General features: G+C 44.5%; 2 protein-coding genes and 1 non-coding gene across 7 annotated transcripts; 2 read left to right on the top strand and 1 right to left on the bottom strand.

Moving 5' to 3' along the window:
• Positions 1-6338: 6338 nt before the first annotated feature.
• On the bottom strand, positions 6339-16479 carry KPNA2 (karyopherin subunit alpha 2). Of its 4 annotated transcripts, XM_084837456.1 has the most exons (11): positions 16410-16479; positions 15258-15362; positions 15030-15170; positions 14363-14451; positions 13302-13570; positions 12253-12347; positions 11891-12154; positions 9197-9430; positions 7803-7985; positions 7294-7443; positions 6339-6902 (listed from the first exon to the last, which is right to left on the bottom strand). In XM_084837456.1, the coding sequence occupies exons 2-11, from the start codon at positions 15330-15332 to the stop codon at positions 6813-6815; spliced, it is 1590 nt and encodes a 529-aa protein (XP_084693582.1). In that variant the 5' UTR covers positions 15333-15362; positions 16410-16479; the 3' UTR covers positions 6339-6812. The 4 variants fall into 4 exon arrangements, with proteins under 4 accessions (XP_084693582.1, XP_084693584.1, XP_084693580.1 ...); XM_084837458.1 differs by lacking the exon at positions 14363-14451; XM_084837454.1 differs by lacking the exon at positions 6339-6902 and having other exon boundaries at positions 7110-7443.
• A 4730-nt stretch (positions 16480-21209) lies between these two features.
• C2H17orf58 (chromosome 2 C17orf58 homolog) lies at positions 21210-59549 on the top strand. 2 transcript variants are annotated; one of them, XM_084837459.1, is made up of 7 exons: positions 21210-21960; positions 23166-23332; positions 45971-46111; positions 48185-48811; positions 53711-53791; positions 55196-55387; positions 57352-59549. In XM_084837459.1, exons 3-7 carry the CDS (start codon positions 46009-46011, stop codon positions 57540-57542), a joined length of 1194 nt encoding a protein of 397 aa, XP_084693585.1. In that variant the 5' UTR covers positions 21210-21960; positions 23166-23332; positions 45971-46008; the 3' UTR covers positions 57543-59549. The 2 variants fall into 2 exon arrangements, with proteins under 2 accessions (XP_084693585.1, XP_084693586.1); XM_084837460.1 differs by lacking the exons at positions 21210-21960; positions 23166-23332 and adding an exon at positions 44335-44470.
• On the top strand, positions 21318-21390 carry TRNAR-CCG (transfer RNA arginine (anticodon CCG)). The gene has a single exon. It is a non-coding gene; the product is annotated as a tRNA-Arg (tRNA).
• Positions 59550-60948: the final 1399 nt, after the last annotated feature.

Here is a 60948-nt window from a genome sequence, read left to right on the forward strand (position 1 = left end):
ATTGTCACGTAGCCTATCAGGGGCGTTGGTTTTTTTTTTAACTTTTGCGTTCGCGGCCGGGCGAGGCGGGAAGCCTCCTCCCCGGCCTGAATTTCGGCCGGGCGAGGCGGGAAGCCTCCCCCCCGGCCTGAATTTCGGCCGGGGTAAGGCGGGAAGCCTCCCCCCCCGGCCTGAACTTCACGGGGGGAGCAGCGAAGTGCCTCCCCCCCACCGTGAACATCCTTCGAGGACAGGTAAGGGACTTTCGTCCACCCCTAGCTAGCTGTGTTGTTTTGCATCCCACATCGCTTATGTTAATAATAATGCAATAATATTTAGGGTTGGTTATAGCACCCCCTAGTGGAACAAAGGAACAATAAACATTGCGATGAACAAGTATACAGGCTGTAGATACATCAATCCCAAATTGCTGGGATTGTTGTATCTACAGCTGACTAGGAAGGATGGGAGTTGCAATCCAACATATCTGGACGGTACCAGGTTGGTGCTGCTGTAGGAGGTGGTGCAGGTTTGCAAGGCACTGATACAGCAGCAGAAATTTAAGAATCGAAACTCTGACATTCCTAAATGCTTAAGAAATCAACATCCAGTGTTATTTGGAAGACACCGTTCACGTGCTGGTAGTTCAGCTGACTTGATGGAAAGGGGAATAGGGCTCCTCTTATCTTTAAAGGTTCTGTAGAAGAGGGAATTCTGGCAGATGCTCTACTTTCACTGTGACATTACAATGCGCACCTGCTGCAATACTCCTTTATGCAGTGCTATTGAGGGTCTAGGACCTCTGCCATCCACTGTTTTGCATCTGATCACAGCATGGGTTCCATGGATAGGAAAGTGAAGAACACACCAGCTCTTTAAACACATAAGAACTGGTGTTGCTTTAATTTGATGCAATTAAGCCAGCATCCTCTGTTATCTTTTAATCTAGACAAGGACCTTAAAATGCAGGCATGATCAGGATGTTATTATAGAGGTGGCCTGTATTTTTATTTTTAGCAAGGATTCTACTCTTTTTAAAGCTGCATAATAGATAGAAATTCAGTCAGGCAGACTTTCACAGATGGTGATGCAGTTAATAGAAAACAAGCTTTAACTATGCAATTTCTGTTTGTCATCTAGCTGTGAAACACAGAAGCCAAGCCAAAAAAAGGTGGCAATGTAATTTCAAAATCCATATTACTGTAATACATTTATTAGGCTAAGTCAAAGGTCACCGACTTATGTGCACACTTTCAAGATCTTCAGAGATCAGGTGAGATGTTACAAAAAGCTTGTGTGTCGGGGGCAGGGAGATGGAGGGGGGAAGGACTGAGTAGATATTGTAGTCAGGACGTTAGCACCTTAAGACGAGGGCTTGCAGATATTCAAATTGGGTTCTCCCAGATAATGTGGTGGTTTTAGATTCACCTGTATCTGCTCTGGGAACAAGAAACAAGCAATCGTTGATCCCCCATTTTTTAAATGGACTCTGACCATGATGCAGATATCATGACTTCAACATCGTCAGCCATTTTTTCCTCCCCTTTCCATCCTGCTTTTTGTAACATCCTGACAAAGAGATCTGCAGATCTCAAAAGTTTGCACTTTGGGGGGGCAACCTTTGAGCTGGCCGAGTAAAGGTATTACATTAATATGAATCTGGAGTTTTTTCTCATGGCCTTTGGTTCTTGTGTGACTTGGAGATAATCTACATTAATTTTGGTTCATGTCCTTTTTTCTTTAAACTCCACTTCATTTTTTTAAAGGGATTGATTCCTAAGTAGAAAGGCATAATCACATCCACTGATATATATTTGATCTGAGAAGTGACATATTTTCTATTGCATTGAATGTTAGTATTAATATGCAAGTTGTGGTTGGACAGAATATATGGTCAACCTGCTATATGTTTGGCCTCTGTCAGTAAGTTCTGAATCATGAACCAAGACCAATCTTCAACTGTTATGTTTTTACAAATGAATTCCTGCAAACTAATCTGGCTGTGACCTTTGTGTGTATGTTTGCTTGTATAATTTCAGATATCATCAGTATTATAGTTAAGAGAAATTAACTAGAGTCCCCCATGCTTTATTCAAAGATATATTTCCCCCTCTCTCTACTGTTTCTCCTGAGGAAACAATGATGGTCATCTTCTATCCTATGAAGCAGGCTAAGTGGAGTGTCCCTCTTTTTTGCGTTCTCAAAAATGGGTGGCCTTGGATTTTGGTAAATAGTGCTGTCAGGGTTCCCCTTATGACCTGGACGCCTTGAGCAACTCCTTAAGGATATCTTGCCTCCTTAAGAGTCCCACTTTCTTTCTTTTACCTTCTCTTTTCTAATAATGTGGGGTTTAGGCTATAGGCTATAGGCATGAGGTGCTTGACAGTCTAGACACAGGGCTTAACCACAACAGTTTACTAGCAAATTAAAGCAGGCAAATCACAACTAAAGGTATTTACACAATAGAGCTGAGTGATACAAAAGGCATTAAGAGAAAATAAAAGTTGCAAAATGCAAGTTCCTTTACCCTAGCTATACTTAAGACTTCTACGGGCTGCTTCTTCCTGCTCTGGTCTTCTGATTCTCCTCTTACAGGCTCTCTTTATATACCCTCCTCCCCCTAAACCAAAAGTACTGCTTCAAACCTGACGAAATAAAACTTAACTGGGGAAATGAAACTGAAACAACCGGGGAAATGAAACTACTCTCAGAGATACCCCCTCCCAACAAAAACTGCAGGCCTCTAAGCCTGACCTTTTTTCCTTTCTCCTCTGTAGGCCTCAAACCTTTACAAGTGCCAATAGGGTTGCTAACTGGATTTTGGTAAATAGCGCCAATAGGGTTACTAACTGGCCAGGAAAAAAAAGGCATGGGTTGCTCTGGCTGCACACCAAGCAAAACATAGGAACCGAAGGTTCACTTTCTCTTGCACATTAGCACTACACCACAGACCACATTAGCACCAAACACCATAGTTTAGCATTAAGTGCTAACTGGGCCAGTAAGAACTTGGCTGCATACAGCCACAGAACAGAGGTGAGGAACCTCCAATGTTGTTGGACTCCAAGTCCTATCAACCTTGATCATTGACTATGATGGCTGGAGCTGATGGGAGCTGAAGTCCAACAACATCTGGAGGGCTGCAGGCTCCCCAACCCTGATATTTATTTATTTATTTATTGCATTTATACCCCGCCTTTTTTCCTCTTGCAAGGAACCCAAGGCGGCTGACATTATCCTCCTCCTCTCCATTTTATCCTCACAACAACAACCCCGTGAGGTGGGTTGGGCTGAGAGTCTGTGAATGGCCCAAAGTCACCCAGTGAGCTTCCATGGCCAAGTGGGGACTAGAACCCGGATCTCCCAACTCCTAGTCCAACACTCTTGCCACTACACCACACTGGCTCTCCAGTGTATATATATATATGATATAAATGTAGTTATAAATAATTGGTTGAATTCCAGATAATTGCTTTAAATACATAATTGCTTTGTCATCAAATCACTGCCAGGACTACTGCCCTGCGCAGGGTGATTACACTGGAGGATGCTCCAGGCTGCCGTATAAACACATTGGAATAAGATTCACATAGAAAGATGAGCACTCAAAAGATGTTTTTCTACGTCTCTCTAGTGTTAGGTTTGAATAACAAGTTTATCACAGGAGACATAAGTAACAATAAATATTCACAAAACCACTCTTTTAGCAAGGGATGGTTTCCCTTGAAGAGATAGTGTCCAACATTGCTATAAGCCTTGGAGTTACAGCAGATTTTTTTTAAGGGAAGAGTAATAATACATTCCAATGTACTGGCCTTTTATTCTCTAGGGTAAGCAGCTATGCAGAGCATTTCCTGGACAGCTGATGTCTGTTACAAACCGACAAGCATTTTGCAGTACTGTCCTACATCAAGTAATTTTAGGGGGGGAAATGTAAAGCTATGGAAGGCTTGTATGATAAACCAATGCATCTATAAACCTGACAACTGTTTACCTGTAAGTATAAGTCTACAATTGCAGAACTAAGAAACATATGGGTGCCCACTGGGGGTCCTGCATGCAGGCTGCCACCACCACCATCAATTTACCACCAAAATGGTTAGAACAGAGAGAGGGCAGCTGCTGGCATCCCTTCATCCTATTGAGTTGGCACATTTTGAGATTGGTCCTTTCGAGTGTGGAGTTGCAGCTGTCCTCAGAGGGCCAGCCACAGACAGCATCAACTTGGCCCTTCTGTTCTTGCAGAGGATATACTTTGGGAGAGAGAGCAAGAGCTGAGCAGAATGATGGGCAAGAACACTGGCTGGTTTGCAAATTGGGCCCACTGCGGGTGCCTGTGTATGTGGCGGCGGTGGTGATAGCAACGAAAGGGATCTCCCAACCACTCCTGCTTTTGATCCCACTCACCAGCAGTATACAGCCTCTGACCACTTTCCCAAGAGGGAATGCAGCTCTCCACCACAAAAGTGTTACCAAACCAAATGAATGGTTGAAACCAGGCGCTAGGAAGCAGATGTAAGAATGTGACGGTCTGGGATCCACACAACTACACCCTGTAAGAATGTGACTTTTTCAGTTAAAACAGCATGTCCATACGCCAAGAGCACAAACTAATTTTGGAGCTCTCCTAGGCTTCACCAGTGGTTTACTGTTAAGCATTAAGGGATTTGCCCTTTATTTGGGGGGCGGTGGGAAGGGAGAAGCAGTAATGCAACAGTGCAGTCCAGCCTTCCCAAACCTGGCACCCTGTAGATGCGCTGGACTACAGCTATTGTTGGCTGGCGATGATGGGACTTGAAGGCCTGGTTTGCATGATCACCACCCTTTGAACAAGCTATGGCGGCTTGTTTGAGCTGCAGCAGGTGCAGGGCACCATTTACCCAATTACCTACCCTGGCATGACTTGTGTTGTCCAAACTCAGGCAACATGGTTTGCTGGAGGTGGAAAAAAGCCCTCAAACAAGCAAACAGCCCATGGGTTATTTGAAGGTTGTTTCCCCCTCCAACAAGCCATGCCGCCCAGGTTCAGATGATACAACAAACCATGCCCAGTTAGGTAATTAGGCCAATTGCGCCTGGCAGAGTTTAAACAAACCATTGCAATACGAAGACGGAAATACAATGAAACAGTTCTGCTGACCAAACTGCTTCAGCGAGAGGGGGGATTTCCCCGCCTTCCTGGTTTGGGCAACCCACCAGAGCCCTTTCAGAGGGCTGGCTGTAGTAGGAAGGAAACAGGAAGTCTTATTGCCACATAAAACCTACCATGGACCCGTTTTGAGTGAAAGGGCTCCTAAAGTTTGAATGGAGAAAAGTTTCCAGAAGAAACTAGCAATTACAAGAAAAAGGCTGAAGAATTAATTAGTAAAGCTGAAAAAGACAGACATTGGACAATGACTTCCAAAATAAGCCGAAAGCCATACGCTGCCAGCAGGTACAGTCAAGGTTTCTGGGGGAAAGGTGACGTCCTTTTGCAGCAGAGGAATTTCCAAGAAATAAAATGAGTTCAATATGCAACCAACACTAGAAGACTTTTCCACATCAGACTTGGGAAGGGCACAATCCTATGGGGATAGTCAGCCACCTCCAAACTCACCTGCTCTGTGCTCCAGCTGCCCTGCATTTGCAGCTAGGGACTTTGGGGCAGGGTGGAGGCCACACAGAGGGTGCATCATTATGCTTCTGCAATCTCCTCCCCTAAGAACACCCCCTTTGTGCTGTTTACAAGTGTGGAGATGGGAAGAACCACACTGCCTTTGAGGTGGGGAGGCAGCATGGTTTCAGGGAAGCAAGCTGTTCCCCCAAACCAAAAAATCCTGTGGCCATCTAGACACTGTCTAACGGCCATAGGATTGCTATGACGCACCAAAATTAGCCCAACTCTAAGACAGACATGGAGACCAAAGAAGCAGCTAGCATACTAGCACATCTCCTGGGCTGGGCACCAGACTCTTGCTCCTATTTTTGTACCCGGGTGTATGTGAAAAGTGTGAATGGATTGAATTAAACTTCATTTTATCTAAAGAGACTTTGGATCTCAGTCTGTATCTCATCCCTTAATCCCAGCACTTTGTAAAACTATCACACCAGGAGGCTTCTGTTTGTGTGACATCTGATTCTAAAGTATTCGTTTTGGGGACTACACCATTTCCAGTTTGGATTCCCCATCTTCCCCACTCTAAAGCACTTTTAGTTCTACTGGTGCAGAGCTTCCAAGAAGTCACCCGTGGGCAGCAGACATTTCTCCAAGATACTTCACCACAAGCTATATAGCTTGTATATATATATTTTGGACAATCCAGTTTCTAATTAGCAAGTATAGTTATTTTGCATCTTCAAGGAAGACATTACAACTTAGGTTATATTCAGATACCAGTTTATTACATTTGAACAAGTACTCTTTAAAATCATTTTGAGGGCTTTATCTTGAAAGCAGAGTGAGCTCTCAGTGGCAGGAACTTCTCTGATGGCCATTTTGCCAGGATGTGACTACATAGCTTCGGTTCTACAAGCCAGTGTGAATGCTCAGCAGGCAGTTATCAAGATACTCATGGCCCACATGCTGTTTCAGTCCTCCAAATACAGAATGGACAGCCTAAATCTAGGTAAGTCCATCACTGAAGGACTGTTCAGAGATACAGAACTGGAGAATTTACAGGTATACAAAACAATGAAACACAGGTAAGAGTTCACAGGGCATGCACCCTGCCTGTTCAAGTAGTTTCAATTGCAACAAAGTGCTACTTCACATTTCACATAGAAAAAAAGGCAGTATAAAAGAGAGCAGACACACATGACAGATCAGAGGTTGGATGCTGTGACATACAAAACATCTAGAAGTTGAAGCCATCACTATTGCCTTGAATCTGGAAAGTGTATGCATCGGCACTGGACTCCGGGACAACATTCTCATCTTCTTCTTCCTGTAGAAATAGTAAGGGTTTAAAAATGCTACAATCACAATGTTAAAACGGTGAAGCTATAGCAGCCCATAGGGTGGCCAAGGCCAAACAGTCAGTGCCCGTTAGGTACAATTTGATTAATACAGTTTACATATCAACTTAAGTGCTTTAAACAGTTGCAGAATGGGGTTACACATCTGCCACAACCATCTGTCATCTTTGCTGCCCAATAGTTAAATGTGGCACTGCCAAAAGCTTTCAGCCAAAACAACGTAGTACTGTTATACTCTCTCTGCATAAGCATGTATACATGCACTCACACTGCATTAAGCCCATTGCCACGTATCGTCCAATGGCTGCAGTTATGCCACATCACAACACTGAACTCTACCTTGCTGCTGAGTTTACTCACCTCTGCTGAGAAATACTTCTCAATCAGATTTGCTGCAGCCTTGTACACCTGTTCATTTTCATGGGATTGAAGAGCTTCAATTTTGTCTAAGCCACCACACTCTTCAATCATGATGCATAGCTTTTCCATCTCACCTATTTTCTCAGCAGCCTAAAGAGATTAAAGATACTTTATGTTTGGTAAAATAAGCCCCAGCTAAGTATGGATGGATATGTGACCAGCAAGCAAGGCATTTTATTCTTGCAAGTATCAGAAGCATTTATCTGTGATCTCACCTTAAAGACTTGCTGGGCTGTTTCTGTATTGGATTTTGTGTTGTAGTAGCTGTGAGAAGTGATTACTTAACCTTCTTAAAAAAAACCCTGTTAGGTTGACTGTGACTTCATGCAGATGAAGTAACTTGAACCTCACAGCTTCTACTGGCTGATCTTCAATGGTGTAAAAGCAAAAGCATTTTAGAAAGCACAGTTGGAACTGGCACCCCAATACCTGTTATTTTGTCAACTTACCATGAAGATGTTACTAATGGCATCCAGAATCACTAGGATGGTTTTGCTGTCTTTAACCATCAGCAAGTTCAACAATGGTTCTAGCACACCAGTCTGAACAAGGTATATGATCTGGGGAATTGTTCCACCACTTGTGAAGTTGGTCACAGCCCATACAGCTTCTTTTTGGGATTTGAAGTCCCCCTGTTTTAAAAAAATACAGGGGATTATTGGAACAGAAATTGTGTCGCCTGGAAGAGTTCCAGGGAAAGTCTGGATGCTGAGGCCTAATGTAAGAAAGTTCAGATTTGGGGGAAATGGTTATTAACATCAATGAAACCATTTATAAGTGATTGTAATACTACTGTTACCATTTCTGTTAAGCCCATCAAAGGGCTTTCTAAATGACCAAATATTAAATGGATGTGCTGTTTGCAGGAAGGACTGCAGTATTAAGCAGTGGCATTTCCAGTATACAATTTCTATGCCCAGAGAGTGACTTTTTTTAAACCATAAACTGATAGTTTCTAGTTTCTTCTATATACAATCTGGAAAAAAGATAGTTCAGTATCTTAGGGTACAGCAGCTTGCATCTTCATTCCTAGCACTGGTTGGTTTATCCAAAGACCTCAGATATGTGTTTTTGGATCCAGCATGTGCCACCCACAGGCAGAAGCAGCCCATCTGCTCCCATGCACACATGTGAGAGTTCCTCCTGTCCATAAAAGGCTTCTGATCTAGCACAGCATTTCCACTAGCAGAATGGAGAATATTTTTACTGATTCTCCCTCCCCCTGCCGTCCCCCACGCCCCCTGAAAACCTGCTCTGAAGGGTTGGGGGATCCTCCAGAAGAGTGGGAGAATTGGTGCCAAGGGCTGCAGGAAGAGGGGGAAGCTGGCAAAAATTGCTTCTCCTTGCTGCTGGCAGGTGTGTTCAGTGGACACTCCTGAGGGTGGAACAGAACACTGGATCCAACTCAATACATTTTGTGTTCTTAAAATACTGGAGACATTTATGGAAGTGGCTTCGTTTTATATTTAAGTAAATAAAGATGTAAGTAGCAGTGAAGCGATTACATTTGATCATAATTGCACATTTCCCCACCCCCAAAATTAAATGGTGCATCCATGGCTTTATAAATAATTGGACATTTGTAGGATGTAAAAAAATATTCTAGGCAGAAAATGAGCAGTGAGATTTAGAACAGTACGTTTAAAACTTAAGTTTTTCCTCACACGTAGGAGCAAGTAGCATCTCACTGAATACAGCTTCAGTTCTTGAGGCTGCTTGTATCTCAGCAAGCCTACAGAGAACCGACTTTCACACTACATGACTTCTTCTCTTTAGAGACTTAAGTTTTTACAGCCAAAGTTCATCTGAGACAGCAGTGGCACAAAGGGGTATACATTTTTACCTTTTTCAAGATACCAACAAGGTACGGGACAAGCCCATGGTCCACAACCTTCTGGATCTGGTCCTGCCGGCCAGCAGTGATGTTAGACATGGTCCATGCTGCTTCTTTCTGGATGTTGTTTTTGTGGTGAGTAAGCAGGCTTGGAAAAACAGCAAGCGCTCCAGAGTCTATTACAATCTGAGTTTGTTCATCGGTCCCTGTTACGATGTTTCCTATGGCTCTTAATGAAGGAGTCTGGAAAAAAGATATTTAATCAGGGGATCAGTCAGTACAAGGCTACTACCAGAGAAAGACACCCATTTTACTCAATCTTCAACAGAATGAGCCCTTGCAGCATCCTCACAGTGCATACGTATGACACGCTCCAGTGAAATAAATGCTGCATGCCTTACTCAATCCCCCCATACCATTAAGAGGAGATACACAGAAAGAGTGCCACTGTCAGATCAGTTTGCATTTCTCATCCACCTGGTTAAGGTGACACGTGATCCAGCAGTGAGATCAGGTCTCCAGCTTGCCAGGCTTCCTTCCCCATTATAACCATAAAGCTGCACCCTGCTGGCAGTAGCATTAGAGCAATACACTGTGCTGACGACGTACATGGATCTTATTCCAGTGAGTGTAGGGAGGAACTTCTACGTGGACGCTAGGCATTTAGTTGACCCTTTGGCTATTTTACCAGGGGACCAATTACATATTGTAAAGTGTCACAGATGTACTTAGAGGAAAAATTAAAAGGATGTTTCAGTCATGGCTACAAAAAGTAGAAGATGGATGGGCCCCTTCTTCAAGTGGATCAAGTTCCTCCTCAATGCATTTGTGCCTTGAATGAGCAAGGTAGCCAGAGATGCCCATGTTAAGGACTGTTTGCTTTCTTCAAATTCCTCCCTCATCGATCTTAGAAAACATGCTGCTGGCTTACAGACCTACATAATACAGAGCTCTAAATTATGGATATGGATAAGATTAGCAACTGTTTTTTATTAATCTATAAGATAAATACTATTTGTATGAATTAGACAGCTAGCTAACAATTTTAACCATGAATAGAACTGAAAGTGATGCAGCTCCAAGCCTGTTAGTGGTAGAGCATATGTTTTTACATGCAGAATGATCCAGGTTCAATCCCCAGCATGGACAAGACAAATAGGAAGCCACCTTCTACCAGGTCAGACTATGTTCTTATGGATAGCAGCCAGTCCCTGGGAGAAGACCAGCACTAGCAGTTGGAACACCTGGGAAAGAAACCTTGCCTGATTGCTGCTCTTCTAGAGGAGAGATGAAGGAGCCAGCTGCATGATATCTAGCCTGGTGAAAACCCCCACCCTCTCTGAACTGTATCTGGCCAGGCTGCTGTGGCCCCTTGGAGGACAGTAAGACTAGCATTAGTTATGTGGGTTATCTTTATTGGGTTTTTTATTGACCTATGCATCTTGATTTTGCTCAGTACTTGTATTAAACTTTATATTTAGCAAATAGTTTTTGTATTTATTTTTTGTAGCTAATTGTTTCTTTTCAATGTCTTTCAATAAGTTAATGTTTATCCTGAGTGGCTTTGAGTACAGTTTACTGTAGAAAAGTGGCATATAAGTTTACCGAATAAATAAGCTCTTTTCAGTCCTATTGCCAGTGTTCACTATTCCACTATTTTCGAATGTCCTGTATATCTGCTTTCTCCTCAGATCTCCTTATTGCATTTATATCCCAACTTTTTTCCTCTTGCAAGGAACCCAAGGCCGCTTATATTATTCTCCTCCTCTCCATTTTACCTTAACTACCCTGTGAGGTGGGTTGGACTGAGAGGCTGTGACTGGCCCAAAGTCACCCAGTGAGCTTCCATGGCCGAGTGGGGACTAGAACCCAGGTCTCCCAGTCCAACGCTCTCACTACTACACCACGCTGGCTCTTCACCTTTCTCATCCCCTCCAACCACCTCTTCCCACCCTCCCTTGCTCTTTTTCCAACACTCTGTCCTCCTGTCACTTGACTCCACGATATCATGGAGCAGGCAATGTGCATGTTCGCCTTTTCCAGACTATTTCCCCTATAACAGAGACAAGAGTGAGACACAGACGTTAAGTGTTTCTTCCAGCAACAGTAATAAGTGCCAATTACCCCACAAAGAGGTATACTCTGGCCTCTGCCTTAAGGCAGGGGATCAAAGCCCACTGGGAAGCTACACCTGCTGTTTCCCAGGAAGAGCATGGCAAGAAGGGGGCCACCTGGCTCCATCCATTGGCAAGCGAAAGAGTAGCTGCTCCAATGCTTGGCTTATTTTTCCTTCCCCATTTCTTCTGTAGCATAGTTATTTGACTGTGGCTGTTATCTTTTAATATCTGTACAGCATTTGGAAAGTTGTAACTAATTTTTAAGTGCTAAAATAAAAATGCAGTTTACCGCTGACATATATACATGGGGGAAATAATTTGGCCTAACTTCTTGTCTTGGTGGGAGGAAGTTACATACTGCTACAATAATGGGAGACACAAAGCCCTCATTTAAGCTACATTAACTTATTAAAAGTATTTCTAGCCAGGGAACATTGCAGCAAAACTTATGAAAAGCTACACACACATCTCAGGAAACCTGCTGTTTTACTGAAGATAGCTATAGCTAACAGCTAAGATCTAGCTGGAGCAACTCACATAAAGGATTTTTAATACTGCATAACCTACATTCATCTGTACATCTTACCATTATTGGAATTTCTCCACACCCCAGGAGCTTCACTAGCTGAGATACCAGCCCAGTTTTTACTACTATTTCAATTCTGTCATTTGAGCCGTCAGTCAAGTAAGAAATAGCCCAGCATGTGTCTGCCAAAACTTCATGGTCATGGTGGTGCAATAAGCGAACTAATGTAGGAAGGATCTGCTCGATAGCTTCTATGGGTGGTGCGGGATTCTTGTTACGACAGAGGTTTGACAGGGTCCAGGTTACATTCCGCAAGTAGCCAACCTGAAAGCAAATGAGGGAATAAATTTAGTAATGCTGCTACTACTTTAATATAGACATTTGTAGTACCACAATTGCTGTAGCAATGCTCACACACTTACATCTATAGAAGAGAGATCAGGAACAGCAAGCAGAGCCAGAAGTGGATCGAGAGCACCATATTTAATGACTAAGTCTCTGTAGGACGAACCATCACCTGAAGACAGAGATTGAGGTAAGACTGTCAGATGTAGACAAGGAAACCCAGAGGCAATTCTACTTCATTATAGGAATGCCATCACAGGACAACTTGGGCATTCCCTCAAGAATTACAAGCACATTGCAAGTGCCATGGAAAACCACTTTGTAGTGCAGGCAGGAAAGAGAAGCAGGCTTGCAGCCAACCCAGTATCAAATCAACTTCCAATGTGGCTCAGCTGAATGGTACAACAGGAGTCCCTACCAGTGCCCTTCAGACAAGCCACACAGCAGTTATGGATGCTGGCCCTCAGATGCCACCCTGTGGAAATAGTTTCTTGACATCAATACAACTGCACGCTTGGATCAGGCCATGTAAAGTAGTGCACACAGTCAAACTGCACTACCTGTTTATCTTCAGGGTGCTGTAGTTTAGCATCTGTAGAACTCCTACATTAAACACCCTGTGCTGAAGAGTGCCAAGGATGAGAGGACATGCTTGCCAACTCTAGCCTGAGCCTCTGGAGCATACGTAGTATCTGTGGCTGACACACAGTCCTTCAAGTGACTCGAGCACTCACTCCCCTTTCCCTGCCCCCCTAATTCTTGCTAGTAAATTATGGATTTCATGAAAGACTCCCACAAAACTACATAATTAAGCAAAATTTCCTTTAAAACTGACAATACTACAGATCTTAAAGCTGAGGCTGCTGGCATAGGAAAGCCTTCCCTAACTTGGTGCCTTCCAGATGTGTTGGACTACCTCCCACCATGTGGGCCCAGCTAGAATGGCCATTGGTATAGGATTACATTCTTCAAAGTCATAGTATTAGCAAGAGGACAGCTATGTGCTGAAATAAATTCCATAGAAGAATGAGTAGCATATCCAGTTTCAAATGAACCGTTCTATTTCTTTACATACACGTTTCTTCCAAGAAACAAGTACCCATGCAGTTCGGCTGTACTGGCATACCTGCAATATTTCCTAAAGCCCACACAGCTTGCTCACTGATATGAGTATGGGGAGAAGCCAGCAGACAAATAAACGGAGGGATTGCTCCACCATCTACTACAGCTTTTGTCTGTTCCGATGTGCCAGAGGCAATGTTGGTCAGTGCCCAAGCAGCTTCAAATTGAATAGGGCTGCAATCTGTACTTCCCAAGAAGGACACGAACTTTGAGATCAAGCCTGCTCTGATGATCTGGTCGATGGGGGGCTGCTTTTCTCGGGATAGCAGTTTCCTATAAGCAAAGAGAGCATACAGTGGATTTGTCTATTAACATATTACCGTCAGAGTCCTTAATTACAATGATGTACAACACAATATGACTGGCTGTTAGCCCCAGTTCTATGTTAGACATCAACTTTAAGCAACACCATACTGTATCTAGCAATGGTGGCTATTACCAGCCTAGTGTGCTGCAGTGAACTGAAGTAACATGCATACTTTTTTGCCAACTTCTACACATGGGACCAATGACAAAATTCATAGATGAGGTGAACACATCAGTTTTTGGCATTCATACACCAGGACTGAAGTTTCCAGCAACTACTTGTGAACAAGTGCATAGTTGTACCAGCATACAGTGCCAGCTGCTTGACTAATGCAGTTTAAGTATGGTTTTGTCCTAACATTTTAAGCTATGCAAGTTATTTTTCAGTTTTGTTTCTTATGCTAAGCTTTTGGGATGGGCAGACAATGAGATTAAATTTATCTGGTCATTTTTGTTCAGCCTTGTGCTATACTTGAGCTATATAGCTTTAGTTATGTTCTATATCCAATAATGCACACAATTATTTAATGTATAGGACAAGACATGGTAGATAGTTTATTTAGCTAAACATCTGGCTATACTTGAAAGATAAAGTTGTTTTATTGCCTTCAGCATTGAGAATTGTGTACAATTCTCAGCAATCTATTTACACTGGTCTGAAAAAAGCCTCAAATTATATTCAGTGTCTTGTTCTTGCCCTCAGGCACTAGCTTACTCATATGCAAATTACAAGGAACAGTACTGCCTCTGTACGGTTACCTGGCTGCCTGTGTAGCTTGCAGCTGGATTTCTGCATTATTGCTGCTGATGCCTTTAACTATGTCTTCAACAGACCAGTGGACAGTGACCTACAAGAGAATCGAAGTTTTATACACTACTTTAAGCCTCTTTAATAATTAATATCTTTGTTCAACATCACTGGTGATCTACAGTTATGTCTTCACAACGTTGTTTCATATATGGGGTTGTACCCATATATGGGGTTGTACCCAATGTTAGTCCTACGTACAGTAGACCCACTGAAATGGTTTCCAATGTAGACAATGCTCAAATTTATTTTATCCTTAAAAGTCTAACAAATGTAGGCCAAGAGTCTGCTACTCCATATTCCCAATACAGAGACCATGTATTTCTATATGCTACCTAAGTGAAGAGGAACTACAGCTCAGCGGTAGAGCATATACTTTACATGCAAAAGAACCACCTGAGTTTATTTCCTGGCATCTCCAAGTAAGGCTGGGAAAGACTCCTGCCCAAAATGCCGGTGCACACCCGCAAATCAGTGTAGAGAACACAGAGCTAGGTGGACCAATTGTATGACTAAGCGTAATGCAGCATCCTGTGTTACAATGATTTCTAACAAAGCACCCAGATAACCAGAGATGGAGACAAAAAGCCTCTGAACTCCTTCAAACCAGGTGCCTACCTGATTGCTCCGGTTGTTTTCCTGCAGAGGGGAGGTGGCATCATCAGGGAAAGTGCTGACATTTCTCCTTTTAAGCATCTGATCGTCTTTTTTGGCTTTCCTCAGTTCCACATTGACTTCCATCCGTCGCCGCCTCATTTCCTGGTGAAAACACAGTACTTAAAATATAAACAAAAGCTACAATTACAGACAAAACCTATAATTACATTCAACTGGCAAGTTACTTACGTTGGAATCCTTTCCCTTGTTCTTGAATCTGTTCAGACGAGCAGCTGTTCCACCAGCATTCTCATTGGTAGACATTTTTATCGTGATGTAGACAAGTTTTCAAATCTACAAACAAATGTCATTGTTAGAATTTAAAGTTCTGAACTGTAACAATAACAAGTTCAAGAACCGGAACTGCCTTTCATTTAACTCAAATATCAACACCCTCCAAGGAGAGGAAAAATAAAACGTAACTTGGAGCCAAGTAACAATCCATTTCCAAGCATCTAAATTCCAAGTAAGTGTCCCTGGGATTACAGCCTTGGGAAGCTGCAAGACTCTTGCAAACATTTAGCGCCCGTTCATTTGATAAGACTAAAGAGAATACGGTTTATTCCGTTTCATGCAGTTCAGTTAACTTCCCCCATGCACCAATATTAACTGCTGGTTCACTGAGGAATCCCATTAGGAGACGCCATCTGAAGGAGTTTACACATACAAGTAACCACAGGAACCCCATGTTTTGTCAGATATTAACTCTGTTTCAAATGTTACTCTCTGAATAAGAGAGGAAGGAGATGCAGGGACCAGTAGTATCACTTGGACTTCAGTAGAACGAACCGCTTTATTACAGTTAGGAACTTAACACTCGGTCGCGACTAAAATGCAGACACTGTTCTCTCAGCGCCCGGGGCCCTCATACGCCTCCCTCCCTCTCCGGATTCACACGCGTTAGGGCCGCAACCCTATCCGCAGTTGCTTCGCAGAAAGCTCCCCGAGGCAGGGCCGCGTCCTCCCAAGCAAGAGTGCGGCGAGCTGCGCGTAGCCCCTCCGCGTCTTACGCATCTCTTCCGCCAGCCCCCTTTAAAAGATACACGGGCCAAGTTTCTTGGGCGTTCCTGTCCCCGCCCGCCAGCCCCATTTCTAGTTAGTGGAGACTTATGCTCCCAAGACGCCTCGCTGCGCTTACTGAAATAATCAGCTTTAAATAAAAAAAGCCATGAGGAAGCGAGGAGGGAAGAGACGGAAGAGAACGGAACGCGCAACGCCAGCCCCCCTGGAAGCCCTTCAAGTCCCCCCCGCTTCACCGGCGCTGACCAGACGCTCCGCGCGGCACGCGCAACACGCCCGCCCGCCGCGTTTAGCCCCAGCAGGCCTTCGGCGCGGCCCCACCTGCCGGAGCAACCACCGCCGCCGCTCCCGACTCCCCAGCGCCAGACACCGAACTGGCCGCGCCACTCCCAGACACGCTGCGGCGGCCTCGGCTCTTAAGGCTCCTACTCTCCCTCCGCCCCCACGAGGTGTGATTTAAACTTCCAACGCCTTCGCTCTCTTATTGGCGAATTCGAGTCAAAGCAAAACTCTTATTGGTCCATTTAAAAAAAGTAATACGCTCCGACCTCGCGCTCCTGACGGAGGGGGGATGTCCGATGATCCGACGTTCTCGCGTTGTTGTGCATAGCGCCAATGCGCGCGGCCCGCGGGGCCTCAGGACTACATATCCCAGCATACAATGCGACGGTTTAGGCGGCAAACGCTACGAGACTACGAGTCCCGGCGGTCAATGTTTCAACCTGACTCTAGATTGGGTAAAACTTAACCGTGTTGCGGTGGGATTGATAGTCGTGGGGAGGCTCCTTCTGAGATGTCACGGGAGATGAAGCTAGACTGAACAATTAGGGGCACTATTTATTTATTCGTGTCAGAAGCATCACAATTAGAAAACATACTATAGCACATAACATTTAAAATATAAAAAAAATTAGTGGCACTCAAAGCAGCTACTGCAATCCGCTAGCCATGCTACTGTGGGTGGCCTGACAGGTGTTCAGCCCCGCCTGTATCTTTACACTCCCAGACAGGCAGTAAAGATTTCTCAAGCCATTAGTCGCAAATTGAGCAGACGTCAGAGAATGAAAAAAATGAAAAATAAGAGCATCTACTATTGATACTAGTGAGTGCGGAGAGAGACGATGGGATAGAAAATTAACAAAGTAATGAAATGACTGTCGCCTTTTCTTTGCAATGCAAATTGACAGCACTGCTTAAAGGTGCAGTTCGCAGATAATTTTATGGAATTCTTTTGCTTTTGCCCTGAAATAAAAAGAGCAATTTCCATCTTGAAGCTTATCAGCGGAGTCTGTGGATAGATCACCTTAACTGGGTGCTGGGGCCAACATAGCATAAAGGGTTAAGATAATGTCACTTCCAGATAAGGTAATGGAGGGTGGGTAAACACGAAAGGAATCCTAACAGGTTTAGGGTGCAATCCTATGCACGTTGCGACAGAAAAAAGTCCTACAACTCCTATGCTGGCTGGGGCATGCTGGGAGTTGTAGGATTTATTTTCGGTCTAAACAGCCATAGGATTGTGCCCTTAAATACTCCTTAAGAATACTAGTGAGTAAGCCCCCTTGAATTTGGTGAACCTTATTTCTAAATAAAACACGCAGAGGTCTGGGCTGAAAATTCTTCAGAGAAAGAGAAGAAGTGTCTGTTCTGTGCATTAACAACAGGTCATGTCCATATCAATTTAAATTCTTTGACTGCAACTTGTCTTGCAAATAAGATTGGCTTAAAAATATACTGGGTTTGCTGACCACTGTGCTCATATATCATAATTATGAAGCAGAAACATTACTGGGGTATTTACACAGATTAATAAAAATGCCTTTATAATTTCCATTGTCTACTATGAAAAATGTAGAACTTACATCGGCTTAGGGAGCAATCTTATCTACACAGGTGGCCATGTCTGAACTCAGAGGTGACCACCTATCCAAAGCAGGGCAGGAGAAGCACGGAGGGGATCGTTCCCTCCACATTTTTCCTGCCCTGCTTTTTCGGCTAGACAGCAGATTGCCCCTGTCTAGCCATGGGAGGGCTGCGCGGGGGAGGAGGCTGCTGTACAGGCAGTGTCATACAGACAGATACGCTCTCCCTGCCCAGGAATGCCCCCAGCCACGCCTCTTTCTGGCTGGTCCGCGCTCCTCTTGCAAGCCCGGACGGGGCTGTTCTGCGCTGTCTCTGAGGCAGCACGGAAGTGGGGGGAGGTCGGTTCCGGGAAAACAACATACCCTATGGCCGTCTAGCCGCTGCCTAGCGGCCATAGGATTGCTTCCTTAATTGCGTGTTCAGTTTAAACACACATGCACAGAAAAAGGAAGTGTGAAGATGTGCTTGGTTTTACAAGCAAATATGCCAGTAGAAATGTTTATGACTGAATTGCCAAATTACACTTCACAAACTACTTGCTTTAAACTAGGTCCATACCTATCAAAAAGATTACTTTGAAGTGTGTTGTGCATAGCAGCGTCAGTGTTTACATTTGGGATTCAGGCTTTCTTCAGCAGTTAAATGAAAACTAAAAATGTACTTTGTAAAATAAAACTGTTATTAGTGTACAATTTAATAAGTAGGATGACTCCTTAACCTGGGAATTTATAAGAGTCAGGCAGCAATCCTGTGCATGTTTAGGCAGAAAAAGTCCTACAATTCCCAGAATTCCCCAGCCAGTATGGCTGCCTGGTGAGTGCTGGGAGTTGCAAGCCTTTTTTCAGTCTAAATATGCATAGGATTGCACCCTCAATAAGCAAAGGAAGCTTTGAAATGCCCAAATTTTATTATATGTATAATCTGTGCATGATGGATTGGATCCAGATTTAGACACTGACTGGTGGAAGCAGATTTCCACCACCCTGTTCTCACGGCAGCCCCTCCACCCCACTCTCCAAATACTACACAGAGGGTCTGGGGTCATTGCTGATTGGGGTAGGCTGTGGTCCAGGGAGAAAGGGGAGATCGCTAAAAATCAGGCGGAGGAAACTTCTGTGAGCACAGCCAACCCATTTTGAACAAACTGAAACTTATAAGCCTCAAACAAAAAGCAGTCCACTCAAACTTAGCATAGCCACATACTGTGACTGCATTTCAACGGAACAATAAACTATGGTTTATATCATGTAACATACATGAATAAGCTTTGCATGCATGCCTCCTCCTCCTCCAGCATGGCTGCTTTCACTTCACTTAACCACAGTTTAGCATTATGTGTGAATCCTAAACTTTGGTTAATCTTAACTATGGCTGTAAGTTGACTTGTTTCAGTAAACCATAGTTAAAACTAACCCATTTGTTGAGGTTTGACATAACATTAAACTGTGACTAGCTGAAAACAGAAATGAAAGCTTCCAATCCCCCCCTCACAGCTGCACCAGAACAAGGGGTGGGGTGCAAGCCCAAGGTTCACCCAGGCGTATTCACAGAATGATAACCTCAAGTTTGTTACATCCAAATACAGACATTATGATTTCTGTTAGTTCTCAAAAGGTGCACTGAGCGGTCTGGAGGCATCTGATGGAGCAGCATTGTTGAATGTAAGCTGCAGGAACCCAGCCAGTTGCTTGGATGAAAGACCTTGTGGTGATCCATGTCAGAGCACGATATGTTTAATAGTAAATATGCTTATTAAAAAGCATGCTTTGCTTTCTTTAGAATACAAACTTAAAGGACAGTTTTATACCTTTTATTAGATAGCAAAAATCTGTCAGTCAGACTTCTTTACTTGTGTACTACAATCAACTCTAAGGTAACCAAAGCTACCAAATAAAACTGATGGGGTTACCAATGCCCTGTGGGAAACCTTGAAAGCATTTATCAAAAATTGTGTCAATAATGTATGGAGTGCATTACTTGCGAATGCTGTTAACCCAGATCACAAAAGTAGGAGAGTAATTTCAAATGCAGCATTTAGGGCATTTTTACAAGTAATGCCCAATCCTATGCAAATTTGTTCAGAGCCTCCTGAATTCAATGAGGCTTTCTACCACATAGGCATGCATAGGACTACAGCCTCAAATTGTACTTTGTTGTGTCTTCATTTGAGTACACAGCACATTGCCTAAAACTAACATTTGGTTTGCTTGTTTTTTAAATCTTACCCTAGACTAAAGATGTTTGCAAGGCACATTTCAGATTATGAATTACATGCTGCAATCCTAAACCCAATTTTTGTGTGCAATTAAAGCTGCAATCCAATGTATACAATGGTGGTAATGCCCACTGAACTCATCAGGATTTACCTTTGAGTAATCATACGTATGATTGGGTCGTCTCATTGAAACTTAAATCTGCAATCCTATGCCTATTTAGACAGAAATAGGGGAAATCCTGGGGAAAGCTGCGAGTTGTAGGATTTTTTTCTGTCTAAACAAGCATAGTATTGCACCCTAAAGCTGAAATACCATACCTATTTACCAGAGAGTAAGCCCCAGTGATCAAAATGGGGCTTACTTCAGAGTAGACATGTACAGGGTTTTGCTATTAGAGAACGGTTTCAAGGAAGGCGCATAATGCAGTGTAGTTACTACGTTTGGCTTGGAAACGGCTTGAACGAGACGCCACCGGGGAACTGTGCCTAAGCCATTCGGAGCGTTTCGGAGGGGGGAAAACGCCCACCAAACAAGATGCATGTCCAAGCAAACGCCTTAGGCTTGCTAATCTCCCCTGCTAAAAGCCCGTCACGTTCCAGTGACAGACGCCAGAAATGCAAAACCCGATTCATGCGCCACTTGTGAAAACAGCCCGAGATGGCAGGCCACGAAGAAAAGGGCGGGGCAGGCGGGAAAGAAGGCCGAGTGGCCACGCGCTCACGAGCCTCACTGGGGCAAAGCAGAAGGGGGCGGGGTGAGCAGGGGCCGTCCTGGTTGACAGGCAGGTCACGCGACCCGACCCGACACGCCGCCGCCGAAACCCAACCCCGGCATCTCACAGGCAAGCGCGCTGCTCCACTCGTCAGGCGGAGGACAGTCTGACATGCGCAGTGTGCCCTGCAGATGATGCTAGGGGTGGAGTTAGAACGTAGCTGGCGTTCGAATCCGCTCGAGACAAAGCTTAGTGGACTGGGAGAGTTGAGGGGGCGGTTGCTGCTAGAGCGCGAGGCGAGCAGTGAGCAGGGGGCGTGGCTTATTTCGTGGGGGCTGAAGACAGAATCAGGGGAAGAGGGCCGGACGTAGGGTGGGCGGAGGCATGAAATGCCGGGCGGGGCCCTTAGAATGCGGCGCTCACCACTTTTTGCCGGGTGACCCAGTGGCCTAATGGATAAGGCATCAGCCTCCGGAGCTGGGGATTGTGGGTTCGAGTCCCATCTGGGTCGTTCCTTGTTCTTGTTTTGCAGCAGGACCAAAATTCACAAAGCCCTTTCCCCGGCTTGGTGATGAGACTTCCGAGTCCTTATTACCGTGCATCCGACCACTGGCGGTGCGGTTTTGAATTAATTATGCAAATCGAGTTTAACACGGCCGGAGATGTTAATAGGGCAAGATCCCCGAATTGTGGTTAAGGGCCGCTGATGCATTTGCTCGGGAACGCTGGATAAACTCGGTCAAGGCGGTTCTTCGGCGATTATGAATCGGGCGCGCCCGGAGATAGGGGTGCGCAAGACTGTTTTCCTCCGGGGACGATGTTGTTCGTGGCTGCAACAGCAGGGGCCCTGCTACATAAGCGAAACAACAGACGAGTAAAATCTGATTTACGGACATTTCTGCTTGCAAAATTAATACCTTCCGTAGGCGGCTCGGGACAATGTTAGGAGAGGGGAATCCTGAGGGATCATGCAACAAAAATGCTTCCTAAATTTGCATCCTCCTCACGTATTTACTTTGCCAGCCAGCCATCACCGGAGCCGGACTGACGGTGCAATCCTATACGTGTCGTCTACTCAGAAGTAAGTCCCATCATTTTCAGTGAGGCTTACTCCCAGATAAGTGTGTATAGGATTGCAGTCGGACTTTCTGTAGGAGTAAATATATGCAAATCTGCTGTAGTTCCAGGAGGAACCAAAACTGAAATCGCTAAAGGGGGGAACTTCAGATCCAAACCTAAAATAATCTCCCCCCCTCTATATATTTCGATCAGACTGACACTGCAGTCCTATTCGAGTCTACTCAGAAGTAAGCCCCACTGAGTTCAGTGGCACTTACTCCCGAATAAGTGAACACGGGATTGCAACCTAAAGCAGCACTCCTGTGCACGCTTACTTGGAAGTATGCACCACTGAGCACATTAAAACTTATCAGGAAACATGTAGGATTGCACTACACAAGATACTTCTCAGTTTAGGATGCATTTATACAGCTCTTAGCTCTTTGGAGCCATAAATGAAAGCATTGATAGCAAGGAGGATTAATTAGCATTAATTCTATAGCACCATCTTCATAGTTATTTTGGATAAATCAAAGTAGTCTTCTTCTGTTTTGGGCTGGTAGAATATTATTGAATCAGAGTATTATTTTCTTGGCTTTTCTTAGGATGGTGATGAACATTTCCCCCTAGCTACTAATACCTGCTTTGCCCTGAATTGCAGAGGGAGTTTAAGCCACATGGAGCTGGAGTAATTCCATCTGCTAACCCAGGGGTGGGCAACTTGTGGCCCTCCAGTTGTTTTGGCTTTCAATTCCCACCACCCCTGGCCAGTGGTAAGGTTGTAGGCCCCCAAAATCTGGAGGGCCATGAATTGTTCACCCCTGTTCAAAACCTTATCCTCTGTGGATTGTATCAGCAGCAGCAGCTCTGTTCGGGTTCTATCAGAGCCCGCCCTGTTCTTCTGAAGCCTGTTGACCTTTAAAGTCCCAAAGCAGGGTGGGCAATCTGCAGGGGCCCTACAGGGAGTTGTTGGACTCCCAACCACTGTCAGCCGCCATGGCTGATGGTCAGGGATGAAGGGAGTTGAAGTCCAACAACATCTGGAGGGCTACAGGTTGCCCACCGCTGCCCTAAATGATGTAGGTCAAAGCTCCTTGAGAGCTCCTTTCTTAGTCTTCTCTATCTCCTGTTTGTTTTCCACATTTTTCTATGTGCTAGCAGAATAAATATTCTTAAAACTAATTCCAATGAGAATTTTCTTGACTTAATTTTTCCCCTATCTTGCAGATGAGCAGAAGGGCTGCTTCTTGGAACCAGGATCAGTCAGCCCCTGAGTTCAAATGCAGCTCCTCCTGGAGGGGAGGGCCTTGGATCTGACTGAATCACCAACTGCCAGGGGCAAACCTCCCTGCAAACGTAACTTGTGCTGGAATCCTATGCACACTTTCCTAACGGTAAGCCTCATTAAACATAACAGGGCTTCTGAGTAGGCATACATAGGATAGCATAAATTAGCAATATTTATATCCTCTCCACTTAAAAAACAAACCCCAAACTCCTATTTTTTAAATTAAAGCTTTCTATTCATAGGAACGTAGGAAGCTTCCATATACTGAGTCAGGCCCTGGGTCCATCTAGCCCAGAATTGTTGACACTGACTGGCAGCAGCAGCTCTCCAAAGTTTCAGGCAGGATTCTTTCCTAGCCCTACCTGGAGATGCTGGGGATTGAACCCAGGACTTTCTGCATGCCAAACATGTGCTCTACCACTGACCTACAGCCCTTCTTACTGCTGGATAATGGCAACTGGCAAACAAAATAGTCCCAGATTTGTTTCTCTGCAATCATGTGAACCCACTCTTCTCAAAGACTTGAGTGAGGAGAAGGAGAAAAACCAACCCTCTTGTCTGTTTGTATAAAGTCAAAGTCAAATACAGTTCAGAACTTCTCTTGACCACCAAAGCGAATTCTCTTTACGAATTCCCAAGATATGCTCTGGGTGGAATAAAGAAGAGAAAGAATGAAAGAACAGGGTAGGGGAAGGAAGAAGAAAAGACAAATGGTGATTGGAAATGTGCACGGGGGTGGGGGGCAGAGAGAATTCCCTAAGCCAAATGGCTCCTTTCGGAGAGGTAGTACTTCAGAGGAATTTAGGAGGCTGTGCAGGGCTTGCAAGGATTGCGCGTACTTAAATGAACTTTATGAGGTGAGGTGGCTAAGGGCTTTTTCTAGCTTTTTTAAAACTGTAGAACCTATTTAAAAGCCCCAGCAGTTTCTCAGTCATGATGCCACATAGTCCTAACCCTTTTGGGATTATTGGAGTCCTACAGCTATTTAGGAGAAATTAAAGTGGAGGGGGAGAAAGAAGTTTGTGGAGGCTGATTGGATCCTTTGCTGTACTGAAGCTACTAAACTTCTGCAGAATCCAAAGGTTCCAGTTTGGGGCAGTAAAATCAGATGCTGTGTGAAATACCAGTATTTCACATGGAGCTCTTTCTTCCCTTCCTTCTCCCCCTTCAAAATTTCATTGCAGGCAAGCTTCCAACAGTGGGCATGTAAGAGCAGAAAAGAAAATTAGGGGGAGAGAGGTTTTTTGCACCTCAAAAAAATCCTACACTAGAGATTAGGGATGGTGACCGCCTAATGGTCACCTTAAACACCTTCTGATTAGGATCTCTAATCCCCTGGGTGACGTGACAGTTTTTACTTTTTGTTTTAGACTTTGAGAAAAGGAAACTTTACGCTTGGCTAGCACAAAAGCCACTAACTGTCTGAACTTTGGCAGGCTCAGTCATCTCTATAGGGGCTGCCAGGTCCCCAAATGCCTTGCACGTATGTGGAAGCACAAAAAATATATATAGTTCTTTGCTTTGACACATTTTCTTGAAAAAAGCAAACTTTACCTGTGACTAGCACAAACGTCACTGGACATAACTTGGCAGGTTCCATCAGCTCCATGGGGGCTGCCAGATTTCCAAATTCCATACACTTATATGGAAGAACAAAGAAATTATAGCTCTTTGCTTGGACACATTTTCTTGAAAATAGCAAATTTTACCTGTGGCTAGCACAAAAGTCACTGGACCTAACTGCCTGAAATTTGGTATATTCAATCAGCTCCATAGGGGCTACGAAGCCCCCAACTTTCATGTATTTATCATACAAACTAAAAATGTTATGGCCATTTTTGTTTTCCAATGTAAGTCAATGGGAAAATGTAAAAAAAAAAAAAAAGGACACCTCGAAAGATCCGGGGCACAGTTTGAAAGATCCAGGGCCCTTGCCCTGGTGGGCCCTTCTCTAACAATGCCCCTGCTTCCCATCCAAATGTTATTTCTCGCCTTGTCTGGCTTCATTCTTCTCCTGTGGGTTGATAAGCTGTCAATGAGCTGTTCATAAACCCTTCTCTTGCTTAGCTCTCACAGAGTTGGATAACTCCCTCCTATACAGATATTCCTGCAACCCTTTCTTTTTTAATTCTTGTAGTCCAGGATGGTGGCAGTGATCTTTCCCCCCCTCTATCACTTTGAATATCATCTTTATCGTCCTCTTTTTAAAAAATTAATTTAATTTTATCTCTCCTCTCCTTTTCATATTTGTTTAGCACCATTTATCAATCCCTAACTGGCCCTACTTATATTTTTGTTTCCAAATGTGAATCTTGTCTTTAATTTTCTTTTTTTCTTCTCTGCCATTAAACATTATGGGAAATTTTAATATTTTTATTTGACTTCTGATATTTGTTTCTAGCAATTTGGCAACCTTCTTTATTCTTTCAGTTTTCCTTGTTCTGTTCATCCCTCCTACTCATCTTGCTGGTAATACTTTAAATTACTGCAACTTCCTGTTCTGGAGCAGTAATGATGAGGAGAAGGAGAGACACTGCTCTCCTCTTTCTCATCACCATCATCTCTTCGTTTCTTCCTTTCTTTTAACTTTTCTCTATTTTTATTCATGTCTCCCTGCTATTTCTAGACCTTTTGTGACATTTAATCGACCAGGACTTGTTCCCTCACTAACTCAGCTGTTGTTGTTTCCTTCTGTTCTTTCTTCTTTTGACCACTTAGTCCTCTTTCTTATCATATTTGCTGTTCTTCCCCTCCCCAACCTTCATCTCCACCCTCCTCCCCTTCTCAAATGCAAACTAAAAAACAAGACAAGAGATTTTTATCTTTGGGGCTTTGTGTTGGTTTCTGTTATTTCAAGTGCTGGATATTAAAATGTTCCATTTTCAGAACATATGAAGCTGGGCTGAGTCTATTCTTAGTCCACCAAGCTTAATATGTGTCTAATCCAGCCTTCCCCAGCATGGTGCTCTCCAGGTGCTTCACACTTCAGCTCCCATCAGCCCCAGCCAGCATGACCAATGATCAGAAATGCTGGGAGCTGTAGGCCAAAACATCTGGGCAACATCAGGTAGGGCAAGGCTAGTCTAACCTGACAAGGAGTCACTCTCTAAGCAAGTCTCCATGGGATGAGTGGACTTTCCAGGCCTGCTCCCCAAGCTTCTTTTGATTAGAGATACCAGGGATTGAACCTGGGATTTCTACATGTAAAGCATACATGGTATTGTGCAGCTTTGCCCCCGCCCACGCTAGCCCCAGCTTGCAGCTATTGCCATTTCTGTGCTGACTTGGTGAAAACCACGAAGTCCTAACTGCTAGAATGTGTGGGAGCCGCTAATAATCAGCATGATTTTAGCGATGTGTATATCAAAGTTTCAGCACTACAGTATCTTAATTATTGGGGTACACGACATACTCCCCTTTTGTAATGCAATAATCGGGGTATTCTAGTCTACATGCACCAAATTTCAGTTTGGAGGTGTTGGGTGGAAGTACCTCAACTAATTTGTACAGTTCATGACCCCCACTATTGAGAGATAAGTTTGCAAATTATCCTTTTTATGAGTTTTCTAGTAATCAAGGTGTCTTGGATTACGTGGGTACCAGCGTTCAGGTTTCTAACTACTGTGGAAGGATTCTTAGCAATGTTGATAGTCAATTTCAAGCATATCCACAGGATATTTAATAACTGTCCTCTTTGATTTTCTGTCCATATTCTTCCAAGGCTCAGAAAAAACAATTAGTCGTGCTTTATCCAACACAGGAAAATTAAAAAGGAAACTGAGGCAGGAAAAAGATTCAGAAGTTATTCCTCTTGCTGAATAGGAATAACTTCTGAAACAAACTAGCTTCTGTTTGGAGTTAAGATTTCTGTTTTGGTGGGTTCATGGAACTCCTTTAGCAGTAATATTATGGAGTAAAACACTGAAAAGGCACATTACTGGAGATGATTAGACTGCACTGAATGTACCTAGCTCAGGCTATATTACCATAGAACATTAACTGAGCATGAAGTGATATGTAGTTGCCTGTTTCCCCATTAAAGAATATGTTTTGGAAGTATTTTCTTGGATTAATTTGAGTTTATTCAATCTTGAACCATGTAGCTGCCTAAGAATGCAGTCCTCAAACCACTCTTGAGTAGATTGACTGCTTGGAGTCTTGTAATCTGAAAACTGAATTCACAATGTAGGAAAACTAAAGTAATTAGGAATTGAGCTGTTTCAATCACATTTCAGTTCAAACAATTTAATCTGAGACCCTCTATTTTACTCCCTCAGAACTCTACCCAGGGGTATAGAAATCTGGAAGCAAAGAGGCAGTGCCTCCCCAAATGATAATTCTGCCTCCCCATATGACCTTTTCTTTCAATCCTCAAATTCCTAACATCTCAGTAACTTAAAATCTGAGCTTTTAAAAATACAGCTTAGGTATCCAAAGAGAGGGGACAAGGCAAAATTAATTGGGCATACGAAGAAAATGTGAACACAGCCAACAAATACAAGAGATAAAGCTACATTAAAAACAAAGATAGCCACTCTGGTCCGTGAGGTAAAAAAAATTCAAAATCCAGGAGGGAAATCTAAAATCCACGGTAAGGCAATACTTTTATTGGGACCAACCAAAATGCCACAAAAAACTGTGCAAGCTTTTGCATTCTCCAGAACTCTTCATCAGGCTAGGTGGTATAAGAGGCCAGGGATGAGGGAAGAAACAAATGTTCAAAAATTAGGCCAGATTTTGGGGTCATGAAATCTGCAATGTAGAAACTCAGTTTCAAAAGGGCGAGCGCCTACTGAATGGATCACTGATAAGTGTTGCAGGTATCAGAGAACACCTAGCATTCTGGGACAAAGAAGCAATGGCTGCCCCACATTTCTGAAAACATAAGGCCAACTGCAACTGAGATCAGTCTCTCGAAACTAAGCCTATACTGCTGACCTCATGACCACAAGAACTGGCCTAATTTTTGAACTTTTCTGTTTCTTCCCCCCATGCCTTGCCTCTTACACCACCTAGCGCAGGGGAGGAGAACCTCCAGCCCAAGGGCCTAATCCAGTCGGCAGGGGGACCCAATCTGGTCTGTGGAGCATGCTCCATGGGCCCTGCCTCCTCCCCAAGCCTTGCCCCCTGCAGGAGAGTAATTCCTATGTTATCTCCCACTGGAGATAACTAAGGGATTCCCCTTTACCCCACTCACCCTCCCAATCAGCACAAAGTGGAATCTATTTGTTAACTCCGATCAGAGATAACATTTTCCAGCATTTTTATAAATGAACTGGATGGGGATGTAGCTATTCAAATTTGCTGTTGGCTACCCCTCCTAGTTTCTTGTCAACATCATAGAAGATTGGGTCAAGACTCAAAACGTTCTCCATACAGGCTGGAACAGTGGGATGAAACTAACAAGATGAGATTCAGCACAGATAAATGCACAGATGAATTAGTGCATGTGTATGCACACATGCTTGTTAAGCATCATTAGCACCCCTTTCAGTGCACTTATGATATCAATGTAAGACCGGAGACAACATAAGACACATTTGATGTTTGCATCAAATGGCCTTTACAATACAGTATGATGAGAACTATGTGTAACTGTAAAATGAAGTGGGAATATGTATGTTCAGAGAAAAAGGATGAATCCATACATCTAAAACTGGGGCTGGAAAACAAACAGGAAGATTATTACAGAAAGACAGAAATGCAGAGATTAAACAGGAGCTGGACCCATTCAGATGAATAGGTGTGAACACAAATCTTGATAGATGAGGGACATGTTGGCAAACCTAAGTGTTTGCAATTGGAGGAGGAAAATGTGCGGAAGACATTATTGCTATGCACTGCAGAGTATCTCCCGCTGCAGCGGTGGGTGTTGTTATATTATTATGCACCACTACATAAGTGGTGGCTAGGCTTTCAGGGTGGGCCCCATGCAGAGAGTGCACAATGCAGCAGCCTAGCCTAGTGGAGGGCAGGACCTGAGCAGCAGAGGGGTAAGCAGCCTCTCTGAGGTCCAGGAAGCCTGAAGGAGCCCTTACTTAACCCAGGCAACGGGGACTGGAGGTGTTGAAAAATACATAATCTTGACAAGTTCACCATCACAGTGATGGTGATAATTATTTTTACACAGTCCTCCTTTCTTCGTTTAAATTGATTTGGTTGCTTTTTCATGTATCACACATGCCTCCAATGGTACAATTAAAATTAAATAGTATAAATCAAATAGCATGTATCTGTTAAGTGCTAACTTGCTGTTTATTTTTTGTTTCACATGCTTGCGTCACAGCACTTATTGCCGACACACAGGCTCTAGCCACAACATTACGCTCTTCAAAACAGTTTTGAAATCGAACCAGTTTGAAAGGATTCTGGGAACTTCTTGAGCTGGTGCTCACAAAACTACAATTCAGAGAATCCTTTCAAGCTGGTTCCATTTCAAAACGGTTTTGAAGGTTACAGTGTGGCTAGAAACTTAGTTGCAACAGTTTTAGACCTCCATCCCATTGTGCAAATGATCATTGTTTATAATTCACCTTATTTAACTTTTCCCATGCACATTTATGTATTACCAAAATAGGGTGTGTGAGATTTGTTGGTGGAGCCGATCAGAATTAGTGTTAGCTGGCCCAGGGCCCTTCTGTAGAACAGAGGTGTGTGCTTGTACAATTAATTTTAGGACCCGTAGTTCAGAGAGACGTATAGTTCTTATGTGAAATGCTGTCAAGCATTTTCTTGTGCAAACTGAGGTCTATAGCTATTAGTTTAATTTTAAACTTCTTAAATGCTTTCATGGCATGGCAAATGGCAGCGCTGGGGCAGTTCTTTGGTTCTGAGAAGCAGTTGCCTCAGGAGAACTCACAGCTGTGAGGCAATTGAGGCTTAGTAGAAGTGAATCCGCACTGCTTACAGAGTATTTCCATGTGCTGAGGCAGGTTGTCGCAGGTGGCAACAGAAAGCCAGACTAGATGGACTGACCCGGTAGGCTCTTCCTAGTTTCTGAAAAATAGCAAAACAGAACTAATGGAATAAGATATGAACTACATATTGGTTCTGCATATAATAAGCAGTTGCTCATCATGTTGATCTCTCTGCTTATCAGTGTGTCAGTTTTGCAATTCAAGCTGATGTTACCAATAAAACGGTTGGAGGAGATGTAAAGCACCTTTCACATTGAAAGTGTTTTACTGTTACTATTACTACTACCACCAATATACACTCACTAGTCTCTTATTTAGTTCACACAATTATTTTGTATGTAGAAGATGGACAGGTTGCTTACCTATAACTGTAGTTCTTGAATGGTCATCTGTGAACTCACACATTTTTTTTCTGTTAATCTTTTTATTGTGATTTAAACATTGCAAATCGTGAAAAAAAGACAAGAAATTACATGCATGTACATTATTCAATATTAAAGAGTGTTCCAATACAAAGTTTGTCCTTATCGTGACCACCTCCCAAAAAGAGGTGACTATTGGGCTTTACCAAAACATATGGATAAGAGAAGCATTACGTGTATTACATCTCTAACAATTATGCAAATTAGACAAACCCTTGTTAAAATGACATTGTGGAGTCCAATAAACCCCAAACAAGATTTTTTGCTGAATAACACATAGCCTAAGATCCATACAGATACAGACATTAAAACAATGATCCATTGATTAGGCAAAATGGGATGCTCCAGTTCTTGATTCCATTTCTGTCTTAGACTCTTGAGTATCAAATTTATTTACTGATAACAAGTTAGTTTTTGTGAACCGCCCAGAGAGCTTCGGCTATTGGGCAGTATAGAAATGAAATAAATAAATAACAAGTATTTACGTACATGAATCGTGTACGACTGATCAGCCACTATAAGTGTTTCCAATAACAATGGAGACACTGAAGCTGTAAAAGCAGCTGGACCAAACCTAGATTCCAACAAGTGTTGCAACTGGAAGTATTGTCATTCAGCCATAATGGGTAAATCGCATTTAGCACACAAATCAGAAAATGACAAACTCATTGTCCAGATGCACTAATTGATCCGGGGTAAAAACCATCTGTCCACGTCTGCCGCAAAAACACTTTCTTTCCAATTTTAAATTCTGGATTTCCCCATAAAGTCAGTTGAGCATGAGAAAATGGATCAAACTGTAATTGACATGATATTATACGCCACACCTCTCTGACAACTGGAAGTGTGGGAGGGGGGTTGTCTATTCTAATATGTTGAGAACTTAGTGCCATCCATTTGGAAAGGGGGTCCAAACAGAAAGATTCCAGAACTGAGCAGGGTGGAAAATTTAATCAGAATGGAGAAGACCAAAATTTAGTACAGGTCAACAAGTAGGCCCAATGGTATAAACCAAGGTCCAGAAAACCATATCCACCTTGTTATTTATGTATTTATTTATTTATTGCGTTTCTATACGACTCTATAGCTAAAGCTCTCTGGGCAGTTTACGAAAGTTAAAACATTAAATACAATATAAAAAAATTAAAAAGCATTTACAAAAAAGCACACAATATACACAAAAAACATATAATTAAAAAGAACATTGAACTATCAGACATAACTAAAGACACATCCAGGACTGATTAAAACTCATCATATGCTGCCAAATGCCTGGGAAAAGAGGTAGGTCTTAACCTGGTGCCGAAAAGATAATAATGTTGGCGCCAGGCGGACCTCATCAGGGAGCTTGTTCCACAGATGGGGGGCCACCCCTGAGAAGGCCCTCTCCCTCGTTGCTGCCTTCCGAGCTTCCCTTGGAGGAGACAGTTGGAGGTGGTCCTTAGATGCTGGATGTAGTGTCCGGGTAAGTTCATTTCGGGAGAGGCGTGCTGTCAGGTATTGTGGTCCCAAGCCATATAGGGCTTTATAGGTTAAAACCAGCACCTTGAATTGAGCTCAGAAGCATATAGGCAGCCAGTGCAAGCAGGCCAGAGTCTGTCATATATGTTCAAACCTTCTGGTCCCTGTTAACAATCTGGCTGCTGCATTTTGTACGAGCTGCAGCTTCCGAACCATCTTCAAAGGCAGCCCCATGAAGAGTGCATTGCAGTAATCTAATTTGGAGGTTACCAGAGCATAGACAACTAAAGCCAGGTTATCCCTGTTCGGATAGGACGTAGCTGGGCCACCAACTGAAGTTGGTACAAGGCACTCCATGCCACTGAGGCCACCTGAGCCTCAAGTGACAAAGATGGCTCCAGGAGAACCTCCAAGCTACGAACCTGCTCCTTCAGGGGGAGTGCAACCCCATCCAGAATAGTTTGAACACCCTCCATCCGGTCAGCAGAACCACCCATCAACAGCATCTCAGTCTTGTCTGGGTTGAGTTTCAGTTTATTAGCCCTCATCTAGTCCATTATTGCAGTCCATTACCGTTTAATTGGAAGTTGGATCTGTTTCAAAGATATTCATGGTGGAGAGGACCCCCCCCCCCCAATTTACGAAACAAAGCACTGAGTTTTTGGAAATATTTGCCAGGTGTAAGTAAAGGAATCCCACCTATAACATAAACAATCTGAGATATGGTATTCATCTTTAGTGTGTTAACTTTACCCCACAAGGAAAGAAAAAAGGAACGGTTCCTCCTGTGCAAGCACCGAGTCATTACTGACCCCTAGAGGGGCACTGTTTTTCCTTGGCGTTTTCCTGGCAGACTGTATAGTGGGGTGGTTTGCCATTGCCTTCCCCAGTCCTAACTACCTTTCCCCCAGCCAGCTGGGTGCCCATTTTACCGACCTCGGAAAGATGGAGGGCTGAGTTGACCTGAGCCAGTTACCTGAAAACCAGCTTCCGCTGGGATCGATCTCAGGTTGTGGGGAGAGTTTCGGTTGCATTACTGCTGCCTACCACTCTGCGGCACACGAGGCTTTACCCCACAAACTCAACTTTAATTAGTCCATCTATATCTCAAGCAACCTAATTAACTAACTTCTTCAAATTTAGTTAATCAGTTAATCAATTGGGATATATCTCTGGGAATAAGTATTCCCAACTAGATAATAAAATCAGGGCACCATCGAAATCGCCTGTGAACTCACACATATGGGTTATGCATCTGTGCAAAACAGCTACTCAAAACATTCTAGAGCTAAACAGAGCTTTAGGTGAGAGTCTTGCCCACCTCCTCTGTGCACGCTTGGCATGGCTCCCACTCGCCTCTTGGTTCCAAGTCTGACGCAGTGGAGGAAAACATAAAAGCGAGGCATTGAAATAGGGAGGAGGGTGGGTTGTGAGAGTTCACAGATGACCACTCAAAGAACTACAGTTACAGGTAAGCAACCTGTCCCACTTCTTTCTGGCCTCTGTGACTCACACATATGGGTGATTAATAAGCAAAAGTCTTACCAGAGGAGGGAGATGTCACGCCAGGACTGAAAAAAAGACTGCCCTGCCAAAGGCTGCGTCAGCACGGGCTCTGAGGTAGAGATGATAATGATGGGTGAACGTAGAGGGTTGAGCCCAGTTTGCTGTGCTGCAGAGTTGTGGGAGCAGAATGCCCTTGAAGAAAGCAGTGGAGGAGGCGATGGCTCAAGTAGAGTGCCCCTTAACCTGTGCGGGGACTGGAAGATGAGTCAGCCTCTGCTAGTGGTATAGTTGGAACTACCCAGTTGGCAAGGTGCCGAGATGATACTGGATAGCCCTTTCGAGGTCCCAAGCGACAGACAAATAGTTGAGTTGACTTTTCAAAGGAAGATGTTCTCGAAACATAGAACAAGAGTGCTCTCCTAACACTGAGAGCGTGTAGTTTGACTTCCATTGGGGAAGTAGGCTGTGGTAGAAATGCTGGAAGATTGATGTCTTGAGATGAATGAAACAGTGACATGACCTCAGGGAGGAATGAGCAAACCAGACAGAGGACCACCTTGTTCCTGTGGAAATGAAGGAATGGTGGGTTGTGTTGCAGTGCGCATAGCTCTCCAGCTCTGTGAGCTAAAGTGATGGCGACAAAGAAGACCACTTTCATAGTGAGGAGTCTGAGGTCACATGTGGCCAGTGGTTCGAAGGGTTTAGTTGTTAACTGAGTTAAAACAACTGAGAGACTCCAGGCTGGTACTGGAGGTGGAGTTGGTGGGTACAGATTGGCAAGACCTTTGAGGAATCTCTTAACCTGAGGGTGAGCAATACTGAGAACCCTTCAATATTCTCATGATTGGCTGAGATGGCAGCTAAGTAAACCTTGATTGAAGGAAAACCTAGGCCTTTATTCTTTAAGGAAAGGAGAAAGTCCAATATGCTGGGAAGGCCACAAAAGGTGGGGGCTTGACCTGTTGAGACAAGAAAGGTCTGAAAGGCTTTCCACTTAGTGGAGTATGAGGTCCGAGTAGACAGTTTGAGTGAGGTGTATAGGAATCTGACTGGAGAAGTCCTGGGGCCAGTTATCCTCCAAGCCGCAGAGATTAGAGGTCTGGGAGTCTGATCCTTCCATCGTTCGTTGAGAGTAGGTCCAAACAGAGAGAGAGCTGAATGAAGGTGCATTTGGACAGGAGAGGGAGCATTGTAAACCATGGTTGCTGAGGCCACCAAGGGATGATCAGGATGCAGTGAGCCTCGTTGTCTCTTATCTTGGTCACCACTTGAGGAATGAGAGGAATGGGTAGGAATAATGCATAGGTCTGGGAATTTCCCCAGTGTGGGAGAAACTCATCTCCTAGAGAGTTTAGATCATGACCTGCTTTGATATAAAACTGGAGGCATTTCACGGTTTGCACTGTAGCAAAGAGATCAATTGCAGGGGTGCCCCAAGTAGCAAAGAGTTTGTGTATGATATCTTGGGAAAGTTCCCACTCATGGGGAGAGGTCCCCGCCCTGCTCAGTGTGTCTGCTGAAATGTTGGATGAGCCTGCAATGTGGATAGCAGTCAGAGAAATGTGACAGCTGGTGCACCAGTTACAAAAGTTGAGGGTGAGCTGAAGAAGGGGGAGAAATCTTGGCCCCCCTCGCTTGTTTACATAGAAGACAACTGTCAAGTTGTCTGTGGATATCAGGATGGATTGTCCCTTGACGAAAGGCTCGAACACCCGGAGAGCTTTGGCAATGGCCAAGAGTTCCAGCTGGTTGATGTGTAATGTTTGTTCCCGTGGGGAACAGAGACCTCTGGTTGTCAGAGAGGAACAGTGGGTTCCCAGCCTTGAAGTGATGCGTCTGAAGTGATAGTCATGGAGGGGTTTGGGGGATGAAAGCTGAGCCCTCAAAGAAGGTTTGCTATGTCTGCCCACCAGTGGAGGGAGTACCAACTTCGTTCTGGGAGGAATAGGAGACACATTTTGACCACAACTGAGTGGTCGCATATGTAGTTGTGCCAGTGGCATGGATCCCATGAGCCCCAGGAGGCACTGGACTTTTATTGCTGGGCACTGCAGTAATAGGCAGAGGTGTCGGGCTAAGCTTTGTAAGGTTTGGGCCATGTCTGGTGGAAGGTAGGCATGGGCCTGAGTGGAGTCAAGAAGAGCTCCTATAAACTGTCTAGTTTGAGATGGTATCAGGCCTGGCATTTCCCAGATGATTTGCAGATCAAGGGATTCGAGGAGTGCCAGTGCAGTATCGATGTTGGTGGAAAGGCAGTGTCAGGAGGAAGCGACGAAGAGCCAATTGTTCATCTATGGAAAAACTGTGATGCCCTGAAGTCAGAGGTGCGCAGACTCTACCACCATACATTTTGTTAATGCCTGTCATAAATTACTCGAGTTGAGTGATAAGCAGCAGCTAGTATTAGTCATTATATAATCCAAGGTCTAGAAGCCAAGAGTATCAGTCTGAAACCAAAGAAAACAAAACCAGATATAGGGACACGCTGAAGAATAGTTGTAGTCGTTCTGGGTTGGAGAATAATCAGCTGGGTCCAGGAGCTGGCAGGAACGTTTTCTGCTATGGATGGGCGTCAACAATTGCTTCCAGCACCTGAACTTGCCTCCAGCACCGGAGGTTTGTCTTTTATGCAGAGGCTGATTGATAAGTTAGGCCAGCTGCAAATGTTTTCTGCCTGCCCATGTGCTGGGCCCCTCCCCAAACACTCTCAGGCTGAGGTGTTCCGTGTCCTCCTCCATCCCAAATGGAGGCGCAACAATACCCTTGGTGCTGTAGCCAGACCAAGGGGGAGAGCCTTGAATTGGAAGACTTTGGATCCAAATCTGAGGAAAGGGCAGGACGTAGTGTGCATGGTGATGTGGAATTAAGCATCGTGAAGGTCTACTGTAGTGAACCAATCTCCTCGATGGAGAAACGGGAGAATGGTGGTAAGGGGAGTCATCCTGAATTTTGGGGGGTGGATGTAACTGTTCATGTTCCAAAGGTCCAAGATAGGGCGGAGGTTGCCTTCCCTTTTGGGGACTGTGAAGTACCTGGAGAAGAAGCCAGTAGTCCTTTGAGCAGGAGGAAGGCTTTCTATCGCAACTCAGCTCAAGACAGTAGCAATTTTTTCCCAGAGGGCTGAAGTAGGATGGGTGGAACGGAAGACGCTTGAGGGGGATCGATGTTTGAGTTCGATGGAGTATCCTCAGCCAATGATGGACAGTACTCATCTGCCTGTTGTGACAGAGCGCCATGTTTGGAGAAAAGGTCCGAGATTGCTGGGGTGCGAGGAAGCCCGAAGTTGGACTCTGGCAAAAGAGTCCAAGGCACCATTTGGTGGGGTTGGGATTCTTCCCTCTGGAGGACTGCCAGCATTTACCCTGGAAGGACCGTTATGAAGTTGGGCTGTTGGCAGGCCAGCCAGTGGCACTGCCAATAGGGGCGTGGACTGTTGGTGAATGCCACTGAGGAGTGGGATCCTACTCCCTTCCTGTGGGGAAAGGTCTTCATTTTGTGTGCACGGTCAAGCATGTCATCTGCAGAAGCGCTAAATAAACCTTCACGGTCAAAGGGAAGGTCTTCTGTTCTTGATTTAGTTTCTGGTGGAGGCCAGAGGTGTTGGGCCAAGCGTGACGCCTGAAGGAAATCCTGCAGCCAGGGCTTCGGAGCTGCAGTCAGCCATGTGTCAGGCCGTATCAACTTGCTGGCCTGCTGGTCTGTGAGCTTCAGTTTAGAATACCACAGCTGGGCTTTTGACGTCATCCGGAAGAAAATAAAAGAAGGTGAATGCTTTTTCCCATAGGAATTGTTGGTAGGCTGCCATGCAAGCCTCGTAGTTAGCGACTTGGAGGGATGCTGCTGCCGTGGAGTAGATCCTGTGACCCGCTAAGTCCAATTTCTGCCTTCTAAATCTACTGGGGCGGAGTGTAGTCTTGTTTGGTTTTAGACTGGGATGCCTCTACTATGATAGAGTTTGGTGTTGAATGCCTGAAGAGGGAAGTAAAGTCCTCCTCTCAGACTCAGTAGAGGTTCTCAATTTTTCTGGAGGTGGGTGGAAGAGTGGACGATTTTACCCACGATTGCTTGATGACAAGGAGTAAGATAGGGAGCATCGGGATGGTGACTGGTGGAGCCATATTTGGTTGAACTCTTAAATACCGGGTCTGTAACAGGGACCGGGGGAATCTTAAGTTTCAAGTCCAAGGGAATTGGCCATTCTGAGAATCTGCTCAGCATAAGGTCCAATGTCATCTGATGGAGATAAAAGGTTTTGGTCACCCACCGTGGCGTCTGCCGAGGACATGGAATCCTGTACTGAGGAGGCAGAGGATGAATCTGAGCAATAGTCGTCTTGAACAGACGAAAGGTCATTTGTTGGTGGTTGAGTGGGGGGAGGGGAGGGGGGAGGGCCGAGTGAGCTGTATCACCAGTGGAGACTGAGTAGTCCCTGGAGGGTCCTTAGGTTTCTTTGGGATCAAGTCCTGAAAAAAATTAGCTGGAAGAGAGGGGCAAAGGTGTAGTGGGAGGCTCGTAAAGTCTGGAACTGAAGTTGGATCTGGCTATGTGGTTTCAGTGGGTTTGGACACCGTATGTGAAGGGCAATGAGGAGGCTGTGTAGGTCATTCCACACGAAGGGGTGATCGGGAATGGCATTGGTGGTAGAAGTGGTATGGATAGTCTATATCTTTATAGTCAAAATGATGTCTCCTGGGAGGTGAATGGTCATCATAGTAGAAGGGGGGCAACCTGAAATAATGAGGTCTACAACCATCCCAGGACATATTGTAGCAGCTTTACATAAAACCTCAGATGATATCAAGGAAGTCTACTGAGGAGATCTATATTTTGGAGGGGATTAATCTCTCAGTATGGAGAATAGCTCCAGGGAGAAATGTGCTGGTGAGGCAGGATCAGAGACCAAGCCCAGTCACTGGATATCATCCGACAAGTTATGGAGCCGAGGAGGTTGTAACTTCTCCAAGATTGGAGTTGGCAGCCGCATGGGAGACCTTGAGACCTTCAAGGCTGGTGACAGTTCTGCTGGAAGTCAGGTAGACTCAGGTTCAATGTCAGATTCCACCCTTGGAGTTGTCTGTCTTTTTATTCTTCGGTCCCAGTGCCCGAGGATTAGCGGGGCACTTGGTCTGTTTGACCTGCTCGGTATTGACTGTTGGTGGGAAGGACCAGTCTCGAGCTGTTGGTCCAGGGTTGTAGTTGAAGCTGCCGGTATCAGGCAGGGGTTCCCGATTTTGGGGAAAACTACCCAGACGGAGTCTCCATGAGCTGAGATAGTGTCGGCAGAGGCTTTTTGCATACAGATGCTGCAGCAGTATGCAAAGACTGGTTTAGTGTGGATGTACTGGAAGCCTTGAGGACTTGCTCCCAAAGTAGGGTGCAGAGACGTGTCTTCCTGTTTCTCCTAGCCTGCTTCATAAAGGCTCTGCAGTGGGTTCAAGAGTCCACGTTGCGTGCTTCCACAAGGCAAGGAAGGCAATCGGTATGCCTATTGGTGATGGGTTTTTTCCCACCATAGCAGGTGCAATGTTTGAAGAAGGCCTTGGAGGCCATGAACCCCAAAGGGGTGAAAGGAAGAAAAAGACTCAGAGAAAAAAGTAAAGGAGGGAAAAGAGAAAAAGAAGGGGAAGAAGCTTTGTGCAGTGACCTGTGGGGACAAAAAAAAGTAGTATTTTAGAGAAAAAATGCCATGAGATGAGAAAGTTCCTAAATTGCTGCCAGTCGCTGTGGCGGATGAAAAGGATCCAAGAGTCAAAGGCAGCCACACCTGGAGCGTGCTCAGAGGAGGTGGGCGGGGCTCCCACCTAAAGCTCTGTTTAGCTCTAGAATGTTCTGAACAGCTGTTCTGCCCAGGCTCATAACCCATATGTGTGAGTCACAGCAACTATGAAGGAGAAATTGTATTTTAAATTGATTTGCTTTCTTGAAAACTTCACAAGTTATTGTTCCTAATTAAAACAAACACATTGGGGATAATTTTTAATCATCGTTACCTATCAATTTTTTTTCCAGGAACCTCCTTTATCTTGACTTATCCGTCAACCTTCTGGCCTCCCTAATGTTTGTCTCTGCAACCCCAATGGAAAATATCTTGCTATACCCCTAACTCTACCCCTCCTTCAGCTGCATTTGTAAATCCAGCCTGATTGCGAGTACAGCAGAGTAATTAATAAGCATTAAAAAGTAACTGATCTGCATAAGTTAAGCTTTCTAAAGCCTTTGATCACTTATGGGAATCACCGGAATTATCAACTTCCCAAAATGTAATGATGTAGAAATACCCATTGCTTAAAGCAGGAGTGGGGAACCTGCAGGTGTTATTGGACCCCAACTCTCATCAGCCCCAGCCAGCATAGCCAGTGGTCAGGGATGATGGGAGTTAGGGTCCAGCAACATCTGGAGTTGCTGGATCCATGATCCCCTTCATGGATCACTGCCTTGTTGTGGCGAAGGGGCTTGCGTAACTCAATGAAGCCATAAGCTATGCCGTGAAGGGCCACCCAAGACGGACAGGTCATGGCAGAGAGTTCTGACAAAATGTGGTCCACTGGAGAAGGAAATGGCAACCCACTCCAGTATTCTTGCCAAGAAAACCCCATGGAATGTATCACAAGGCTAAACGAGATGACGCCGGAAGATGAGCCCCTCAGGTCGGAAGGTGTCCAATATGCTACTGGGGAAGAACAGAGGGTATTTCCAAGTAGCGCCAGAAAGAGTGAAGCGGCTGGGCCAAAGCCGAAAGGACACTCAGCTGTGGATGTGTCTGGTGGTGAAAAGAAAATCCGATGCTGTAAAGAACAATATTGTTTAGGAACCTGGAATGTCAGATCAATGAATCAAGGTAAGCTGGAGGTGGTCAAACATGAGATGGCAAGATTGAACATCGACATCTTGGGAATCAGCGAACTCAAATGGACAGGCATGGGCGAATTTAATTCAGGTGACTATCATATCTACTATTGTGGGCAAGAATCCCTTAGAAGAAATGGAGTAGCACTCATAGTCAACAAAAGGGTGGGAAAAGCAGTACTGGGGTACAATCTTAAAAATGATAGAATGATCTCAGTACGAATCCAAGGCAAACCATTCAACATCACAGTAATTCAAGTCTATGCCCCAACCACTGAGGCCGAAGAAGCTGAGGTTGATCGGTTCTATGAAGACCTACAACACCTTCTAGAACTAACACCAAAAAAAGATGTCCTCTTCATCATAGGGGATTGGAATGCTAAAGTAGGAAGTCAAGAAATCACCGGGATAACAGGCAGGCATGGCCTTGGTGTACAAAATGAAGCAGGACAAAAGCTAATAGAGTTTTGCCAAGAGAACATGCTGATCATAGCAAACACTCTTTTCCAACAGCACAAGAGGCGACTCTACACATGGACATCACCAGATGGTCAATATCGAAATCAGATTGATTATGTCCTTTGCAGCCAAAGATGGAGAAGCTCCATACAGTCAGTCAAAAGAAGACCTGGAGCTGACTGTGGCTCAGATCATGAGCTGCTTCTTGCAAAATTTCGGCTTAAATTGAAAAACGTCGGGAAAACCACTAAACCGTTCAGGTATGACCTAAATCATATCCCTGATGAATATACAGTGGAGGTGAGGAATAGATTTCAGGGATTAGACCTGATAGACAGAGTGCCTGAGGAACTATGGACGGAGGTCCGTAACATTGTTCAGGAGGCAGCAACGAAATCCGTCCCAAAGAAAAAGAAATGCAAGAAAGCAAAGTGGCTGTCTGATGAGGCTTTACAAGTAGCTCACGAAAGAAGGGAAGCAAAAAGCAAGGGAGAAAGGGGAAGATATACCCAACTGAATGCAGAGTTCCAGAGAATAGCAAGGAGAGACAAGAAGGCCTTCTTAAATGAACAATGCAAAGAAATCGAGGAAAACAACAGAATGGGAAAGACTAGAGATCTCTTCAAGAAAATTGGAGATCTCAAGGGAATGTTTTGTGCAAAGACGGGCATGATAAAGGACAAAGAAGGCAGGGACCTAACGGAAGCAGATGAGATTAAGAAGAGGTGGCAAGAATACACAGAAGAACTATACAGGAAAGATCTGAATGTCCCTGATAGCCATGATAGTGCGGTCACTGAACTTGAGCCGGACATCCTCGAGAGTGAAGTCAAGTGGGCCTTAGGAAGCATTAGTAACAACAAAGCTAGCGGAGATGACAGTATTCCAGCCGAGCTATTTAAAATCCTAAAAGATGATGCTGTTAAAGTGCTGCATTCAATATGCCAACAAATCTGGAACACTCAACAGTGGCCACAAGACTGGAAAAGGTCAGTTTACATTCCAATTCCAAAGAAGGGCAACGCCAAAGAGTGTTCAAACTACCGCACAATTGCGCTCATTTCACATGCCAGCAAGGTGATGCTCAAAATCCTACAAGCTAGGCTTCAGCAGTATGCGAACCGAGAACTACCGGAAGTACAAGCTGGGTTTTGAAGAGGCAGAGGAACTAGAGATCAAATCGCCAACATTCGCTGCATCATGGAGAAAGCAAGAGAATTCCAGAAAAACGTCTATTTCTGCTTCATTGACTACGCTAAAGCCTTTGATTGTGTGGATCACAACAAACTGTGGCAAATTCTTAAAGTGATGGGAGTACCAGACCACCTTACCTGTCTCCTGAGAAACCTGTACAAGGGTCAAGAAGCAACAGTAAGAACCAGACATGGAACAACCGATTGGTTCAAAATTGGGAAAGGAGTACGACAAGGCTGCATATTGTCACCCTGCTTATTTAACTTATATGCAGAGTACATCATGAGAAATGCCGGGTTGGATGAATCAGAGGTCGGAATTAAGATTGCTGGGAGAATTATCAACAACCTCCGATATGCAGACGATACCACCCTAATGGCAGAAAGCGAAGAGGATCTAAAGAGCCTCTTGTTGAGGGTGAAAGAGGAGAGTGCAAAAGCTGGTTTGAAACTCAACATTAAAAAAACGAAGATCATGGCATCTGGCCCCATCACTTCCTGGCATATAGAAGGGGAAGAAATGGAAGCAGTGACAGATTTTACTTTCTTGGGCTCCAAGATCACCGCAGACGGTGACTGTAGCCATGAAATTAAAAGACGCTTGCTCCTTGGGAGGAAAGCTATGGCCAACCTAGACAGCATAGTAAGAAGCAGAGACATCACCTTGCCGACAAAGGTCCGTCTAATCAAAGCTATGGTTTTCTCAGTAGTAATGTATGGCTGTGAGAGCTGGACTATAAGGAAGGCTGAGCGCCGAAGAATTGATGCTTTCGAACTGTGGTGCTGGAGAAGACTCTTACGAGTGCCCTGGACTGCAAGGAGGTCAAATCAGTCCATCCTAAAGGAAATCAACCCTGAGTGCTCATTGGAAGGACAGATACTGAAGCTGATGCTCCAATATTTTGGCCACCTAATGCGAAGAGAAAACTCCCTGGAAAAGACCCTGATGCTGGGAAAGACTGAAGGCAAAAGGAGAAGGGGACGGCAGAGGATGAGATGGCTAGATAGCATCACGGATGCAATGAATATGAACTTGAGCACGCTCCGGGAGAGAGCGCAGGACAGGAAGGCCTGGCGTGCTATGGTCCATGGGGTCACGAAGAGTCGGACACGACTGAACGACTGAACAACAACAACAACAACATCTGGAGGCCCACAAGTTTTCCACCCCTGCTTTAAGGGCACTTATACTGCCACTAGAAGTAATATTAACATGTATAAGCACCACAGTACCCATTAACACTGTGGGACAACTTCAAACATAACAAAGCAAAACTCTGTGGACCAAAACAGAGCATCACTTGACCATAAACAGCCCTGCTGTCTCATAGGGTCATAGCACACAGGGAACTGCCTTATGCTGAGTTAGACCCTGGCAGCTCTTCAGGGGTGCAGGCAGGAGCTTTTCCTGCCCTACCTAGAGATGCCAAGGATTGAACCTGGGACCTTCTGCATGCAAAGCAGGGGCTCTACCGCTGAGCCACAGCCTCTTCCCCTCAGACCAAGTGTCCATCTAGTACGGAGTATTGTTTCCAACAGTTGCTAGCCAGATGCTCCCTGGACATTTGACCAGTGGAGCCTGGTGGCTTCAGTGTCATAGGGCCGTGAATCCGCTCTGGGGTTCAGTCATAACTCTAAAGGAGCTATCCAGGGTGCTGAACCTATTTGGGGGATAGGGCTCAGCCCCTTGGATAGCTCCTTCAGAGTTCTGACTGAAACCCGGAGCAGATTCACTGCCCCATGACATCAGAGCCACCAGCCTCCACTGCATTTGACATGAATCCCAGAACCCTTCCCTGGTGTTTACAGCACCAGGTTTTCAGAGATATCCTGCCTCTGAACATGGAGGTTCCATATAACTAGCATGACTAACAGCCGTTGACAATGTCTCATCTATTAATTTGTGTAATCAAAAATGAACAGGGAAAGAAGCGAGTAGAAAGCACGCACACCACCACCAAGCGTGACAGAAAACAGTATTTATTTTGTAAAAAACAAAATGTACTGTACCTTCAGATCTATTTGATTTCTAGGCTGTATGCTTGTGGGAGACAATCAGAAAACTGTGCCATGTCTCCTGCTTGCAAGAAGCGAAGAAATGGCTTTTCTTTTCAGGTCCTTGTTGCCAGCAGTCGGGAGGCACCTAGTGTAGGTAAGAACCCTTTTTAGAAGTGGCTTTTTAGCATGGCTACTGAGGACTGCAACGGCTTGGTCTTGCTCCAGTGGTTTGGCCATTGACCGATTCTCGTTTCCCCTAAGGATGCCTCTCATTAGCATGAACAGGGGGAAGGGCCGAGAGAGAGAGAGAGAGAGAGAGAGAGAGAGAGTGGGGCAGGCTCTGGCTCATTTTTAGTTTGGAAAAAGCTTTCCTTTGCAATGACATCTGAAGCTCTCTGGTTCCTGTGCTTCGCCTTGGGCTCCTCCTTCAGCTCTAGGGCAGGTAGGTTTGACAGCACTCAAAGGTAGGACGATAAGGTACTTTGCTGAGCTAGAGCTGACAGCTTCTTCCCCCAGGCCCCCCACCCCAATCTGCCAAACTTTTGCCTTCGCCAGCTACAGCATTTGCACTGAGCTGCTGAAGTAACTCTCCTCACAGCCTTGGGAAAGAACACTTGTGCTTGCCTGTCCATCAGACCAAATGCATTAGAGGGGTGGGTAGGTTTGCATTTGAAGACACTGACAAAAGCAGCTATCAGCAGATGTTCTGTGACTCCCTGGCTAACCTAATTTCTTCAGCCTCCCCCACAATAAGCTGCTTCTAGTTCACACATCTCTGGCATGTGGATTTTCTATTTCCTCCTTTGCTTTTCCAGATATTTCAGGTGTGTGCTTACTTATAGCTGACACCTGTTCTATAGGGAATAGAAACAACTGGGTATTGCAGGATGGGGGGTGGGGGGAAGGCAGGTGCCACAGCAAGTATGACAAAAATACCATGCCTCCCTTCTGCCATACACACACACACATGCTGTTCAACCGAGTCTGAATCAGAGATGGAATAAAAGCCAGAAATAGATTATGGGTGGTAAGAATGTTGGGGAGCAAGGAGAAAACCTAGAAAGCAGTGCAAGAGGGTATGCAATTGACTCCTGTCAGGCTTTTAGGGTAGCAACCAGTCTTTTCTCAGTCATGTAAAATTGCTGAAGCGCTCATGTTATCAGCCCTAAGCGCCAGGGGTAGTGACCCTTTTGCATGAGAGGGGAATACTTGCCATTAGAAATATCCAACTTTGTGTGGCTTCACACTGATTAAACGTTTATCCTGTCTTTCCTCCAAGGACCGCAGGCCAGCAAATATAGTCCTCCCCCTATTTTTTCCCTCACAAGAACCCTGTTAGGTAGGTTAGCTTGAGAGCTAGTGATTGGCCCAAGATCACCCAGTAAGTTTTGTGACTGAGTAGGGTGTTAAATCAAGGTCTCCTCCAATTTAATGCCAGTGCCCTAACCAGTACAGCACGCTGCCTTGTCAGCTGTCTTTTGGGGGCAAGATGTATGCTTCAGTAGAGTCTCTTCAATGAACACCCTGGGATGAGCCAATGCAATCCTGAATTGTTCCCTTTTTCTTAAAATGCTCTTGGACCTGGTCCAATACACACACACACACACACACACACACACACACGGATACATAGCTTCCCTAGAGTAAATGAGGCATCTGAGAATACGTGGACAGGAGCCTTCTCCCAAGCAACACTAACAGAAAGGGAGTGTCATTTGACAAAAACGTAAAACATTACATGAGAATCCATCCCATTGAATAGTGTGATGAAAGTGATGTTCTCAGAGAAAAACCCAAAACAAAGGGTCTGTTCAATCAAAGAATTATAGGTGATGGGGACAGATGGGAGTGTGTTTGGGTGGAAATGCGGCCACTGATCCTGCACTCTCAGCTTCTTCACATGGATTTTTCCTCCCTTCATGGCAATGTTCTGCCTTCACAGGCGGTATCAGGCAATCTTTACTCTCACCAGCTGTTGTCATGGGAAAGAGACAAGTAAATGATGAAGTCAACAGGCAGGAGACATTGGAGTTGGAGCTAAACCAGCAGTCAGAATCAACAGTGAGAACTGCAAACCACCCATGTACGGTTTGTTTGTCTGTGTATGTACGTATAAACTGGTTTGTTTGTTTTTTAAAATACTCTATATTGACAATCTAAATCAAAAAGAAAATAAGGGTTGGAATAATATAACTGCTCACTACAAATGGTCCTGCCTGGGAAAAGTTCAGACCCAATGTAATAAAGATGTGAATTGGGTCAGGAAAGTTGTTCACTTTTTATTACCAGTCTGCAGGAATAACAAAATGCAACTGATAGGTTCATCGTAATTTTTGAGCTTCCATTTGTAAAGGTCAAGTCTCTCATTTGCTTTCCTCCTTCTCACCTTTACTGCAAACAAATACTTTTACATAATTTATAATTATGTTTAAAAAACAACACAACTCTACCAATAACTTGTCAACAAGGGAAGGTTAGTTAAATGTAATTCTCATGAAGTAATTTGATTTCAAGGTAGTTTGTATGCCCAAGTAGACAGTTAGCTTGAGAAAAAAATTGCTGAGAGACCAGTTTCAAAGCTTGACTTAAATTTCATTTGCAAGCTGAAAAAAGAATATCTAGAATAGATGGTGGTTTGGGAGACTGAAAATCCTACTGTGTATACTATAAGTTCATAAAAGGTGTCTTTTTAAACATTTTTGCTTGGATCATTCACAACCCATGGATAGGACATCTGAGTAAACATGATTTAGGGCCAGGGCAATACAAGGTAAATGAGTTCCAAAGTTCTTTAGAGGGCTCTCAGACAATTGCCTTGTACATCTGGGGATCTAAATCTTGAGCTAAAGAACATCAATAAGCTGAGCTGTTGACAGGTCTTAAGCAGAGCACATGACACTGTCAATAAGGCTTCCCATTGATGGGAAAACCAAATAGCCATGTTTGTCAGAGCCTTTTAAACAATCAGACCAGGATGTAATGTGAACCCTGCTCCCCGGATGCTCCCTGGACATTCAGAATTCTTTTTTTAGAGAGGGGTTTGTTTATAAATTGTGCTTTTAATTTGTAACAAAAACAGAAAAAAATGCTAAACCTCCAGTGCTTCCGCTTGCCCCACTGCTGAGTTTTGTTTTTTTGCTTGGGGGACGGGACAGGACATTGTGCTCCCAGGTCTCAAGTGCAAGATGCTAAAGCAGTCTCTGCAGCCTGGCCATGCTTGCTGGGGATGATGGGAATTGTACTACAATCCATCTGGAGGGCACCAGATTAGGGAAGGCCCTACAATGATGGTACAATATAGCCTACTGCAGTTGCTTAATTGTATGAGTTGCTACGCTGGCATTGATAGGGTTGGGATCTTGGATCCAGATGTTGGCACAAAGCCAAATCCCCATGCAGGATAAGGCTATCAATGGCTACTAGTCATGATGGCTATATATTACCTCCAGCATCAGGGGTAGCATGGCTCTGTATGCCAGTTGCTGGGGCACGTGAGTGGAAAGGTGCTATTGAGCTCATGTCCCATTTGTGGGCTTCCCATTGGAGTATCTGGTTGGCCACTGTGAGAACAGAATACTAGACCAGATAGGCCTTTGGTCTGATCCAGCAGGGCTCTTCTTACATTCACTGTCTGGGGCTACCACAACCCAGACCCAGCTCCGATGGAGCAACAGCAGCTACGACTCAGTACTGCTGTTCCAATGATGGCCCTGACCTAGACATAAGGGAGGGCAAGGGATAGGAAGAGGCCAGTCTGTTCTGGTTTGCTTGCATGGCATTTACGGAACCTTTAATATCCAACAGAGGCACAGAACCCTGCACAGCAGTTATGTTGTGCGGTTTCATTGCCTGCTCCAAACCAAAAGGCTTGAAAGTGAACACATGAAAGAGAGCAAGTATGCCCCACAGTTAAAGCATCCATGAATCCCCTTTCCATTCCATCTCCCACCAGGCTAAACTTGACCTCCAAAAGCAAGACTGGTCAGTCTTAATACATAGCGTGGTCTTGAAACACTCCCAAGGTATGCTAAGGTCTGGCCGTAGGAGGAGGGAGTTCCATGGTGAATGCCCTATGCTATGGAATGCCTCCCAGAGCCCGTGGCTGGGATCACTGCACCCGCATTTTAATCTCTCACTCTCATTTATTTGACTGCAGGGCCAGTGCCTTATGCTGGAAAACCCGTCCAATCATTCAGCAAAGACGTGTATGGGCCGGTGGGCTCTACACCTGGCCAGAGCAAGTCTCCACTGAGCGGAAGCAGCATTATCAGGGATGGTCACACTGAGGACCAGGCAATGGCTCCAGGTGGCCTGCAAAAGGGGAAAGCAGTGAGCATGCACCTGCTGTCCTTGGAAAAAAAGAAAATGGTCAAAAATGTGGAAGAGAACCACACAGGCTTAAGGAAGCAGCCTGCTCAATATGTCAAAGGGCTTCCTTCTGAGAGTCACGGGGAGGGGATCCTCCCTGCTGCTTCCTTCAGTCAAACAAACCGCATGCACACAATTAGGCTCCAGCTGGAAGCGGCCAATACCATCTCTGCCTATTTTCACCCACCTGTATATTCCCATCGTCAAGGCAGGTTGCTGGCAGAAACGCCTACTTTCAAAAACACATTGCTGAGCATTGGGCAACACTCTGGCAACTTGGACCACCTCAACCGACCTGGCAAGATCAGTCCTTACTACAAACTCAGCCATTCCCTCAGAAACACCACTAAACCCTCCTGGCTCACAAACCGACAGACATCAAGCCTGCTGTATCACTTCAGCATCTTAAAAAATGGTAGGCACGTATAAAAGTAGCATCTAACTTGCTATGTTCATAGCGACATCCGTGGCAGTGATCTGTTAATCTTGAGTCAATGAAAAGATTGATGATTTTAGGCTATAATCCTATGCACACTTCGGGAATATCATTGAACTCACTGGGGCTGACGTCCAAGTAAACATAACACAGAACCAGGTTATTAAATGGAGGAGGATGAAACCATTAGTCTTAATGATTTCCTCTCATTTAATACAGTTCATGAGATTTCCAATTAACCCATTTGATAATATGCTTACATTCCTCCTGGCATGTTACTTTGTTTTGTAACATGATATTTATCAGTGGAAGTAGCAGCATGGTAGCATTCACACTTCATAGGTGATAAATACTGTGTGAACGCTGATTTAATTAATCCTGTAAAATAGTCATGGTAGTTGCTTGTTTCCTGTTTTTGATCATTGCAAAATAGCTGTATGAATCTTGAGGTTTCAGTTACCTTGCTGCCTTAAAATAATTGCTGTTAAGATTACGTTCCTGCACTGAACACCTTACCAGATGGATGAATGACCACTCCACAATTCTGCCATAGCCACAGTAGACAGTTATTCTTCGGGAAGTATGCTGCTCCATCTAGGTAGGAAGTCAATGCCTTTCATGCATCTAAAGTATAGTGGAAGACACTGAGAAGACATGAAGTGGGATTCTTATGGCTGATCATCTAAAGCACAGGTGGGGAACATGTGGCCCTCCAGATGTTGTTGGACTGCAACTCCCATCAACCCTAGCCAGCATAGCCAATGGGTAGGGATGATGAGGGTTACAGTACAACATCTGGAGGGCTACACGTTTCCCATCCTTGGTCTAAGGGAACCTAGGGAACCATCTGTAACCTGAACTCGTTGGGAGGGCATTGCACGCGTTCTCTACTAGAGGTCAGCCATCTATGTAGGAGAATGCCATAGTACATAGAGAAAGGTAAGCTGTCCTGATTGCCATACACTAGTTGGTACAAATGTGTTGGTGCTGGGGGAGGCCCAAAAGGTAGAGTACAATATTGGAAACAATGCTTTCCTACTGTGCACCAAAGAAGCTTCTCGCGTGTAAATTGGATAGCATCTTACAGTTAGCATCTTGGCCTATAAACAAGAACCAAACTTCAGTGGTGAGAAGAGGAAGAATGTCTGCCAAGAGTAGGAACCATTGACCGGAGAGGTCAGAGACAGGTTTTCTGTACCCAGGACAGATAACAAGGAGCAGATTACTTGTTCTGAATCAGAAGGCATCCTAGATGTAAAGGAGCTCTTATCCTCTGAGCCTACCTGCCCCCCCCCCCCGATCCCTTGAGATCCTTAAAGGGGTAGTGCTCTACCTTGGAGCCTAACACTCCCTTGCTTGCTTGCTCACTCTGTCCTGGTATACTGCCTGAATTGGTAAAGGGTGACTGGGGTGCTCAAGGCCTTAGTGGTAAAGGTGCAAGTTCCTCAAGAGAATCTGGCTTGGGGGTTGCTGTATCTGGGGGATCAGTTTGGCTTGAGGGTCTCCCAACTCTTGGGTTCATGCCTCAATGTCAGTTCCTGGTGTTGGTGCTTCTGCAGGTTGCACCACTGGCCTTCTCAACCTGGCTGGCCCTGCACCTTCTGTGCCAGAGTCCTGTTCATGGCTGGGATTGTGAGTGTGGAGGAGCAGCCTTGCAGGGCAACATTAGCCTGCTTTGTTCAACTAGTGACTCTGGGTAAGGCAAAAAAGTAGGAGGTACTTGCCGTGGCAAAAAGTGTGTGTGTGTGTGTGTGTGTGTGTTATGTCATGTCCCAACTTCTCAAATGGAGGCCAACCACTGCAACATCTTAAGTGATGCTACGTCCCAGCACCACTGAATCTTAAAGTACTTTAGAAGTTTATGGTGGGAATTGACAGACACACACCCGGTGCTGAATCTGGGAAAGACACAGTTGGTATGCATACACCAGGCAGATACTGACTATTGGTGTGCAGCACGTTTTGTTTTGTTTTTCTTTGATTTGGGATTAGCATCAGTGGCAGTTGATGGAACTGAGAAACTCTTAGTCCCCATCCTTCAGGTCTTTGGGCAACATAGGAAGCTGCCTTACACTCCATCTAGCCCAGTAGCATCAACACTGACTGGCAGCGGCTCTTCAGGGTTCCAGACAGGAGTATTTCCAGACCTACCTGGAGATGCCAGGAATTGAACCTGGGATCTTCTGCATGCAAAGCATGTGCTCCATAACTGCGCCATGGCCCCTTCAAGGAGCATCCTAGCACTGTGCTTAGGAGTCAATCTCTTGAAAGCAGGTCTTGCATCAGGGTTGGAAGAGGTAGGAGGAACTAAAAAGCATGGGTTGAAGCAGACCTTGGGCTTTGAAAGAGCTGAAAGTGAGACTGAATCAAGTTTTCTCCATATTTATAGCCTGGGGCTCCAGGAACTAGTCTGAGATAATGGCTGCCAGTGCTTTGTACCCCAAAACAGCACTGAGGCTTGAGGAGCTGTTGCAGGTTTCCTCAATTTTAGGCAGGAGTCAACTTTATGCTCCTCTCTGAGACAATTAAAGACTGGTTATGCCAGTCTACAGTGGGACCTCCCCACTTTTATGAACTGACACTTCAGAAAAAAATATCAACTGTGTCACAGATGTGTGAGGGATACAAATGAAAGGGGAAACCCCTGCAACAAAAAGAAGCAATGCCTAATTTAAGAACTGGAAGAAAAAGTTCCCTACCTAAAGAAAAAGATGTCAAAGCCGTTGAGGGGGGGAAATCCAGAGAAAATTCCCTGAGGTGCTGCTATAATGGCAGTCAGAAGAGAATGGAACAGGAAGGCATGAGGCATGAGCAGACATTCAACAGTTCCTGTCAAGTGGAGGAACTACATGTGTGTTTAGAGTTCTAGAAAGTTCTTGGCTCTGCTCAGCCTGGGAAGCCATTGTGGGACTGCAGACACACTAAGGAAGAAATGCTGTATATCCCACGGTGCTTTTTGATCCACTTACATCCCTATTGAATTTTGTAACCCATGCAATTGAAGGAAGGTTACATTAACAGGTGCCAAAGGTCCTTTGCATAGGAAACTGCTCAACTGACCTGTGCTAGACATTGGAAGACATGAACTAAGCCTTATAATATAGTAAGATATAATAAGATGTTGTGAGATAAATTCCTCAAAAAGTCTGGGATAGAATGAAATTGTTAAGACTGATAATATATCAAAGGAGAGCTAATAATATCTAGCCATTAAATGAAAAACAGAGGGAAAACTGTTAGATACATCATGGCACAATATTTGTTTCAAGATAAATTGGGAAGGCTAAACTTTCTGGGGAAGGCTAAACTCTACCTACCTACCTATTATCATAGAACAGTAGTAGAATAGTAGGATTGGAAGGGGCCTACAAGGCCATCAAGTCCAACCCCCTGCTCAATGCAGGAATCCAAGTCAGAGCATCCCCGACAGATGGCTGTCCAGCCTTGTCTTGAACGCCTCCAGTGTGGGAGAGCCCACCACCTCCCTAGGCAATTGGTTCCATTGTCGTATTGCTCTGACAGAAGTTTTTCCTGATGTTCAGCCGGAATCTGGCTTCCTGTAACTTGAGCCCTTTATTCCGTGTCCTGCACTCTGGGATGATCGAGATCCTGGCCTTCTTCTCTGTGACAACCTTTCAAGTACTTGAAGAGTGCTATCATATCTCCCCTCAGTCTTCTCTTCTCAAGGTTAAACATGCCCAGTTATTGTCAGTCACTGTAGTAGACAGTAACGATAAATGTTCTCCTAAAGTCCATCTTTTATTGAAAGAAACTCTGGCTTGGATCCTGATTTCTTTTCCATGAACTGAACTGGGTTCATGTTCATGGAATGGGGCTTTAGCCCTTCCTCCCCCTTCCCTTTGCAACCCCTTGCACCTTGTACATTTCCTCTGTGGGGTTGGGAGTCCCTTGGGAACAGTGTGATATATAATACGAGGGGCTGCAGATGGGGGGTGGGTGGGAAAAATCACCACCCTCCTTTACATGAACGGAGGAGCAACTTAGGATCCATGCCTCTGAGTATAACTATGACACAAGAGAATATTAAGAAACAGGGAAGGGAGAGTGTTAGAAACAACCAGTAACTGCGCAGTGATTAATTAACATGTAAATTAAACACAGATTTAGCAGAGTTAATTTTGATTTTAGGCAGTGTATGAACAATGCCCATGTTTGGCTTTCAATATTAGAATAAGATTATTGCCCTGCCTTTCTAGACTGATGGGGTGGGGGTGGGGGGAGGGGTTGAGAGCTAGGATCTTGAGATACATACAGGCATTGAAGAGTAACATTTTTTTCTCCATAAAAACTGAGGTGCTAAAAATAGTCGTGGTTTTACAGCAGCCTCCCCCAACCTGGTGCCCTCCAAATGTTTTGGACAACACCTGGCCTTCCTGACCATTGGACAGTTGAAGTCCAAAACATCTGGAGGGAACCAGGTTGGGAAAAGCTGGTTGAGAGGTGGTTTTCTGAAATGAAGCAGCAGTTGCAAATCTTAATCTCACTTCCAAGCCGCCCGTTTTTGCATCCAAACTTCCCTACCATACGAAGTCCTCGTTCGAAAATCTTAAACTACAGGGAGTAACAATGAATAACAGAATCTGGGATTTTAATGCAACTACAGCAAGAGATACTGTTCGGGCATTAGAATAGAGTGGCGATCCTATACTAACTTACCCGGGAGTAAGTCCCACTGAACGCAACTGGATTTACTTCTGAGTAGACACTTAATAGGACTGCACTGTAAACGTCTTGGGAGGGCCATATACTGGGCCATTCCACTGCCTGATTACTCCCATTGTTGAGGGAGTCCTCCCCACCCCTCTTCTAACGCGAGTCTGTGCAGCTTTAACTTCCAGCCGTTGGTTTTTGTTCTAGATGCTGACAATACAGAGGTGTGCCTGACAGACTGCAGGAGGGAGCATGAGGAGGTGGACGCCTACTGTAACAGCGAGTTTGGTAAGATCATCCAGCTCCAAGTAAGCTGGTTCAGGCACAGGTCATGCAGCTTGCATGCTCATGTTACTCACACATACAATTCCTTCTCCAGGCTTGGGGCAATCTTGGCAATTGCTTTACAGCACCCTCCCAAAGAATTTTTCTTGGCACCGGAGAAAGACGCGTCCATCTTCCCAGAGTCAGGGCTCGAGCCAACTTCAAACCTATGTAACTTGGTTTCATCTTATGTTGCTGTGAATTCTAGTAGAATAAGCTTTAGTTTTATTAATGCCAAAATTATGTTGTTGTGGAACCATCCTTCACAACAGAAGGGCAGAAAGAGCAATAAACAGAAATTGCATTTCAGCGCCCAGAAGTGGCTTGTCTGTTGGGGCATGCTCCTGCAAAATGCTGAACACTGCTCCAATGTACATAAAGGGGGGGAGGGGAACCTGTGGTCTTCCAGATATTGAACTACAGCTCACACCATCCCTGACAACTGGCTATGTTGGCTGGGGCTGATGGGAGTTGGAGTCCCAACATCTGGCAGCCACAGGTTCCCCATCCATTTTACATGGTTTCAGTTTGAGCACCTATGGCATTATGGGATAGGAAACTTCTAGGCCATTTTGCATAGCAGTTGCTTTCCAACAGATTTTTGGGGTTTGAGCAGCCATTAGCTCCCATGTGTATCAGAAACACATTTTTGAAGTTACAAACACCACTGTTAATTCACTATATTCATTTTAACTGTTGCGATTTGTTAAAAATATGTCTGTCTGACCTATCAGGACAGGATGAAAATAAACATATAGTGTTGCCTCAGAAAGGAAACAATGGATGTAACCCATAGTCCCGAGGCAATAAAACTGCTAAACCATACTCTTAAACTTTGAGCCTCACCAACATCCATAGGATCACTCTGTCTCATTCTGAAGAAGACGTGGGTTTGTCTTTTGTAACAGTAGCACTATTTTAGCTCTTGATGCAGCATGGGTGCTGTGAAATGTCTCCCTTTATTCCAGTTGCTCATAAGGGTTACACCCTACAGAGAAGGCATCTAGGGTATGTGTGGTGTGCAAAGACTGCAAGTTATAAGCTTGTTAGGTTATGATACAGAAATCTCCTTATTTAAAATAAACGAACCTCATATTTTACTGTTAATTCTCTTTTGAGATTGTCTGCTCTTATTCAGTGGTTGATGAATTCAACTAATGTATTTTATTGCCAAATTTACCGTTTTTATTCATTTTATACATGACACCTTAATTGGATTGTGAGATATTTTAAATTGTTACGTACACTGCCTTGGGAACTTAAGTTGAAAGGCAGTTTATAACCACTGTTATAGCTTCACATCATTGAACAATTAGTACCAACATCCCAGCACTGGATATTAATTTCCCCCTCTCTCTTTTTAAAAAGTGGTGAATGGGATTGTTCACGATGTCACCATGATACATAAAGGAACACGCTTGGTGATCCTGTTGGTAAACGGTAATGGACTATATAAGATGAATCGCCTGTACCTCAACCCTGATGGCTTCTTCTTCCGAGTTCACATACTAGTTGTGGATGCCCTGAACTGCAGTAAACCCTGTCCAGACTTCAAACTTGGTAAAGAACTAAAGTCTTTTCTCCTCTAATGTAGCCCAAGTTACCCACAGGGGGAAAGTGGGTGGTGGTGGCAGCGGCATATGTGGTAAGTGCTATGAGTTACTTTTGCAAAACAAACTTTCCTAGCTCTATTATTAAAATAATTTTTTACCCTGCTCTTCAGCCGAAAAACCTCTTACAAAGATCAGAAATAAGACAGTCCCTGCCCGCAGTCATGACAGAAAAGTAAACGGGATCAGGAGAAGGAAAATAGCAAACTCGGGCACTAGATTCTTAGGTTACAAAGTTCCGCAGGTCTTGGAACTAGATGTAAGCACAATGGAAGGGCTGCTACTTCCTCTACTTCAGATGGCCTTAGCAGTGGCAATTGATAGCAAGAAGGATAGGGATGTAAAGGAAATAGCTACATACGAGGCCTGTTTTCAAGTCATTCAGTGTGCGTATATATTTTAGGTTATTGTTGTACCAACAGGAGGCTTCTACTTCCCCAGTTCTCCTCACATTAGTCAAATGGAGCTGTTACATATAGGGTGGCAAGTGAATTTGTGTAATGAGGGGAAAATGGCAGGTGTAGTATTGGGAAAATATCCCTCATGGCTATGGCTCCTTGGGCTCTGTGACTATGCAGCTAACAGGCTTTAGGAATATGGTCTGAGGTAGTTAAGGGTGCTGTTAACATGGGATCGCACTGCTGGAGTTGCAGAGGAAGCCTGAACACTACAGCATTTGCAGGTGGGGTGGGAAAAATATGTGGCCCTCCAGATGTAGTTGGCCTGCAACTCATATCAGTCCTAGCCAGCATGGCCAATTGTAAGGAAAGATGGGAGCTGCAGTCCAATGCCTGGAGAGCCACACGTTCCCCCATCCCTGCTCTACAGGCATGAGTCTCGAGTCCGAGCTGGCAGCAAAACGCTACTGCAGAACCTCAAACTGTTTGTAGAGTTTCAGCACAGGAAAAGCACACAGATTAAAAACCAGAAAGTCTTGTGGCACCTTAAACTTGAATACATTCATTATGGCATAAACTTTTGTTCACTTTGGTTCACTACAGTTCACTTCCTCAGATGTATGAAGTGCTTCTTGGTGGTTGAGGACAGGGATAAACAGTGAGGTCACAGGAAAATGAAACGGAGAAACTATAGACAGTGAGAATTACCTTAATGGTAGTCATTCACACACAGTTGTTGGGGGCTAACACAAGATATCCTTGCAGTGATGAGCTGTTCCTATTCTAGCCACAGGAGGTAAGAGCTGAACCTGCTGTTTCTGCATTGGAATCTGTTTTTGAGGTTCCTTTGTTGAAGAATGGCCACCTGTCACTGACCTTAAAGTGGTCACTTTTTAACAATGACAGGTGGCCATTCTTAAAGGAACCTCACAGACAGATTCCAACACAAAACTGCTTAACTACAATTCATCAAGAACTGTTCTCTCCTGTAGCTTGAATAGGGACTTCTTTTTTAGAAAACACACCTGTGGTCACTATATTAATCATCTCTTCAATGCAAAGATGTCTGCGTTATCACCCAACAACTGTTTTTGTGAATGGCAGCTGTTAAAGTAATTATCACTATCTGTATTTTCTGCATTTCAGTTCCCTCTGACCTCATGTACAATCCCCCTCCAAAAACCTGTGTGCATGTATGTGTATACACAGACACAGACACACACACGTAACTCAGGCAACAGTTCATGCATCTGATGAAATAGATTGTTGTCCATGAAAGCTTATACCATAATGCATTTGTCCATTTTAAGATGCTATAATACACTGTTCTGGAAACTGAGATTAAAAATAATGGTTTTATATTGTATTTTATTCATTTAGTTCTTGTGATCTTTCCAGATAATGTCTATTATTGGGTGGATTTAAACAAACAAACATGCACTGCATCAAATTTGCTACTACAACCAACACATCATAAAATATTAAGTACCAACTTTGGCATGTGCTATTTTTGCAGGCAGCAGATACATTGTGATGGGTCATACCTACCACAGGAGACGGCAACTACCTGCAGTTCTGCAAGAACATGTGAGAGGGCGCCTGAGGCCAGGAGATGGGCTGCTTTGGAGGGGCAGCAGCTATGTGAAAAGATTCAACAGAAGGCGAGACCAGAAAGTTCGTGGGGCAGCTCACACCAGATGTGGGTGAGGATGCAGTGCAGCCACAGCTCCTGGGGCTGAAGCAGTTTTAGGGCTACTACTGAACAAAAACTAATCCCTGCTTTTGCCACCGGCTTATCTACCTTCTCTGTAAACAGCTTCCAGGTCTTGCTCCGGGGGGGGGGCGGGGGGGGGGAGTGCTGTGTCACCTTAATGACTAACCCCAGTTATTGAATCATGAGCTTTCACTGGCTTCCAGCAACCTACCAGTCGACAAAAGCTATAATAAAGGAGTTCGTGTTTCAAGGCACACAGATAACTTTTCTGGAGATTGTTCCAGCTTCACCAGTGTCAGCCTTGATGTTTGTGATATACTTTTATAGGAGTATTTCTACCCGTCTGTAGCCATACTGCTTCACGGGGTTATGCATTCAATCAAAAGCTGATGTTTTCAGCATTTGGGCAAGTTTTTACAAGAGAAAAACCACATGACAAGAACAAAAATGGTGAAGTGTGATATAAACACACACTTCTGCTTCTTAACAGGCATAATTGAGGTTCTGTTCTTGAATAATTTCATTCTCTGTTCTTAAACCTGAGTCAAATCCCATTTATCTCAACATCTACTTATTCTAATTAGGTCTAGAACAAGATTGTATCCTATGTACTTTGTCTGAAGCTATGTTTTATTATATTATATAAAATCACCAAAGCTCTGCAGTTAATATTGCAATTGCAAGCAGTCTTCAGAAGAAGCTCAGTCAAATGCTGACCCCAGTTGCTGGCAAAACTGGAACATGTGCATGTTTGTACAAGGAACCAAAAGAACATAAGAAGAGCCCAGCTAGAGAGGACCAAAGGCCTGTCTAGTCCACCATCTTGTTTCCCACAGTGGCCAAGCAGCTACTTATGGGAAGCCCACAAGCAGGACATGAAGGCAATAGCCCTATCCTCCAGAACCAACAGCTCTGTATACATTTTTGGAGTTCAAAACCAAAGACACATACAGCAGGTTTGGATTCCAATGACCTCCTATGCTCATGGGCATTGGCTTTCCCAATTCCCCACCTCACAAAGCCTCTCCTCAAGTGGAACCACAGAACAGCCATGGGATGTGGCACAAGAGCTTGGAACGGGGGCGGGGGGGGGGACTGGCACAAGTTGGGGTCAAGGGGCATCTTGCCAAGCTATGTCATTCTTCATCTTCCTTTTGCTTGTTTATAATCTCAAATGTATACAAATCTTGTGCATCTATATTCATTTTCTACTGCAGCTCACTCCAAAAGGTAAGCCCCTTTTGTTAACAAGCTCTTCCTCTAGCAATTGTGTAAGAAATTAGGCACATACAAATAAGTATCCATTGAACATGCAAATGGTTATCTGCTTGTTGGCCACTTTCATTACTGGACCTCATAAATACCATTACTAGAGAACGGTTTATTCAAACCTTGGAAGAACATTAAGACCTGATCATAGGATGTTTGGCTAAAACACAGGTTCATATAGGACAATGCCTCAAAGATATAGTCACTATTAAGAGAATATATATCAAGGTTGGTAGAACTAACAGTATGTTATATCAAAATGGTCAGATTTGGTAAAAGGGCAAAATATGGTCAGGGCCAGAAATGACGGAACAAGGATAACTGTTTTGGCAGTTGGCCTCTGTACACCACCATATTGAAGTTGAAAGGGAACATACCCAGATGGGAGCGAAGTCAGGACTTTCAGCTGTAATTCAAGGGGTTTGACAAAAGTGGGGTACTAACCATTCAGGAAGGACAGCCAGTGGCATACACACACACCCATCGTTGGGGGCTCAAAAGTAATGGAACAAGTGGCTGACAAGCAGCTGCATGGCCTGGTGTGGCCTGTTTCCTGGCTACCCCATGACCAGTCAAGCAGAAAAAAGGCCTAGAGGTGGTTCGGAGAGTTACATTTGCATTTGGTAGCTATTCACTGGAACTCCCCACATGAGGTCCAAAGAGGCGTCCAAGCGAGTGAAGGAGGCCATCATTAGGCTGAGGAAACAAAATAAACCCATCAGAGAGATAGCAAAAACAGTGGGAGTGGCCAACACAACAGTTTGGAACTTCCTGAAAAAGAAGGAATTAACTGGCAAGCTCAGCAACAGCAAAACGGCTGGCAGACCATGGAAGACCACTAAAGTGGATGACCGCAGAATTCTGCTCATGGTGAAGAGGAACCCTTTCATAACATCTAGCCAGGTCAAGAACATCTAGCCAGGTCAAGTGGAGGTAGGCATGTCATTGTCAACATCTACAGTCAAGAGACGGCTTTATGAATGGAAATACAGAGGCTTCACAACAAGGTGCAAACCACTGGTAATGCTCAAGAACCGAAAGGCCAGATTAGCCTTTGCCAGCAAACACCTAAAAAAGCCTGCCCAGTTCTGGAATAAGATTCTTTGGACTGATGAGACCAAGATTAACTTGTACCAGAATGATGGGAAAAGTATGGAGAAGGAAAGGAACAGCTCAGGATCGAAAGCATACCACATCATCTGTCAATCATGGTGGAGGCAGTGTTATGGCGTGGGCATGTATGGCTGCCAATGGAACCAGGTCACTGGTGTTTATGGATGATCTGACTGCTGCTAAAAGCAGCAGGATGAATTCTGAAGTGTATAGGGCTATACTTTCTGCTCACATTCAGCCGAATGCTGCCAAACTGATAGGGCGCCGCTTCATATTGCAGATGGATAATGACCCAAAACATACAGCAAAAGCTACCCAAGAGTTTCTCCAGGCAAAGAAGTGGGATGTTCAACGGCCAAGTCAGTCACCTGATCTCAATCCAACGGAGCATGCTTTTCACTTACTGAAGACAAGACTGAAGGCAGAAAGACCCAGAAACAAGCAGCAGCTGAAGGCAGCTACAGTAAAGGCCTGGCAAAACATCTTGAGGGAGGAAACTCAGCATTTGTCATGTCCATGGGTTCCAGACTTCAGGCAGTCATTGACTGCAAAGGATTTTCATCCAGGTATTAAAGGCGATCCTTAAGTCTGAAATGATGTTGTTTTGTTCCATTGCTTATGAGCCACCAACGACGGGTGTGTGTGTATGCCACTGGCTGTACTTCCTGAATGGTTAGTGTCCCACTTTTGTCACACCCCTTGAATTACAGCTGAAAGTCCTGACTTCGCTCCCATCTGGGGGTGTTTCCTTTCAACTTCAATGTGGTGGTGTACAGAGGCCAACTGCCAGAACAGTTATCCTTGTTCCAATATTTCTGGCCCTGACTGTATATGGCAATGAAAAAATGCAGCACCTCAGCTCAAATGAAATGAGTGGACAAGAAACCAAGGACAGAGAGCAAGTTTTGGACAAGAATAATACACCATGAAAATGGTTTGCTTAATGAGAGATGGAAAGGGAATGGGGGACTTCATTAGCACTCTGCCATTGTAAGAAAACAAAACACCCAGATACGA

Source organism: Heloderma suspectum, chromosome 2 (genome assembly GCF_057233095.1).
Source record: "Heloderma suspectum isolate Gila_16-S chromosome 2, 16-S_ref, whole genome shotgun sequence".
NCBI classification, from domain to species: domain Eukaryota; kingdom Metazoa; phylum Chordata; class Lepidosauria; order Squamata; family Helodermatidae; genus Heloderma; species Heloderma suspectum.

Excerpts from the sequence above, each read along its gene's own strand:
- KPNA2 (XM_084837454.1), bottom strand. The coding sequence starts at position 15,332 with ATGTCTACCAATGAGAATGCTGGTGGAACAGCTGCTCGTCTGAACAGA. Across the intron at positions 12,155-12,252 it reads CTGATCTCTCTTCTATAGAT|GTTGGCTACTTGCGGAATGT; the intron begins GTAAGTGTGTGA and ends ATTTGCTTTCAG. Across the intron at positions 9,431-11,890 it reads GTGGAGAAATTCCAATAATG|ACTCCTTCATTAAGAGCCAT; the intron begins GTAAGATGTACA and ends TCTTTTTTCCAG.
- C2H17orf58 (XM_084837460.1), top strand. The coding sequence starts at position 44,407 with ATGACATCTGAAGCTCTCTGGTTCCTGTGCTTCGCCTTGGGCTCCTCC. Across the intron at positions 48,812-53,710 it reads CTTCAGCATCTTAAAAAATG|ATGCTGACAATACAGAGGTG; the intron begins GTAGGCACGTAT and ends TTTTTGTTCTAG. Across the intron at positions 55,388-57,351 it reads CTGTCCAGACTTCAAACTTG|GCAGCAGATACATTGTGATG; the intron begins GTAAAGAACTAA and ends CTATTTTTGCAG.